This window comes from Hyaena hyaena, unplaced genomic scaffold (genome assembly GCF_003009895.1).
Source record: "Hyaena hyaena isolate Hyena2069 unplaced genomic scaffold, ASM300989v1 scaffold_19, whole genome shotgun sequence".
NCBI classification, from domain to species: domain Eukaryota; kingdom Metazoa; phylum Chordata; class Mammalia; order Carnivora; family Hyaenidae; genus Hyaena; species Hyaena hyaena.
In genome coordinates, this window is record NW_024080651.1 from 49,755 (window position 1) to 103,914 (window position 54,160).

At 41.6% G+C, this 54,160-nt stretch overlaps 1 protein-coding gene and 1 long non-coding RNA gene across 4 annotated transcripts in view; both read right to left on the reverse strand.

The window, feature by feature from the left end:
- Nucleotides 1–7,146: 7,146 nt before the first annotated feature.
- PIWIL3 (piwi like RNA-mediated gene silencing 3) lies at nt 7,147–31,627 on the reverse strand. Its single transcript, XM_039225607.1, has 18 exons — nt 31,531–31,627; nt 30,714–30,928; nt 29,098–29,216; nt 28,388–28,468; nt 27,329–27,523; nt 25,118–25,229; nt 21,057–21,183; nt 20,744–20,861; nt 20,245–20,359; nt 19,602–19,789; nt 19,067–19,139; nt 12,207–12,407; nt 11,958–12,061; nt 10,452–10,522; nt 9,932–10,082; nt 8,812–8,937; nt 7,722–7,869; nt 7,147–7,559 (listed from the first exon to the last, which is right to left on the reverse strand). The coding sequence occupies exons 1-18, from the start codon at nt 31,625–31,627 to the stop codon at nt 7,443–7,445; spliced, it is 2,358 nt and encodes a 785-aa protein (XP_039081538.1). The 3' UTR covers nt 7,147–7,442.
- Nucleotides 31,628–38,055: 6,428 nt separating this feature from the next.
- Nucleotides 38,056–54,160, reverse strand: part of LOC120227860 — a 24,671-nt gene continuing 8,566 nt past the window's right edge. Inside the window, exons 3-4 of one of the 3 annotated variants that reach the window (XR_005527352.1) lie at nt 43,194–43,291; nt 38,056–38,630 (exon numbers count right to left, since the gene is read on the reverse strand). This is a non-coding gene — a long non-coding RNA (uncharacterized LOC120227860). Of the gene's footprint in view, nt 38,631–40,500; nt 40,593–42,500; nt 42,562–43,193; nt 43,292–54,160 lie in introns of those variants that run through there. The other 2 variants (XR_005527354.1, XR_005527353.1) reach the window with 2 other exon arrangements.

The window sequence follows — 54,160 nt, forward strand, 5'->3', positions numbered from 1 at the left end:
CTGACAGCTCAGAGCCTGGAGCTTGCTTCAGATTCTGTGTCTCCCTCTCTCTCTGCCCCTCCCCTGCTCATACTCTGTCTGTCTCTGGGAAAGCCCAGTATATACTTACTTACTTTTCTCTTTTTTTGTTAAAATTTTGAAATTAAAATATAATTTATAAACTACAAAATTTACCCTTTTAACATGTACAGTTTAATGCTTTTGGTTTCTTCACAAGGTTATGAAACCATCACAGCTATTTCATTCTGAAACATTTCTACCACCCCCAAACAAATCCCATACCATTAACAGCTACTGCCCAATTTCCCTCTTTCCAGACCCTGGAAATTACTAAGCTACTTTCTGTCTCTATGAACTTGCTTATTTGGGTTACTTCATATAAATGAAAGAATACAATCAAAAAAAATGAATAAACATTAAAAAAAAGAGAGAGGATCCTAGGGATTCAAACACAGGATTCACAACGATATCATCTGTGCCAAGACAGTCTACTGGCCTTCCTTGGCAGGACTTCAGCAGCATCAAGATGGACATCTTTCCAAACAACAGGGTAGAGCAACAAATAACACCCCAGTGACTACTCTGTTGAAGGTACGGTCAGTATAAAATCAGTAAGTATATTCAATAGGAGTAACAGTAGTTTGTACAGCAGACACTGGATGTTGGGGAGGATGGAAGGAGCAAGGAAGGTGTATGCTCAGAGCTACAAAGCTCCTGCCCACTCCTAGCCATGCCTTAGTCCAGGCTGATCAGATTGTGGGTCAGATCATTAGTCAGCAAGACCCTGGGGGCTTACAGACTTCATCCACCAGAGCACCAGGCCAGCAGACCCCTTTCCTAACTAATATTAACTGCTCATCACCCAGGTTTGGTCAGTTGAAGATGATGCTAGTTCATTGGGCAACTGTCATGTGGGCAGTTGGTTTGGAATGTCCTGGGTTCTGAGACAGTTGAGAGTCTAGCAGACCATTGGTCATTCAGGGTGGTCACCTGACCAGCAGCAAGACAGCTGGTAGCATCAAGTGCTGGGGGGCAAGGGAAGGGGAGGTGGAGATGTGTTTGGATTCTCATTTCTCTCCACCCCCGTCCACCAGGGGGGAAAGGCATTGTATTTTGGGTCAGGGATTGAAATATAACATCAGGAGTTGGGTCATGTTTTGAGCCGTTCTCTTGGGCTAGCACCTCCTTAGGGAGCCAGCTGTCTCCCTGCAGCAACCTTGTGGCCCAAGGATGTGGGCCAGGGAGTGAGGAAAGGGCTTGGTTTCAGTGTGCAGGACATGATCTCCTATCCAGATGATTAGGGATCTCTGTCCTCAGGGAATTGTCTGTATCCCCTGCCTCAGAACCATCAGTCATTATTGCTGTGACTCTGAGTGAGCCATTTGGTCTAAATGTCAGTGCCCTGAACCACAAAGTGTAGATCCCTTCCCATTCTCTGCCCATCCCACTGTCCTTTCATAAGCATCACCAGAATTAACAGTTTTTTTTTTCACTGTTGGAATTTTAGTATTAAAGTATCCTACTATTATTGTTGAGATAGGTTTCTCTTTTTGTCAGTTCCATGCATTTTGGTGCTCTCCCATTGAGTGCAAAATATTTACAATGATCTCTTTGAAGGATAGACACTATTGTCACTCTTCCATGTCCTTTGTCTCTAGAAAAAAATTGTCGTAAAGCTTATTTGTCTTAACAAAGCCAGTCTAGTTCTCTTTTGATTACTATTTGCTTGGTACATATTTTTCCATCCCTTCTACTTTCAATCTCTTTATGTTTAATTTAAAGCATGACTCTCATGTAAATGGCATAGAGAGAGATTGTAGTTTTCTACCCATTCTGTCAACATCTACCTCTTAATTGGATATATAATCCATGTACCCTTAATTACTCATCAGGTAGCATCGAAATCTATTTTTCCATTTTTTTCTGTATGTGTTATATTTGATTGTTCTAATATTCCTCCATTCCTGTTTTCTTCTGTTATTTTCTAGTGTACCAACTAAATTCCCATGTTTCTTTTACTATATATTCAGGGTATATTTAGTAGTTTTACTGGAGATTACAATTAATATATTAATTTCTAATATTTTAATTGGATTCATACCAGATTAATTTTTTTTTAATATTTTTTATTTATTTCTAGGCGAGACAGAGAGACAGCGTGAGCAGGGGAGGGTCAGAGAGAGAGGGAGACACAGACTCTGAAATAGCTCCAGGCTCTGAGCTGGCAGTCAGCACAGAGCCCGATGCGGGGCCCGAACCCACGAACCGCAAGATTATGACCCAAGCGAAAGTCAGACGCTTAACTGACTAAGCCACCCAGGCGCCCCCATACCAGATGAATTTCAGTGGCATCAGAGATTTGACCCCTTTAAAATTTTTTTTCATTTTTTTAGAGGCGGAGAGAACATGAGTGGGAGAGAGGAGCAGAGTTGGGGGGTGGAGAGAGGATCTCAAGCAGCTTTTGCACACAGCATGGACTCTGGGCTTGATCCCATGATGCTGGGATCATGACTTGAGCTGAAATCAAGGGCTAGATGCTATCTGAGCCTCCAAGGTGGCCCTAGAGACTTGACTCTTAATGTATCTGATGTCCTCTCTTTTTTGCCATTATTTTCACTCAAATTACCTCTTTATACAGACTGTGCTCATTAACATATATGTTTCATTTATTTATAATATATGCACTTATATGTATTTATAATATTCACTTAACAGTTTTATTTTATTATATTTTTTAAAAAATGTTTTATTTATTTCTAGGAGAGAGAGAGACAGCGTGAGCAGGGGAGGGTCAGAGAGAGAGGGAGTCACAGACTGAAACAGGCTCCAGGCTCTGAGCTGGCAGTCAGCACAGGGCCCGATGCGGGGCTCGAAACCACGAACCGCGAGATCATGACCTAAGTGAAAGTCGGACGCTTAACCGACTAAACCACCCAGGCGCCCCTTGTTGTGTTATTTTTAAGTTGGAAAAAGTAAACAATTGTTCAAAGCTTATTATATATATATATATAACTTTGTGGTGGTCAAATTAGGATATTTATGATTTCTTTCACTTACAAATTTCACTCATCCTCACAGTTACAGAGAGATGTTTTGGAATAAAATCAAATAATTATTTTTGGCCAGGAATGTTTTATCAAATACTATTATTATCAAATATATCAAATATTATCAAATACTTGATGAGGCTTGTAATTTATGGGGGAAAAAAGTGAACATATCCAGGGATTCCAAGATATGATATAAAGCTTCCAGTCACTGGAAATCCACATTGTAAAAAAAAATTTTTTTAAAGATGCAAATAGTTTATTGTCAAGTTGGTTTCCATATAACACCCAGTGCTCAGCCCCACAAGAGCCCTCCTCCATGCCCATCACCCCTTTCCCCTTCCCCCAACCCCCATCTGCCCTCAGTTTGTCCTCAGCATTCAAAAGTCTCTCATGGTTTGCTTCCCTCCCTCTCCCCCACGGTCTTCCATTAAGTTCCTCCTAATTCTCCTATACATGCAAACATATGGTAGCTGTCCTTCTCTGCCTGACTTATTTCGCTCAGCATAACACCCTCAAGTTCCATCCATGTTGCTACACATGGTCAGATTTCATTCTTTCTCATTGCCATGTAGTATTCCATTGTATAGATAAACCACATCTTCTTGATCCATTCGTCCATTGATGGACATTTAGGCTCTTTCCATGTTTTGGCTATTGTTGAGAGTGCTGCAATGAACATTGGGGTACATGTGCCCCTATGCATCAGCATTCCTGTATCCCTTGGGTAAATTCCTAGCAGTGCTATTGCTGGGTCATAGAGGAGTTCTATTGTTAATTTTTTGAGGAAATCAAGAAACTAATCCCATTCACAATTACACAAAAAACCATAAAATACCTTGGAATAAACCTAGCCAAAGATATAAGAGATCTTTATGATGAAAACTTATGAAGGAAATTGAAGACACAAAGAAATGGAAAAACATTCTATGCTCATGGATTGGAAGAATAAATATAGTTTAAAATGTCATTACTATCCAAAGCAGTCTACACATTCAATGCAATCCCAATTAAAATTACACCAGCATTCTTCTCAAAACTAGAACAAACTATCCTAAAATTTGTATGGAACTACAAAAGACCCCGAATAGCCAAAGTAATATTGAAGAAGAAAACCAAAACAGGAGGCATCACCATCCCAGACTTTAGCCTCTACTACAAAGGTGTGATCATCAAGACAGTATGGTATTGGCACAAAAACAGACACATAAACCAATGGAACAGAATTGAGAACTCAGAATTGGACCCAAAAGTGTACAGCCAACTAAACTTTGAGAAAGCAGGAAAGAGTATCCAATGGACAAAAGACAACCTCTTTAACAGATGGTGCTGGGAGAACTGGACAGCAACATGCAGAAGAATAAAACTAGATCATTTTCTCACACCATACACAAAAATATACTCAAAATGGATAAAGGACCTGAAGGGGAGACAGGAAATCATCAAAACCCTAGAGGAGGAAGCAGGAAACAACGTCCTGACCTCCACCGCAGCAATTTCTTACCTGACACATCCCCAAAGGCAAGGCAATCAAGACCAAAAATGAACTATTGGGACCTCATCAAGATTAAAAGCTTCTGCATGGCAAAGGAAACAATCCATAAAACTAATAGGGAACTGACAGAATGGGAAAACATAGTTGCAAATGACATATCAGATAAAGGGCTAGTATCCAAAATCTATAAGGAACTCACCAAACTCCACACTTGAAAAACAATCCAGTGAAGAAATGGGCAGAAGATATGAACAGATACTTCTCCAAAGAGGACATCCAGATGGCCAACAAACACATGAAATGATGCTCAACATCCCTCCTCATCAAGGAAATACAAATCAAAGCCACAGTGAGATACCGCCTCCCACTGGTCAGAGTGGCTAAAACGAACAAATCAGGAGACTCTAGATGCTGGCGAGGATGTGGAGAAATGGGCACCCTACTACACTGTTGGTGGGAATGTAAACTGGCGCAGCCCCTCTAGAAAACAGTGCGGAGGTTCCTCAAAAAATTAATAGAACTCCCCATGACCCAGCAATAGCACTGCTGGGAATTTACCCAAGGGATACAGGAGTGCTGATGCATAGGAGCACATGTACCTCAATGTTCATAGCAGCACTCCCAACAATAGCCAAAACATGGAAAGAGCCTAAATGTCCATCAATGGACGAATGGATCAAGAAGATGTGGTTTATCTATACCATGGAATACTACATGGCAATGAGAAAGAATGAAATCTGACCATGTGTAGCAACATGGATGGAACTTGAGGGTGTTATGCTGAGCGAAATAAGTCAGGCAGAGAAGGACAAACACCATATGTTTGCACGTATTGGAGGATTAGGAGGAACTTCACAGAGTACCATGGGGGAGAAGAAAGGGGGAAAATAGTTGGGGAGAGGGAGAAGGCAAACCATGAGAGACTCTTGAATGCTGAGAACTGAGGACTGCTGGGGGTGGGGGGGAGGGGAAGGGGGGTGATGGGCATGGAGGAGGGCACTTGTGGGGCTGAGCACAGGGTGTTATATGGAAACCAACTTGACAATAAACTATTAAAAAAACAATAGATAACAAACTGAGGGTTGATGGAAGGAGGATAGGTAGGAGATGGGCTGGATAACGGACGGGTATTAGGGAGGGCACTTGTGAGGAGCAAGGGGTGTTGCCTCAAAGTGGTGAATCACTGAATTCTACTCATGAAAATATTGCACCTTTATGTTAACTAACTAAAATTTAAATTTAAAAAATATTAACTTTTGGAGAAGTGTCTGTTCATGTATGTAAAATAAAAGACCTTTACTTAGTTCAACCCTACTCTATAATATGAAACTTAGGTACAGTGATAAGATTAAAGAAGTGGGATTTATACACTCTTGGGACAGTGAGGCTTTCTCCTAGAAATATTGACTACCAGCCTCCTTTGCCTAATTTGTAAAGTGCTAGTAGGCTAATAAAATCAGATAGCACCTCACAAAACTATTTCCATGTATCTTAGAAAACCAACAACTTCTTCTAGTGAGTAGATTAAGAAACTGAAGACCAGAAGATATATTTAAAATAACAAGACCCAGTTTCAATAATTGTAACATGAATATCTTTATTGAATCACATCATTTTAAACTTATAAATCTTGAAGTTTTTATATAGTGTTATAAAAAATGATTTGTCCTGTATGGGAAATGTTCAGAAAGTTTTAATAACTGCTTTGAATTTGTTCTTTCCAGTTTTTTAATAGATCTCTGGAAAGGTATTATCCTAAGTCAAATTTTAGCATCAGAAAAGAACATGTTGCCTTAATTTATCTTTAATTATAGACCCATCTAAATACCCAAATGTATTTTATTTACCATTGTTGCCAATCCTGCTAGGTGAGCTATTACCTGGATTACAATATATTTTTAAATGACTTTTGTTTTAATTTTATGTCTTATAAGACTGGTTCAAATTACAAACCTAAACAGATTAACTTATAATCAAAGCAATTCTATTGGTTTTAAACATATCCTTTTTGGTATACTTGAAGCAAATCAATTCCTTACCACTCCCCAAAATACTATTCTATTTAGGAGTATAAAAAAAACAAAGTTTCACATATTATTTCCTGAATCTATTTAAAGATAGTTTTAAAGGAAGAGAGAGAGAAAAAAGTATTCTCAGGAAAAACATAATAGCTTCGTTTTAACAAATTACTCATGACTTCTGATTACAGTACAGTTAACAGTAATGTCCCACTTGGAACATGCACAAGAGAATGAATTAAACAGAAGTGCTAATAAACCTCTTCATTTCGCTTCTTTGTGGAAAAAGTGACAAAACATTTTGATATTCCTAAGCTGTCACAACTCTTAAAACAAAAGGCTTTCCTCATTACATCTCCAAAGATACACTCAAATTTCCCCCCCGGTCCAAAGAATACTACTACATACTTGTTACTTCTTTAACACAAAATTTTAAACACAGATCCTCATTTAATTTTGCTTCTTTTTTAAAGAGCTTTTCTGTTCTTTTAAAAACAACATATTTCAAAAAGTAATTATTTTCCAAGTAGAATCTACCTGTGCATGTTACAAATGTCCAACCACTACATTGAGTAGAGTAACTTGCTCAGAACACTAAGTGTTCAGGCATGGTTAGTCATAAAGCCACCGTAACAAATTTCAAAGGTGAATTGCAAGACAAAACCCTCACAGTCCATTTTACTTCCTGGAAAATAGAAGGGTCATGTTCAGTCAGTGGTAGTATTGCCAAAAGCATGCACCACTCTGAATCTCCATGTCTGACCAAGAATGATTATAATTCAAAACTGTGCATCTAGGAAAGTATCTCAGAAGTACAGCTTAAAAAAGAAAAAGATTCACAAATGGTGGCTTTCAACAGGTCACCAGGCTCTCTTCTGTTGGTCACAGGTAAAAGAGACGGCTTGCCAGGGAATAGTGTGGTTCCTGGTGGATACTCTGGCCCACAAGGTAAGCCAGTTTATGGGCATAGTGACAAGGAGCAGGAACTCGAATGACACCCTTTAGCAGAAAGAAGAACAAAAAAAAATTTTTAAACCTTCTCTCTACTTCCCCTAAATGTAACTTTTCAGAGATACCAATCCAAAGGTTCAGAAAGTATAGATTCAATTTTGAACAATTTTACAGATCTACAGGAAAATCCATATTGAAAGAAGTACTTACTGACAAATTATAATACATGTGGCATAGTCTGTAAGTTAGACACTGTATTCCATCTGGGGTGAAGTGAACCGTGTCATGGATGACATTATAATGAGTAGGAGTGACAGTACCATCTTTCACAGACTGACTCACGATAAAAAAGTCATACCTGGAATTACAGAACACAGGAATACAGCAGATCAGCTTATTTTCAGAAGAAAAAAAAAAAACCCAAATGTAGCAGACCTAGTATCTGATGTGACACAATGGACAGAAATCCATTCTATGGACAAGAGTTTCCTTTACATTTGGAAGCCCGCCTGACTGTTGAGCAATGATTTGGTATATGTGCTGCCGAAGCGAGCACGTTGAGCAATGATTTGGGAAAGCAAGTCTACAGAGGGCAGCGGGACCACTGATACAAGTAAACAAGGGATAATGCTCTCATGAGTTCTACAAAAAGCATTTGTGCTAATGCCCAGATGCAGAAACTTGAAATTGGCATGTTGGATATGATTGTAGGGACACGGAGTTCAGAGTTCCAGGACACCTTCTGTCTCTCCCTAGGAAATCACCAGAATCCATTCAAAGTCCCCAATGATAGAAATGGCAAGGTTCATCAACTTCTTGTAGATAATGGGTTTTTACGTGTACTATGTTCTGCTTGGCATGGATCCTACTTTCCGTTTGCTTCTCTCTTCATTCCTTTCCTGCCTTCTCCTAGATTGATCGATGTTTGTCCTTCCTTAATCTTACTATGTTGCTCCCTGTCTGATGGTATGAAAGTCCGGTTTCAACTCCCATCCAGGGTTCTGCATAATTCTCTCCTTTTGCAGAATGGATGAGTCTCCACTTGACCAGGAGTCCTGCCGTCCTTCCCAGCACATGAGGAATCTCAGAATGCTAAGCATATTTAAATTCTAGAAGACAACTGAAGACAGAAACCTCTATAATCCCATGTGTATCTGTTTATATAATTTTTTAACCATCTTTAGGTCAATTCTTTCTCCTCTAACCCATGCAAACCTTTTTTTTAGAAGAAAAAAATAAAAATTTCTGTTTGAATAAAAGGGAACCTTTATTTAAACAAATAAATAAAATGGTGGCTTACCACTGCCTCTTGGTCACCCCCACATCAATAACCGTTCCTGGAAGTGGATTTTGAAGTCTTCCGTGATACTCAGCAAAAAATCTGGTGTTTATTCGTTTCTTTACCACAACGACAGTTAGTCGGACCCTTAAAAGTTATGATTGGTAAGTCAGGCAGAGAAGGACAGATACCATATGTTTGCACATACAGGTGGATTAGGAGGAACTTAACAGCAGACCATGGGGGAGGAAAAGGGGAAAATTAGTTGGCGAGAGGGAGGGAGGCAAACCATGAGAGACTCATGAATGCTGAGAACAAACTGAGGACTGATGGGAGTCGGGGGGAGGGGAAGGGGGGTGATGGGCATGGAGGAGGGCACTTGTGGGGATGAGCACTGGGTGTTATATGGAAACCAACTTGACAATAAACTATTTTTTTTAAAAAAAGTTATGATTGGTGTCACTAGATGTACTCTTGTAATCTCAGAAGCATTCAGAGGATTGAAACACCACACAGACAGGATTCATTAAGAAGAATCTGCAAAAGGCCGCTCCCCACACATCCCAACTTTACTGTCCTAGTTCTGTGTGCCCAACTCAAGCAGTAAAAGAGGCTCCTATTCACAGCCACCCACATCATAGGGGGAGGAACTTCCTCACAAGGCCAGGACTCCTTCTACCTATGCTGGACATCAGGCTTTGCTCACAAACAGATGAGGCCAGAGGAGGCAGTTGGGAGGAATTCCCTACCCCTAGGACCTACACAACTCCAGGATAAAGTAGTTGCATAAACACAAGCCATCGACCAGCTATGTTCATGGATTTTAAGGAGTATCTGAGGTTGACAAGCCTCCACTACATGAAGGGTGGCAGGGAAATTAGAAAAAAAGGAAAGTTCATAGGGGTTTAAAAGGAAGAACACAATCTGGAATGTTCTAGTTCTGCTCTGAACTCTTGACTTGGGTGTGGAGTAGAAAGTCAAAGAATGAAGGGTCATGGGTTTTCTCCCCGCCGAGGGACTGATGCCTCTGGGTCATGCTCTTGCTCTCTTAATTCACACGTCCTAATTGTTACAGATTCCTTTCAATGACTGAAACTGTAGGGTTTACAAAATCTGCACTTTACAACTTATATACTTAGACTCATCGCCGTAAACAGATTTTAAGGAGGACCGAATCTGTGGTACTTCGTGTTCAATCAATGCTTGAAGCTGACCATCCCCCACTCCATCCCGATACACAATGATGGATTGTGGCAGAAATAGATTATGTTTATACCAGAGCTTCAGGGCAGCTGAAAGGAAATTAGAAACACAGGTAAATAAACTGGCCACCACTATTTATAACAGCTTCTAGGTTCAGTTCCTCCTGACACTTTCACTGCTTTTAGGCCTTCAGGCTAGCCCAGGGTTTCTCAAAAGCACCACTACTGAAGTTCTGAACCAGGTTATTCTTTGTGGTGGTGATGGTAGGGTTGTTGCTGTCTCCTGCAGCATCCCTGGTCTCCACCCACTAACTAGATGCCAGTAGCACATTCCAGTTGTGACAACCAAGAGTGTCTTTAGTTATTGCCAAGAATCTCCTAGGGGACAATCTCTCCACTAATGGACAACAACTATATACAACTATAAACTCAGGCACTTAACCTCCAGGGGACACTGACCTTCCAAGCAGGCTCTCAGCCCATTCACAAGCTCTTGCCCTGCTTCTTGGAAGACACACTGAGAGAACCACCTGTTTGGAGAAAAATAAGCCATTAGTTGGGGAAACAAGATTCTTAAAATTTCATCATTTTGATTCTGAGTTAATCTAGGACCTCCAAAAAAAAATCACTATTGGTAGCTGAGGATCCAATTAAGGATCCATTCTTTTATTTTCCTGCAGAGATCGAAGCATTCACCTCTTCTGGTATCTTAGGCATTTAATAAAATTCTGAATGCATGCAGATAGTGACATAGAATGGAAGCATTCAATATTGCTGCAAATTATACATTTGATGTACATGACTACTGCTACGTCACCCACTGGTGGACACCACAAAATAGACTATATTCCTGGGGATTCCCATTTCTAGGATGATGTCTTAAGCAATGGTTTATCACAATCTGCTTTGAAGGAGTAGTATGCTTTGGAATGGTAATAGCTACCTGACCGCATCCCAATAGATCAATATTTGTCTCAGGGTTATTTTTTTTCTTTTGTAAATATTTTGAGAGAGAGACAGAGAGACAGAGACAGAGAGATAATCCTAGTCAAGCTCCACATTCACAAACCGTGAGCTAATGACCTGAGCCAAGATTAAGAGTCAGACAGTTAACCAAGTGAGCCCCTTCCCCCCCCCTTCCCCCCCCCCCCCCCCCGCCCCGCCCAGGCACCTCTGGTCTCTGGTCTCAGGTTTCTATTCCCTGCATTTTAACTACTTCAAAGTATTACAATGATCTGACATGATGCAATGTATTTGTTTGTCTGCCTCTTTTTCAGAATTTACACTTCACAAGAGGTTATACTTTTTGGCACTACCTTTACACTGCTCTTTTATCAGCAGTTGAGCACAGCAAGTGCTCAAAAAGCTCTATGAACCAGGGACAGCTGGGTGGCTCGGTCAGTTGAGATTCTGATTTAGTTTTGGCTCAAATCATGATCTTACAGTTTATGGTTTCAAGCCCCACGCCAGACTCTGCACTGACAGCACACAGTCTGCTTGGGATTCTCTCTCCTTCTCTCTCTCTGCCCCTCCCCTGCTCCTTGCTCTCTCAAAAAATTTTTTTAAAAATCTATGAACTGAATGAAAGCTTAATTTCCTCCCCATTATTTTCAAATTCCCCTTCCTTGCAAAAAAGGAAAAAAAAAAAGCAAAACAATGTTAGTATATGGAAATAGAGTATGACTGGAAAAAAAATGGTCATTTATGAAAATAAAGTTGGATCCTCCTTAAAAGAAAACTCTTAAGCTGCCCTATTTGTCATAATTTGTTAAGCAGCTATAGAAAAATAATACAGAGCCTTCCACACCAAATGTTTTGGGAGCATAGCCTTGCCAGAAGAGGAGCAGTACAAGATGGCAAGAACACATTGTCCGTGGACCTTGTTAACAAGCTTTAGTTATGCCCACTCTCCTGCTTGTCCACAGCCAGCTGCCAATGAAACCATGTCTGCCAGAGCTCACTCACTGTGTTAATTCCTGATTGACACTGGACACGAAGCCTGCAATGGACTTCCGCCGATTTACAATATCATGGAAACAGTCGATACCAATGAACATTGCATTCCGTAACTGAAATGTTTGAGAAGGGAGTCAGTTGAGTTAGAACACAATACGAGCAAAATTAAATAATTACATTTTAAAGAGAGTCAAATAGTCTTAATGAATTCAATTAAACACAACTGAAATAAAGTGAATGCAAAGAAATCCAACATACTCCTGTTTCCACCTTCCAGAGGGCTCCTCCCATCTTGCAGTTCATCTGCTGGGCAATCTTTGTAGCAATGGTCATCAGTGTCTGGGGTTTGTCTAAGGTCCGTGCCACCACACACTGGCTTGGGATGGGGCAATTGACACACAGGTATTTTTTTATGCCATCATACAGGTCTTTCCTGTCACTGGACAGCACACAAAGGACCTTGAAAGAAAGCAAAAATGAAACTGTCCAAGATGCAACCACAGTGATAGGAGAAATGGACACCACAACAAGGAAGATATTTAGGTGGAGCACTGATAAAGCAGAATCTGTTTATTCAATAGCTGATCTGTGAAAGGTCTGGAATCCTGTTACATTAAATAATTGTAAAGGTGAGTGTATGGAAGAAAGTCTGGGAGCCAGGCACAAGCAATATGCATCGATTGCTTGAACTTGCAAAGTCTGTACATTCTGGTTATTCCATTTCTAGGAGTTTATCATGAAGTTATAAAGGAAGGGTAAAAAACACTGATTAAAATGTACCATTCTCAGGATAGTCACCACTTACAGGTAGATACTATGTGAGACGCACTTGCCAAGCATCTCAACTCAGTTAATTCTTCAACAACCTACTGAGATAAATACTAGTATCCCCATTTTATCCCCAAGCAAACAGGCTCAGGAGTTAATGGGAACCACCCGATTCACAGGCAGCAGAGCAAGGTTTCCTACACGTGCTTGGACCTCCATCAGAACACAGAGCCATGAGGAAGAGTTTTTACTGCTTGCTAGCTTTTGACTATGGGAAAACCATCAATATATTATTTTTACCATGATGATGTTTTTAGGAAGATGTTTTTTGGCAAACATCCTTTATTAGATTAGGGGAAATTTTTAATGTTTATTTTTTAGAGAGACAGCAAGGGAGAGGCAGAAAGGGGGAGACACAGAATCCAAAACTCTGAGCTCCAAGCTCTGAGCTGTCAGCACAAACCCAGTGTAGGGCTCAAACTCATGAACTGTGAGATCATGACCTGAGCCGAAGTCAAATGCTTAACCAACTGAGCCACCCAGGCACCCCAGAAAATTCTTATTCTAGATTAGAGTTTTTCTTTTCATGTGGAAGAAACGTGGAATTCTATCAAATGCATCATCTGCATTTTTTTTCAGTTGCAACCATTTTTCCTATAATTCACAATACTAACCAGATAGTTACTTCTCTTTTTCTAAAAATTGCACTTCAAGGTTTCAGGTTTACTAGCACCCCCTGGACCCTGGTGTTCTCCTAATATTTCTTTAGCCTCCAAGGTATCTTAATTATAACTCACCTTGTTCTTAATGTTGTCAAGCCTCCTTCAGACTCTTTTCTTCAAACTTGACAAGAAGTTCTAATATCCTTGGCTTTAGATTTGTTGTTCTGTTTAGTTTCTGCTCTTTGTTATTTATATCATCCTACCTTATTTTGGTTCATTCTGTTCTTAGTGCATTAAAATTCAGATTTCATTCCCAATACATTCATCAAGGGCCACAGGAGTCCCCTGTTGTTATTAGTTTGTTGTTTTATACAGGTTTTGATACATACTGCTTATATGGTCTGTTATTTTTTTAACTTCCATTAATACTATTCTTTTTTAAATAAAAGGTGTTATTTTGAGAAGGAGAGTGTGTGGAAGAGGCAGAGAGAGTGCGAGAATCCCAAGTAGGCCCTGCACAGTCAGCATGGAGCCCGATGCGGAGTTCGAACTCACAAACCTGGAGATCATGACCTGAGCCAAAATCAATTGGATGCTTAACCAACTGAGCCATCCAGGTGCCCTTCCATTGGTATTATTCTAATGTAATTGCTACTTACAAGTAATTCTTTGGTTTTTAAATGTATGTGGTTTAATGATTTCTACTTGCAATGGACTGTGGTCACTGTGTGTGTTTGATAGGAATGTCAGTCCTTCGTTATTGGTTTAAGATTTCTCCATGTCCATTGGGATCACTTAAGTATAAAAGCTAAACTAACTTACTGATATGCTTTTGAAAAGCACCTATTCTTTTGGGTACAGATTACACATACACACACCTTTCCCTCTTTTTATATATATGTATCTATTAGCTGGTCAGTAAGTCAAGCTTTTAAATACAAGTTTAAAATCTTCTAGATTCTCATGTTTAAAGTAATGACTTCTGAGTTTTCTGAGAGTGGTCAGCTAACATCATCTCCTACAATTTCAGCTTCTAGAATAGCATGGACCCGTCTCCTCCTGAGAAGAGCTGTTCAAGCTGATGAAAACATAAGGGAATGCCTATTTAGGGCTCAGCCAGTTTAACAAGGCCATAAAGAGTTACAGAGTTAAGATAGGAGAGAAGTAGAGAGATGATCCCAACAACTGGGGATGCTTTCTCCCAAAATGTTTGCCCACCCCAGTGAACATGGCTGAAAGGTCAGAGACTATGAATAGACTGCCTCAGAGAGAGAAGAACAGAAATTGAAGGCAATGCCTCGTCAAGAAAAGGGTACTGGGGATAGATTTTGAGAGTCTACCACTCAAAACTAAACAGATGAACTTTAGAACACTACAGATTAAGGCATGAAGCCACGTGAATGTTCAAGCTGATAGTTGTATCAGTGTACAAACCCACTTTTGGAAAAGTGATAAGTAGCATCTAATGACAAGGGACCATTCTACTCCCAGGTAATTCGCCAACAGAAATGTATGCACAAAAGACACATACTAAAGTATGCATAACAGTACTCTAGATCACAGCAAAGCTAAAGACAGCCCAAATGTCCGTCAACAATTGAATGGGTTAAGTGAAAAACAGGATACTACATAGAACAAGAGAGCAAACCACAACTTTATCCCACTAAAGGTGAAGCTCAAGGTTGAACAAAAGAAAAACAGACCAAAAAGACTATGTAGGGGCACCTGGGTGGCTCAGTTGGTTAAGCATGACTTCAGTGCAGATCATGGTCTCATAGTTCAGGAGTTCAAGCCTTGTGACAGGCTCTGTGCTGACAGCTCAGAGCCAGGAGCCTGCTTCAGACTCTGTCTCCCTCTCTCTCTGCCCCTCCCCCACTGACACACTCTCTCAAAAATAAACAAACAAAAAAGGACCATATATACGTTGAACTCTTTTGGGGCAAATTTCAAAAACATTCAACACGAAGCAGTCGGAGGGTGGGTGGGTAGTAGTTGCATTAGGAGGACTGAGCATTAGAAAGAAACAGTGCATCTCACAGGAGGGTAAAAGATCATATAATCCATTAAGTGAGAATCCAGAAGTCCGTGTTTACATAAATACATACTGACACAAGTTGAGAAGAATGGAAAAGTCTTCCTAATAGAAAAACAACAAACACAGAAGAGAGGTCGAAAGCATAAAAAGCACCGACTGGGAAGCTCCATAATAAGCACTATTTCAGGCACAAATCATCAATGGACCCCAAAACTGGGGAGTGAAACTTCACTGAGAAACAGGAAATGTGCATGGTCTCAAAATATCTTCTCCCAGTTAGCTAATCAATTACAAAGGCGGGGGGAGATAATCTCTTTAAAAATGGGGTAATCTACCAGACCTCCTCTTGAATCAAGTGATCCAAATTAAAATTACAAGTCAACATCACATGCTCCCAGACATGAGGAATTGAGAACAAGATGGTGTTGCTTCTGTGGTAATTCTGCAAGAGCACCTGATCGGACTCCAGCAACAAAGAAACAGGCAAACTCATACTGACGACTGTTCTACAAAATAACTGGTCAGCGCACTTCCAGAACATCAAGGCCATCAATCTCAGAGGCAGACCAAAGAAAATTTGCAGATTAAAAGTAGACTAAAAAGGCATGGTCATTAGATGCCTCAGGTGACTTGGGGCACCTGGATGGCTCAGTCAGTTAAATGTCCGATTTGTGATTTTGATTCAGGTCATGATCTCACAGTTTGTGGGATCAAACCCTATGTCAGGCTCTGCGCTGGCAGTGAGGGGCCTGCTTGAGATTCTCTTTCACCCTATGTCAGGCTCTGCGCTGGCAGTGAGGGGCCTGCTTGAGATTCTCTTTCTCTCTGCCCCTCCCCCACTTGTGTTCTCTCTCGAAAATAAACACATTAGGGGCGCCTGGGTGGCTTAGTCGGTTAAGCGTCCAACTTTCGCTTAGGTCATGATCTCGCGGTTCGTGGGTTCGAGCCCCGTGTCGGGCTCTGTGCTGACTGCCAGCTCAGAGCCTGGAGCCTGTTTCAGTCTGTGACTCCCTCTCTCTCTGACCCTCCCCTGCTCACGCTGTCTCTCTCTCTCTCCTAGAAATAAACATTAAAAAAAAAAAAAGAAAATAAACACATTAATTTAAAACAATAAAATAAAATTCTTAGATGCCTCATGTGACCCTAGAAGGACCCAATTCTATAAAGGGGATGGTTGGTAGAATCTAAATTAGGCAGGTAGATGGATGAATGCCTCAGGAAAACACACATGTTGTGAATAATGACACATGCATAAATGGACATACGTGTATATGTTATGTACATAAGGAGAGAGAAAGAATGATTTGAAGACAAGGAGGTAGGTAGATGGAAAGAAGAGAGAGACGACGATTATATGAAGGTGTTAAAATGTATTATTTGTGGAATCCAGATGATGGCTGTAGAAAGATTAGTACTGTCTTTGCAACTCTTCCTGTAGATCTGAAATTGCATTAATATATAAAGTTAAAAGAAATAACCTTTTAAGTATTCAGGAAAACAGAAACTGGAACTTTCAGGTTGTTGTGTAATGGTTATTTTGAGAAGGAACACAGACTCTCTGTTTAAAATAATGAGAGGGGAAGGGGGGTGGTGGGCATGGAGGAGGGCACTTGTGGGGATGAGCACTGGGTGTTATATGGAAACCAACTTGACAAACTATTTTAAAAACAAACACAAACAAATAAGATAATGAGGACCATGTTCCCAGTTGGCATTTTTACTACAAATGTTTAATTTTCAGGAACAAGTCATTATGGGCAAGATGACTGTATTCCATTTTTATTCTTTTAGCCTTAAATTATTAACACAATCCTAGATTGGTTTCCTTCCTGTAAAAAAACAAAACCAAACAAAATCCCCATAGCTTGAACACTTATTTCCGGTTTCTGCCTTATTCTTCCAAATCACACATTTATAGGAATCTAATTATTCAAACATTTCTGCTTCCTCATCATGCCTGGTTTAAAACAGTGAGCTATAAGCTGTTATCTGTATACATCATAAAGAAAATATATTCCCAAACTATCTGCAAATTATTGGTAGTGTTACTACCAGTCCATATTGCATATCTGTGAGGTTAACATTTTACTTTAGATATAATATGTGGCTTGATGTTTTCTGACCCCCCACATAGCTTTGAAATTTGTTAGCCACATGGCATCACTCCTGTTCACATACATGAATTCCCCCTCTATTCTCAATCTATGGAGATTTCCATTTGCACTTAAAGACAATTTTGCACATAATTGTCAGTCTTTATGTTATGTCATCCCCCAACTGTGTAAAGTGCATAAAAAGGATTGTAGACATGTCCCCCCCAACCCCATCTGACAGAATACCTTTAAGTATTGAAGGGGGTACTTTGAGTAAAAGAAGATATGGTTCCAAAAAAGCAAAGCTAGGACAAATGACTAAAAGTGGGACAAGATCCCATTCAAGGGATAAAGATATCTTTTTAAGACATCCCTACAGATAAAAAGGCAGTCTTGAGCTTTTCAGGCTGTTGCTAAATGAGCAAAGAAATTCCTGTTAAGAGGATTCAAACAACTACACCAAGGTTCTTCAACTCTGATTCTAACAGAAACGTGATGCTTTGGCTGATTCTCAGTGAAGGCTTCCAACTGAGGATCTAAGGCTACAACACCAAAGAACAGAACAAAACACAGCCCTCAATCATGGAACAGGAAGCAATACACAAAATTTAAGTACAATAGGATTTCAAAAATAAGAGAATGTGTATGGCTCTTACAAGGTAGGCTTCAGAGTAGCCTAAAAGTCTCCTTAGTAGAAACTAAAAAAAGTCTACCCTTTCTGTAAGAGACAATAGGAGAAACATCCTGGTTTCATGATCAAGAAACAAAAATCCCTTTAGAGATTATCCTGAAGGAGGAAGAAGAATACAAGATGGATTAGGGGAAAGAACCCCAGGAGCCAACAAAAAAGCTGCCTTAGTAATTTAGATACAACATAATTACAACTTAATCTAAGACACTGGATGGGGAAAAGGTCGGGAAAAGTCCTCAGGAAAATACCAAGCATAGGAAACATATACTGGACAAGAGAGAGATCATAGCCTTCACAGGTACAACTAGGGTTGGAGTCAGGGTGAATGTGATTACTATAATCCACCTTACTTTACATTTATATGGTGGTTTTCAGTTCACAAGATTTTTTATTTTTTCATTTTTTAATGTTTATTTTGAAAGAGAGAGAGAGAAAGAGAGAGAGAGAGAAAACACAAACAAGTGGGGGATGGGACAGAGAACAAGAGGGAGAGAGAGAATTCCAAGCAGGCTCCAAGCTGTCAGGGTAGAGCCCAACATGGGGTTCAATTCCATGAACCATGAGATGATAATCTAAGCTGAAACCAAGGGTCAGATGCTTAACTGAATAAGCCATCCAGGAGCCCCTGTGAAAGTTTAAAAAAAAAAAAAATTCCAAGTCCTCAAGCCTGAAAGAATTAGCATAACATGGTAACATTACCTAGAGGCTAAAACCCAAAAATTGTATTCAGCTACATGAGAGGACTAAATTTACATTTGTTGGCTAGTTTTGCAAACCACTGGCAACATTTCAAATTCAAAAATATGTATGAATGTAGTTTTAGGACAATCACTAAGTAGTGTGCACATATATATAAAATAGACACTTACCATCTGTGTTTTGGATGACACATAGGTTTCTAAGACGGTTATATAGGATTGGACAGTATCATTTACTTCAAGCCTAGAAAATAAGTATACATCCTCTATATTCAAAAGGTAATAAATAGTAAACATGTAACATGCAGCCAATGAAATGATATAAAATAAAACAAGATACAATGTTAAGTCAGATTCTTCAGTTGAAAGTTTGTTCTTAAAAATAAGTTCAATTTTTGGCTTCCTCAATATGTATCCCAATAGCCACAAGCAATATATCACAAAAGCCTATTTTAATACCTGTTGACTAGAATAGACTTTTTTGTTTACAAACTTTCATTTTGATGAAGTGACTGATTCCTAAAGATTCCACTTTTATTTATTTTATTTTTTTTAAAAATTTTTATAGTTTGTTGTCAAGTTGGTTTCCATATAACACCCAGTGCTCATCCCAACAAGTACCCTCCTCCATGCCCATCACCCCCCTTCCACTTTTAGATTGCTAACAACTGATTTTTAAATCAGATGTAATTTCTGTACTTCTTACATTTTTGCCTCTCTCATAGCTATGCCCATGGTAGGTGTGACTTTCCGTAAGCTCTGTAGCAAGGAACAGGCTGCTCCATAATTTCTCCTAGGATATAGTACTAGCCAATAATCTAGTGACTTCACATTGAGTAAAGGCCCACTTCTGGTTTCTTTTGACCAATCTGCAAATTGTGGATGAGAGTTGAACTAGAAGAGAATTCCAAGACACGTATAAAACTTCATTAAAAAATATATCAAAGAGCCCTTCCGTTGTAAATATGTGCTACTTCCTGTTGAAACATTGCAATTTTAAACTTCAGTCATGACTGAATTAAGATAGAGGTTAGTAATATTGTAATTCCATCATGGGTCATTCTGGATTGTTTTGATTCTAGGTAATTGACTCTTAAGGATGCATTTGGAAGATGATTTTGCCATGAGAAATGTCCACAGTACTAATAAAGATAAAACACAGTTTACTATATGCCAAGCACATTACATGCATTCTCACTGAACGTCTGCTTGCTCTCTCACAAAGGACAGAGGACCCAAGAAGAGAAAGCAATCTCAGTTATTGACCTTAGTTCCACTGCATTATTATTCATCTGACCCCAAATAACTAAATGAATAACTGAAACATGACCACTTTGAAATGGTCTTACCGCTCTGCTTCCTTGAAGAATTCTTACTTCTTTCATAATTCTTCCTGAGAAGGACAAGAAGTCTGAATCAAATTTCAAATCCCAGAGTTGAAGTTCCCTTTGTGCAGTCTTATGTCTGAAAGTTAAAATTTACACAAGATCAGTCCAAAGAAAATAAGCAAAAGTGAGGATCCATTTATAAAATTCTTCTCTAAAGACGCCTTTTATTTGTCCTCTGTGCTGACATGGTACAAAGAAGGTCCCTGGTACCCTGAAATCATGAGTTCTTCTCTCTCACATTTGTGCAGGGTCTTAGGATCTTTCTATCATTCTCCCCCCTCCAGACTTCTAACTTTGCATTGTCAGGAAAAAAAAAAAAAAAGAAGAGAGTTGTTCTCCCCATGATATCATTTTCCTCCCAACTGTCACTTTTTCATTGGAGAAACTGAGATGTCAAGGATTCTACGCATTCTCAACTTCAAGACATACACGCACATGCACACAGAAAAATAACACTTACCTTTGTACAATATTAATGAATCTTTGTAATTCATGCTGCCTTTTTTCTGGATCCAATCTTGTATGCATAGCCAAGTCTCTCATCACTCTGTAGTCTTTACGCATTTCATCTGTTAGACCTTTACAAAAAAATTAAAAAGATATAGCTAAACAAGCAAGAATAGATTTACATGAGACAAGCCTTGATGGTTGTATCTGGAAGAGGAAGAACCAGCAAGAGAATGCAGCTCTGGGTCATATGGAGTTTTATGAAAAGCCAGTACTTCTACATCATAACATCTGAGCCTTTAAAGAGGTGGTCTTCTCTGTAGTACCTGTCAGGTAGCATAGCTCAGGAACCAGCATTATAGGCTCATGGGGCGTGTCCTGTTGGCTCTTTTTCCATTTGCCTTTGCTGACCAAAAGTGGCTGAGTTAGGTCAGTGACCACTAGACCATGTTGCTGCTCGACAGAAACAAGAAAGAACACTGGTATAACTATCAGCGAAGCCTTAGCAAAGTCACATAAATAGGTACAGAAGAGCGTTTTGGGATCACCAACAGAGGCCTGAGGGTATGCTGGTGATACCGTTCCCCCAAGTTCAAGAATGCATTAAAGATACTCTTAATATTCTTAGTTTAGATGTCCACAGATGGCCTCTTTTTCCTCTGTCAACACACGTGGCCAAGAAGGGCGGGATTCTCAGACATATCGGGGTCATTGTACAATCCTTTCACTACATATGTGTAGACACATGACAGGCTCTTAGGATCTGTATTTCTGACTACAATACGGTCTTAAAAATTCCTTAAACACAATTGAGAACTTTCAAGAGGATTCCCAAACTAATGGCGGTTGGGGGTGGCAACAAACCCAGTAAACTTTTTAGAATTCTAATTCCACATCTATTCAGAACATGCCTCCTACATCCTTTCCCCTAAACTCTCAGTCCCTGCTTCCAGGAGGAAGAGCTATTTGCCAAGACAGCCTATCCCTGGGCTGCAATTTCTGTACCACAAAGGGTCTTTACTCTCCAACACAAAGCAATGATTCTTCATAGATCCTTCCATGCTAATCAGTGAGATCCTCATCAGTAATAAGTTAGCCACATGAATTCTGGTATTATCTGTCTGTTAAACATCCTGAGAATGTCAAAGGAGTTCCTACCTGGGACAAGACTTCAAACCCAGTGTTCATGGCTCCTTTTCCTCTTAAGCTGAACTATTACTTTTAATTCTCATGATCTCATTGCAGACTCTATGTTTTTCACCCTTAAAGTGGTCTTTAGTTATTTGAAAGACAGCTGGGATTCACCATTTCCCTGGTTCTAGAATCTTAAGGTCAGAGCTTGTGCAGGTATATACATGCATGTAGAATCATGGCATCATTTCAGGGCCTCATTTATCAAAGCCTTTGGATGAGCTATTCTTCCTGTTGAAAACTCTGGGAAATACACCTCATATTTTCCATAGCTGCCATGCAACATCCTTGAAGGGTCTCCTTCTCCATCAACTTCTGCACCTAAACAGGAGTTCTGTGGTTTCTCTTTGCATTATGATGAAATCTTTTTTGAAGGCCAGGATTGTACTTTCCTTCTAAGGGCTCATCTATGGATAACAGGATTTTTCTTTTTTTTTTTTTTAATGTTTATTTATTTATTTATTTATTTATGAATTATATTTTACTTTATTTTTTTATTTTATTTATTTATTTTTTTTTACAAATAGTTTATTGTCAAATTAGTTTCCACATAACACTCAGTGCTCATCCCCACAAGTGTCCTCCTCCATACCCATCCCCCTCCCACATCCATCAGTCCTCAGTTTTTGTCAGCATTCAAGAGTCTCTCATGGTTTGCCTCTCTCCCTTTCCCCCACGATTTCCGCCCTTCTCCCCCTTGTTCCTCCGTCAAGTTCCTCCTAATCCTCCTATACGTGCAAACATATGATATTTGTCCTTCTCTGCCTGACTTATTTCGCTCAGCATAACACCCTCAAGGTCCATCCACGTTGCTACACATGGCCAGATTTCATTGTTTCTCATTGCCATGTAGTATTCCATGGTATAGATAAACCACATCTTCTTGATCCATTCTTCTGTGGATGGACACTTAGGCTCTTTCCATGTTTTAGCTATTGTGGAGAGTGCTGCTATGAACATTGGGGTACATGTGCTCCTATGCCTCAGCATTTCTGTATCCCTTGGGTAAATTCCTAGCAGTGCTATTGCTGGGTCATAGGGGAGTTCTATTGTTAGTTTCCTGAGGAACCTCCACACTGTTTTCCAGAGGGGCTGTACCAGTTTACATTCCCACCAACAGTGTAGGAGGGTGCCCGTTTCTCCACATCCTCGTCAGCATCTAGAGTTCTCTGATTTGCTCATTTTAGCCACTCTGACTAGTGTGAGGTGGTATCTCAGTGTGGTTTTGATGTGTATTTCCCTGATGAGGAGGGATGCTGAGCATCGTTTCATGTGTCTGTTGGCCATCTGGATGTCCTCTTTGGAGAAGTGTCTGTTCATATCTTCTGCCCATGTCTTCACTGGGTTGTTTGTTTCTCGGGCGTGGAGTTTGGTGAGTTCCTTATAGATTCTGGATATTAACCCTTTATCTGATATGTCACTTGCAACTATCTTTTCCCATTCCGTTGGTTGCCTATTAATTTTCTGGGTTGTTTCCTTGGCTGTGCAGAAGCTTTTAATCTTGATGAGGTCCCAACCGTTTATTTTTGCTCTTGATTCCCTTGCTTTTGGGGATGTGTCAAGTAAGAAGTTGCTGCGGTGGAGGTCAAGGAGGTTGTTTCCTTCTTTCTCCTCTAGGGTGTTGATAGTTTCCTGTCTCACGTTCAGGTCCTTTATCCATTTTGAGTTTATTTTTGTTCATGGTGTGAGAAAATGATCTAGTTTCATTCTTCTGCATGTTGCTGTCCAATTCTCCCAACACCATCTGTTAAAAAGGCTGTCTTTTTTCCATTGGATATTCTTTCCTGCTTTGTCAAAGATCAGTTGGCTGTATACTTTTGGGTCCACTTCTGAGTTCTCAATTCGGATAACAGGATTTTTCTAGATCTCATGATAACTAAATTGCCATCTGTTATTAGACTGGAGTTCCCACCAGGGCATTCCAAGATGACCTGAGTCATTTCAAATATTTTAGCCCATCTGTCTTTTTCTCAAGTAAGCCTGCTGAAACCATGATCTTATGTTTCTTTTATATCCAAGGCTCCTGCCTATCAACTTGTGCCAAGAAGGTAGTTTATCTTCACGTGACAAACCATCGCTCTCAAATTATTCCCAAATCCACTGCTTTGTGATGCCAGAATGTGTGAACTATTACAACCTATATATATTTGAACTTCTACTACATGCTAGTCATGGTATAGGATAGAAGAGATATTTACAAGGAGCAAAACCAACATTGTCCTGCCCTGGTGGGACTCTGTCTATGGGGAGGGGAGCGATTCATAAAGTAACCACTCAGATACAGAATTACAAATTGGGATAGAGGCTATGAAATGCAAGGGCACAAACAGAACAGGGGGACTTCACAAAGGCCTGAGATTGCAGCTCAGTGTGGGGCAGATGTCCTCGGAATACCCAGCATGGCTTTTCTCAATCGATGACCTTTGAGGTCAAATTTGGAGAATGAACTAGCAAATATCAGCCTGATGCCTCCATTTGCCACCTCCATCAGAGCCTAAATCAATCCAATAATCCCCAGTCTCCTCAAACCAATTCCCCCACTGCAGTAAATGACATGGGCATCCACTTACTTCCTACCTCTCCCACCCTAATTCTAGTCACCATTATCATTGACCTAAAGTGACTTAGCCACCCCCTACTGGTGTCCCTGCCTCCCTTTTTACCCACACACAGCCCATTCCTTATATTTTATTTTACATCTGTGTGTCTAATTACATCACTTCATCCATTTGTATAATAACACTTGACAATAAAATAAATTTGTCTCAGCGGACAGAACTTTATACAGTGTGGCCCCCACCTCATCCTTTGATTTCATATCCTACAACCCAAGGATGTCCTACCCACAACGTTGGGTATTTTCTACCCAACACGTTTAGAACTACCATAGCCATTTCCAAGACCCACAGGAGAGGCTATATTGCAGCCATTCTAATTATGACATTGCTCTATATGTGAGGCATTTGAATGCATGGATAATAGATGTGTCAAGTTACAATTCCTTTAAGGAGAAATTTTATAATAGATTACATATATTTATATACATAGCTATATATAGATAGATGTTGCTATATATTAGTTATGACTTATAATCTAATATATAAGACTATATGTTGCACATATGTTAGGAGACATATTGACTGCATAATAAGAAAAAATGAGATGTAAATACATTGAAAGAAAAGAGATTTCATACCTCCTTGTAGTAGTCTACAAAGGTAATCTCCTCACCACCTGATTTCTTAAATGTACTTCTGGGAGTCTCCTCCCAATTAATAGCATCCACTCGATAGGTTCGGTTGTTATACCTGTGGAATAGTCACAACATACAGTATTATTCCTAACATATTCATGGCATGGGATCATGTAAGAATAGGTTCTAAATCCTACAAGTAATTGCAGGATATATACACTTTATTAAATTCATATACAATTTACCTATGTAAGGGTACAATCCAGTGGTCTTACTATATTTGCAGAGTCGTAAATCTTATACATTTGCGTACCCAACCTATTTCACTTGAATTGAATGATATATGTGACCTTTCCTGACAGCCTTTTTCCATTTAGTGTACTATTTTTCAAGGTTCATCCATGCTGTAGCATGTATTGGTACTTCATTCCTTTTTATTGCCAAATGATACACTATTCTATAGATACACATTTTTATTTATCCATTTATCAGTTGATGAACATTTGAATTGTTAACACCTTTGAGCTATAATGAGTAATGAGGTTTGGACATTCATGTATCAATCCTGGTGGACATAGGTTTCCATTTCTCTTGGGTATAAAACTAGGAATAAATTTTCTGGATCATATGGAAACACTATATTTAGCATATTGAGAAAGTGCCATACGGTTTCCCGAAGGGACCACACCACTTTACATTTCTACCAGCAGTGTTTGAGGGTTGGTTCCAACTTTTTCACATCCTTGCTAACATTTAATCTCTGCTTTTTCAAATTTAGCCATCTTAGGGAGTATGAAGTGGTATTTCACTGTGGTTTTACTTTGCATTTCCCTGATGGCCAATAATATTGTGCACTTTTTCATGTGATTATTAGTCACTTGTTTATTTCCTTTGGAGGCCTTTCTATTCAGAACCTTTGCTCATTTTTGAAAGTTGGGTTAAAAAAAGTAAATAAAAGGTTGTCATTTAATTATTAATTTGTAAGCATTTCTTACATATGTAGGTACAAGTTATTTAGGAGCTATGTGATTTGCACTTCTTTCATTCTGTCCCTTTCTTTCATTTTTTTTTGACTTTGAAGAAAGTTTTTAATTTGGTGAAGTCCATTTTATATTTTCCTTTTGTCATCCCTTCTCTGTTGGCATTTTATCTAATAAGGTTTTGCCTAGCCCAAAATCAAGAAAGTTTACTCCTGAGTTTTCTCCTAAGAATTTTATACTTTTAAGTCTTACATTTAGGTCTATTTTGAGTTAATTTTGGGGTTAAACTGGAGTTCATTTTGTATATTCTGTGAGGAAGGGCCAGGTGAATATCCAGTGGTCCCAGCAATGTTTGAGGAAAAGAGTATTTCTTCAAGTAAGCGTCTTGAAACTCTTGAAGATTAATAGACTATAAATGTGAGGGTTAACTCCAGGATTCTCAGTTCTATTCCATTGATTTTTAGGTCTATCCTCATACCAGTATCCCATTGTCCTGATTACTAGAGCTTTGTAGTAAGTTGAAATTGGGAAGCAGGAGTCCTCAACTTTACTCTTAAGATGATGCTGGGAAGCAAGAATAAAGTTGATGACTCCTAAGATGGTGCTGGCCAAGTAGCTCTACATCTATGCTTTTCAGCTTAAAATGTAGTCGAGAGGAAGATTAAAAGTAAAACACTTTCAAGTGGAAATTTACTAATAGATTATAATTAAGCCCTGATTTTAAAAAATAGATACAAAGCAAGAGAAAAGAAGAAATTTGGAAGGAGCATATTTTGTTACATGTGAAAGGGTTCAGAGCAGATGACTGATTGGCATCAGGAATTGCAAGAACAGCAAAGTCTACAACTGAAACGTATCTTTCTCTCATGCTGTATAGCCAGATGAGAAAAGGATGGATGGATTCTCACCATTTCCATGCTATTTCTTCTGAACTTTAACATTTAGTGATTCAAAAACTATAGGACCATGTCTTATGGAGGGAAAAAGTTCTCAAAGTGATTGGATAGGTTTTCAAAAAGTAGACTTACAGGATGCCTGGGTGGCTCAGTTGGTTACATGTCTGACTTGAGTTCAGGTCATGATCTCATGGTTCGTGGGTTCAAGCCCCGCATCAGGCTCTGTGCAGACCACGCAGAGCCTGGAGTCTGCTTCAGATTCTGTGTCTCCTCCTTTTGCCCTCCCCCCCTCAAAAATAAACATTAAAAAATTAAAAAACAGAAAAATGCAGACTTACTTTGTAAAAACAATTGATCCAACTAATTCTTTAGTAATGTCCTTAATATCTTTCCTTTGGGATTTGCTATCAACATGCATTATTAGATCGTAAGCAGTTTGCATTCGGAGCAGTTTATGGTTCACATCAGCACAGAGGGTAATGCTGGTTTCATACTCAAGAATAGAAGTAATATATCCAGGCCAGATTACCAGCCTGCAAATAGAATATGTCAGATGCGAGGGTCAAATCCAAGCTTTGAACAAAGAAGCAAGTGTCCCAGAGTTGGAACTTGGGGTCTAAAATTGGTGCTTAGAAGTCAAGCAGTTTCAATTTCTTATGTTTAGTTAGAATTGGTCTTTTGAAGAATTGGTCTACCTTTCCAATAGAGATTTACCTGATGTGCTAGTTAAAATGATTATTTTTGTTAAACCATTTTATTACCAATTATGGGCTCACACACCTATATCCACACACATAAATATGTATATATGTGAAAATATATGGGATATAGGTGTGTAAATTATAAACCTATATTATACACACATACATATGTGTAGATATAATTATTGAAAATATTTGAGAGAAATTTATTACTCAAGTTTTAGAGGATTATTTAGGCTTCTTACAAGATTTATATAACTACTGAATATCTCAAGGTTTATGCTTATCACTCTGGGATTTTAAGAGTGAATCTCTTCACTTCATTTCAAATTTACACTAAAGTGTTACTTAATCATTCATGACCAGTGGGTACCATTGAAAAGACCATCACTTAAGTTGAATGCTGACAAAAACTGAGGACTGATGGATGTGGGGGGGAGGGGGGGATGGGCATGAAGGAGGGCACTTTGGGGATGAGCACTGAGTGTTATGNGGGGATGGGCATGAAGGAGGGCACTTTGGGGATGAGCACTGAGTGTTATGTAGAAAGTAATTTGACAATAAACTATTTGTAAAAAAAAAAAAAAAAAAAAAAAAGAAAAGACCATCACTTATAAATCCTACTACTTCAAATGAGAGTAACTTTAAAAGCTTCTATGGTTAGGTCTGTAGAACATGAAACTTTCCACTGTATACTTATGATTGAGGAACTCCATGGCCTCATTCTCGTTGTAATAGTTGCGACCAACTTGCTTCAAATCCATCATCTTCAAAATTCTAGAAATTAGAAGAATAGATTTCGTTGAAACTGCAGTGAACATTATTAAGTGTTTAGTAACATACACGGGGATACACTAGGGGAAAGAAATCCATCAGTGACTTTTACAATTAACAGTAAGTGATACAAGTAAATGGCATTGTGAGGCAGATATTAAGGCCCTTTTAACTTCCATTTTCCCTTCCTTTACATAACATACAACAAAGGATCATGAGAAGGTCGTTAGAAGGTCCTTCATTCCCAGAAATGAACTGAAACCTTTTTTGCAGACTATGTGCCTCCAATTTTAATTTTGAATATTTGTGCATCACCATGAGTGTAGAACAGAAAACAAATGAGTATTTACTCCAGGGAGAAAGAGGCATAGCTGTGCACAGTTGACATCTGGCTCTCCCTAGACAGGGAGGAGGCATGGGATGTGGGGGTAGGCAGGGAAAACAACAATAAGCCACAGAACTCAAACACATCTAGGTGAGGTTCAAGTGCCATTTTATCTCAAAGATCCTTTGCCCTCTCAGCACATGAGGCATCAAGAACACAAAATTCTAGGACCAAACATCTATGTGCAGTGCCACTGACACACTAACATGCAACTAAATCTCAAGGAGGCTAAATCTTACAAACACACTTTCTAAAGAGAATGTTGTAATAACGTAAGCAGTCCACTGAGGTGGGTTTGAGTTCACTGCAGAATTCAATGGTGACCTTCACAATCTTGGTGCCCCACCGGCTGACCAGTTCGGTTTTCTGAGGTGAAGAAAAAACAAACAAAAAGGTCTAGTGCTCCTTCCAAGGAGAGTATGCTCATTACCGGACCACAAATCAACAGGTCACTTGGGTGTCCTCCAGGAGCAATCCTAACCCCCACAGATATATGCAGGTAGAAAATAGGATTTAGAAGACCAAAGTGAGGCATCAGAATTAAATATTTACAATCCCCCCCCCTTTTTTTTTTTTTAACTTAAACAAGATCCTGTAAATTATTCATTTGGAAAAACATAGAAGTTTATTGAAGTGGGGTGCCTGGATGGCTCAGTTGGTTAAGTGTCTGACTTCAGCTCAGGTCATAATCTCACAATTTGTGGGCTTGAGCCCCACATTGGGATTTGTACTGACAGCTCAGAGCCTAGAGCCAGCTTCAGATTCTGTGTCTCCCTCTCTCTCTGCCCCTTTTCTGTCTGTCTCTCCCAAAAACAAACATTTTAAAAGTTAAAAAAAAAAAAAAAAGTTTATTGAAGAGGGGCACCTGGGTGGCTCAGTCAGTTGAGCCTCTGACTCTTATTTTCAGCTCAGGTTAGGACTTCACAGTTCAGGAGTTTGAGCCCCACCTCAGACTGTGCTGAGCATGGAAACTGCTTAAGATTCTCTCTCTCTGTGGGGCACCTGGGTGGCTTAGTCAGTTAAGCGTCCGACTTTCGCTTGGGTCATGATCTCGCGGTTCGTGGGTTTGAGCCCCGCGTCGGGCTCTGTGCTGACTGCCAGCTCAGAGCCTGGAGCCTGTTTCAATCTGTGACTCCCCCTCTCTCTGACCCTCCCTTGTTCACGCTGTCTCTCTCTCCTAGAAATAAATTTAAAAAAAACATTAAAAAAAAAAAGATTCTCTCTCTCTGTCCCTCTCCCAATTGCTCTCTCTAGAAAAAAAAAAAATCAAATTAAGGAAATGAAATTGAATAAAATGTTAAGTCCTTCCAGTTTTTTCCCCCTCCAAAGTTTTGGAGCAAGAAATAAAAACTTATTCAATGTTTCATCAGCATTTGAGCCTTATTTCTCATTGAAAAGGTAAAACGTGTGTGTGTGTGTGTGTGTGTGTGTGTGTGTATCTTGAATTCATTTTAACCACTGAAATGAGGCATGAGGGAGGGTCAGGGATAACCAAACATGGCATATGGGTTTTATTATAAGTCTTATGGGCAAGAGATCTTCAAGACGTCTCCATAGACCATTGTATAAAGATGGTAGATTTTCTAGAATACAGGGAGAATGTGAGAGAAAGGAAGAATAAAGGTCAAGAAAATGTCTACTAATAGGAGTGCACGCGTGGCTCAGTTGGTTAAGCACCTGACTCTTGACTTCAGCTTAGGCCATGATCTTATGGTTTTTGGTTTGAGCCCTGTGGCTCCGCACAGTCAGTGCAGAGCCTATTTGGGATTCTCGGTCTCCCTCGCTCTCTGCCCCTCCCCTGCACATGCCTTCTCTCAAAAATAGGTAAATAAACTTAAAAAGAAAAGTCTAACATTACTGAACCTGCTTTTGTAGTCTATGAGGCAGTAATAAAGAGTTCCCATCAAATATGTGACATTCTCCAATTGTCTGTTTATGCTGGCAAAGCAAATCTGTACGAACTTTCCCATCTTCAATCTCTGGCATGTAATCAATGTTGTACTTATATGTGATGAGTTCAGGGCGAGAGATCACTCGGAAATGGTTGGTGAATATCTTTACCACTCTACCCTGTGTTCCTGCAAAAACCAAACCACATGTCAATAATGAAACAAGTTGACCAACTGCACTCAAAACAATGTAGACATCACGATCTTGAGAGCCAAAGTTAGGTTAAACAAAAGACATTAGCCACCAATAGCATGAACATTTACATACACCTGATGCCCAGAATATGTACCATCCATTTAGAGGAGTCCTCATACAAGCATACATTTACAGTTAAAATAGAAGATTAAAATATTAAATAACAATGACAAGAGATCAAAAGAAAACCTCTTGTAACACAAGGATTCCAAAAGGGAGGTGAGTGGGAAGCCACTGTTTGTAATAATGTTTAGCATTAAAAAAAAAAAAAAAAAAAGTCTCAGCACAACCAAAGAACTGGGTCATTTGGTCTTAGTTGCTATACAAGGAAAGGAAAAAATGGAGAGTATATCCAGGTCTCTAAAATAAGTCTTTATTTCTGCAAAGGTAGAGGTTATTACAAAATGAGAATGGGAGAGAATCTCCACTCACAGTGATGGGGTGAAGCTCTAAGACTCTCTTAAACACAAATGAACCCCAGTACAAGATCAACACAAACAATTCCCTAACACTGGGTTGTTAAATGCCAGCATACCTGTTGTGGAGTCTTTCACATGTTCTAAGTACTGTCGAGTGTTCACCACCTGGTCTTGAAAAATGGCTCCAAGTCCCCGTTTCCCCTTCAGTGACATTGCCTGCAATCCAGCCCCCAGCTGAAGTTCCTCTGCATAGAAACAAGCGCAAAAGCCATGAATTTTATATGATAAAAAATAGAAATGGAAACGCAAGCAAAGGACAATGTTAAGTAAAAGTTAAGTTGAGGTTGTTGGAGGTAGAAAAAAGGATTGTCAAAGGATCCAAACAAAAGTATTTCAGTAATGGATCACCAGAAAAGGGGAATGTTACCCAGATGCCTTTCCCAGCAAGTCCCCATTCCAGGTCAGTGGCTACCCTAGCACCACATTCATTGCTGCTATGGTATTTGCCTTGTTTCATCCATTATTTGTTCAGAGTGCAAGCTTCTTCAAATCAGAAACTTTGTACCTTCTCTACCTTCTTTATAGGCTAATCACCTGATACCACAGTGCCCTCTAGAGGGCATCAGAAAATGCTGACTGAATGAACAGTCCTTTAAAAAAAAAAAAAAAAAATCCATGAGAGGTTTGAGTGGCTTCAACGGGTTAAGCTCAGGACTCTTGGTTTCAGCTCAGGTCATAATTTCACAGTTCCTGAGTTTGAGCCCTGCATCAGGGTTCTGTGCTAACAGCACGGAGTCTGCTTGGGATTCTCTCTCTGCCCCTCCCTGTTCTTGCTCCCTCTCTCTCTCTAAATAAACAAACTAAAAACAATTATTTTAAAAATTCATGAAACTGGTTTTTGATGAAGAATAACTGATTGATTTTTTAAACAGCAAATGGGAAAGGCTCTCACGCTATTTATATCACATTGTAATATTCATTTAACTATTTTACAAGGTCAATATTTGGAGGATAGTGCAAGGCAATCTGTCAAATATTATGAAAGAAAACTCCACAAATGGGTAATATAGTCCATGCCTTGGGTGTAAAAACCTGTTTTCTTAAAAAAATGTTACTTCTGGAAGCTATTATTCCTAGCTTATGATGATCTTATAAGAAAATGGAGTCAGAATTTCTATGACAGAAAAATTTATTTTACACATACATTTTTAAATTATTTTTTATCAAACTCTCAACTAATTCCTGACACATCCAGCAATCAAACTTATCATATTCAAATTTTAGTGAAAGAAAACAGCAGGCATCATTCATTAGTACTTGCTCCATATGGTGTACTTTACATAAAATATTGATAACCCCTCAGATGTGACATAGATGATAAAATAGGGATCTTAATATTGTGTATTCATGCTTAGAACTTCATGTTATGGAGTCTGGATTTTGTCTCAGTTTATTATAAAAGTATCTACAACATAGGATACCAAAAGCAGAGGCAACAGGAGTAAAAATAGACAAGTGGGAATTCAAAGTAAAAAGTTTCTGTACATCAAATGAATTAATCAACAGAGTGAAAGGCAACTCATGGAATAGGAAAAAATATTTGCAAACCATGTATCTGATAAGGAGTTGATATCCAAAATATATAAGGAACTCCTGCAACTCAATAGCCAAAAAGCCCAATAACCCAATTTTTTAATGGGGAAAGGACTTGAATGGACATCTCTCCAAAGGTGACATATAAATGGCAAACAGACATATGAAAAGATATTCAAGGTCACTCAGAGAAGTGCAAATCAAAAACACAATGAGCTACCACTTCCCATCTGTAAGTATGGCTATTACACACACACACACACACACACACACACACACACACACACACACACGACATCCTCTCCTCCCCACCAAAAAAAGACAGCAAGTGTTAGTGAAGATGTGGAGAAATCTGAACCCTCGTAGAATACAAAATGGTACAGCTGCTATGGGAAACAGTATGGAGATTCCCCAAACACTGAAAAGTAGAACCACCAATCTAGCAATCCCACTTCTGGAGGGTTCTTTCAAAGAATTGAAATTAGCATCTTGAAGAGCTATGTTTGATGCAGCCCTATTAAAAATAACCAAGCCCTGGAAACAACCTAAATGCCCATCAATGAATGAATGGATAAAGTTAATATGGTATATGCACGCAATGGAATATTATTCAGCCTTAAAAGCTAAGGAAATCCTGCAAAAGGAGACGTAATCTTGAGGACATCATGCTAAGTGAAATAAGCCAGTCCTAGAGGGACAGATTCTGCATAATTCCACTAGTAGGAGACACCTAAAATAGTCAAAGTCACAGAAGCAGAGAGTAGAAGGGTGCAGTTTGGCGGGGGGGGGGGGGGGGGGGGGGGGGGGGGGGGGGGGGGAAGGGATGGGGAGTTGCTCATCAGGTGGAAAATTTCCCTTGTGCAAGTTCTAGATATCTGCCATATAACATTATGCCTACAGTTAACAGTACTGTATTGTACACTTAAAAATAGGTTACAGGGTAGATCTCCTGTTAATTATTCTCCCCATAATTAAAATTTAAAACTTAAATAGCAGCAAAGCAGAGAATCAGATTTAAGGTATATTAGCCAAATCCTTGGCAATCAATATTAGGCTACATGCTCACTGGTATAATAACCTTTCACCTGTGAAAATACTACAATGCAGGTAAATGCTGAGATGCCCAAGGAGCTGCTGAACCATTCCATACGGTGATTTACAGTAAGGATTCTAGATTTCTTAGTTAACTTGGAGTTATTGTATACAAATGCACTGTCTAAATCTGAAAAGCATTTAGTTTGAACAATTGGCTAGTCTGATAATAGTCTCCATTTCTTTTCCATAAACCTTAAAATAGAGGTTTATGGAAAAGAAATGACAGATAATTCATTGCAGAAATGAAAATAGTTGCAAGCTGTACACTCTTCGCCTCCCGCCAAACCTCATGAGCATACTGAGGCTCTCTGCCTAGAGTTTTATCACGGTGGTGCACCCTCATTTTTAGACACTCCTCTCTCTTTTTACCTGAAGGCTGAGTTGTTCTTTTTGGTCTTCTTCGTCGTGCAGGCTTGACCCCTGGACTTCCTGCTTGCAGCGGCTGGAGGCTAGGCTGAATTTGACCAGTTTGCTGGGTCTGCATGTTTTAGGAGATAGGAATAAAAAGTAATAGTAACAGTGTTCATTGTCCAAAAATGGTTTGCCTGCCACGTGCCAGGCACTATCAGGGCATGAAGCATGTTCCCTTGTAAAGGCTCATATGTCAGTGACAGAAAATAAAAGTAATGATTTCTATAGGTTAGTGTGTTAATTGCTAAGGAAATGAAATGTAGAACAAAGCAAAGTACAGAAAACTGGCTGTTACTGGAAGGGGGGTATGAGGGGCTAGTTGAATTAATGGGGGACAAAGTAGAGCCTCAGTGAGACACTGTCACCGAATCAAAGACTTGAAAGAGGAGAGTAAGTTACAAGGTCATACAAGCCATAGGTAGAGGAAAGAGCAAATTTTCTAAGGTAGAAACGTTCAAAAGAACAAGGTGGCTGATGTGGCTGAAGCAAGGGGAGCATGAGGTAGAGAAGCAGAAGTCAGAGAGGTCATAGGAGAGAGACCATTTTTGTTAATGTTTATTTATTTTTGAGAGACAGACAGAGACAGAGAGAGACAGGGAAGAGACAGAGAGAGACAGGGAAGAGACAGAGAGAGACAGGGAAGAGACAGAGAGAGACAGGGAAGAGACAGGGAAGAGACAGAGAGAGACAGGGAAGAGACAGAGAGAGACAGAGAGAGACAGAGAGAGACAGAGAGAGACAGAGAGAGACAGAGAGAGACAGAGAGAGACAGAGAGAGACAGGGAAGAGACAGAGAGAGACAGAGAGAGACAGAGAGAGACAGAGAGAGACAGGGAAGAGACAGGGAAGAGACAGGGAAGAGACAGGGAAGAGACAGAGAGAGACAGAGAGAGACAAAGAAAGAGAGAGACAAAGAAAGAGAGAGACAGAGAACACAAGCAGGGGAGGGGCAGAGAGAGAGGCAGACAGAGGATCCAGAGTGGACTTGGGGCTCAAACCTACAAACCGTGAGATCATGACCGGAGCTGAAATTGGAGGCTTAACCAACTGAGCCACTGGTGTGTCCCAGGAGGGAGCCCATCTTAAAGAATGGGCCTCTGACGGAGCAAATGGAAACCTTTATGTGGCACTGGGCAGATTTATCTGGTTCTGTGCTGGGAAACAGGCAGAAGGAAAGATCAGTTCGGAGACCACTTGCCCTGTACAGAAGGGACGCTGGCGCCTCGGACCAGAGGGTAGTAACAGAGGTGGTGACTGGATTGTCAGATACTGGATACTTTTTTGAAAACTGGGAGATGACCGCGTTTCCTGGTTGTTGGTATGAGGGAAGGGTTTGGGGTAAAGAGAAGAGTCTAGGGCAGATCTAAAGGCTTTAGTCTGAGCCACTGGCAGAAGGGGGCTTCTTCAAAAGAAGCAAGCCAGACACGTCTGGGGGTGGGGGGCGAATCAGGAGCTCATAGACGTCTGCGGGGTGTTAGTTGCCTGTTTTGAAGTCACTTTCAAAGAGGGGTCATTGGCTAGGGCCAAGATCTCTAGAAACCTTTCCATCCACCCGGGTTGAAAGTAAGTGCATTTGCATGTGCGAAAACAGGTAGGGAAGCAGTAGAGGAAGATAAAGCATCTTTTGCACAAAGGAGACGGAACAGGGCTGGGCTCACTGCGGCGGCTCCCGGCGGCGGCGGAGGCGCGGCGGCTCCCGGCGGCGGCGGAGGCGCGGCGGCTCCCGGCGGCGGCGGAGGCGCGGCGGCTCCCGGCGGCGGCGGAGGCGCGGCGGCTCCCGGCGGCGGCGGAGGCGCGGCGGCTCCCGGCGGCGGCGGAGGCGCGGCGGCTCCCGGCGGCGGCGGAGGCGCGGCGGCTCCCGGCGGCGGCGGAGGCGCGGCGGCTCCCGGCGGCGCTGGTTGGGAGGGCGCCCGACCCCGCGCTCTGCCTCGGGCTCGGGTCCTGGCCCGACCTGACATTGCTGTCCTGGAGGGGAGGCCCCTGAAGGGGACAGACCCTGGAAGAGGGCACGGCGATGTTAGATTTCTCTACGTAGTTGCCCGGTAACCTTCTACCAACGAGGACTTGGACGAAGACATGCGGTTACTATCTACACGCGCTTTCCAATCACACCCAAAAGACCGGTAACTGCTAAGTTGTCGGAGAAGGGTCCATGGTAAAAGGGATCCTGGTAAAAGATATTCTCAGAAATTTGCAGAAAAGGATTAGGATTCTTTTCTCCCACACAAAGTGACAGGTCACTGTGGGTCGCCCTGCTTGCTTGTGGGAGTCAGGTGCGCACGGAGTTCACACCTACGGGGTATCCCCATGGCACCACACACACACACACACACACACACACACAGACACAACACACACAGGCACACATGCCCAGGGCTACCACCACCCGAACGCCCCTCCCACTCCACCTGCGCTCACACAATTCACCTTCTTTCCTTCCTCCTCGAGAGTTAGGCTGATCTGTGGGGTCTTAGCTGCCTTCTTTCATGCCCGGTAGCCTGGGGTTTCTCTCCTCCGGCTCCTCCGCAGCACCTGAGCGCTGAAGTCTGCGGGGTCAGAGGGTCAAAGCTCCTCTACGAAAGGGTTAGCCTTTCCCGGGACCCTGTTCCTCGCGGCGGTCACCGAGTGGAAGGACTAGCCTGGCCGTCTTTCGGGTCGCTCCCACAGTCGGCAAGGCTGATACCGGCCAGCACCCACCCTCATTTCTATTTCAACCCTGCCGACCCAGCCCCTTCCGGCACCGCCTTCATTCTGGCCCAAATGAGGCCGACCTTAAAGTGCACCTGGCCGTTTCCAAGGTGCTCTGAGTCTCAGTGGGATGGGCGTGGATGGTTCTGCCTGCTGTCTAGCCCCACCTTACCTCACCCACCAACCATCCCCCGATTAACCTGCCAGGTGACTTAACCAAACGAGGTGCACTTGGAGCTCCAGAAACGTACGCTCTTACCTCTTAATATTTTAACCAATTCCCTACTGCTCCCAATAAAACTAAATTGTAACCACTGTGACTATCCTTGGATTCCAATCTAGGCCCCTCCATCATCATCTCCTTGGCCTACATCCCTACAAGGGGGTTTGCAGTGATTTTTAAGCCTTTAAGTATTGGGGAGTAATTTTTTTTAATTTTATTTTTGAATCAGATTTTTTGTCTATTGCTTTCAAGTTTCTCTCATTCTTTGACTTTGCCACTTAAAATTTTTTTCAAATCATTAATTCTTTTATTTTTATAATTGCATTGTCTTGCATTTAAATCCTTGATGCACGGGGCGCCTGGGTGGCTTAGTCGGTTAAGTGTCTGACTTTCGCTTAGGTCATGATCTCAGGGTTCGTGGGTTCGAGCCCCGCGTCGGGCTCTGTGCTGACTGCCAGCTCAGAGCCTGGAGCCTATTTCAATCTGTGACTCCCTCCCTCTCTGACCCTCCCCTGCTCACGCTGTCTCTCTCTCTCTCGCCTAGAAATAAATAAAACATTAAAAAAAAATCCTTGATGCACACACTAGGTACCCATTTCATTTAAAAAATTTTTGATTTTAAGTCCAGTTACCATAACAGCATTATATTAGTTTCTACTGGACAGTTGTTTTAATCAAGAGAGAGTTATCTGACACCATTTCTAGAATAATCCTAACCTTGCCCACTGCTTTAAAGTCCCATCATAATTCTGTAGAAACCTGTGTGCTCCTTTGGCTCTGATTCCAAACTCAGTTCTGCTTTGTCTGGTGTACCGGTAACATGATGTTTTGTTTGTCGTGTCTTGAAAGTATTCTAAAGACTGGAAAAGCCTAAATTGGCTAAGCACTTGAAAATCCCTGGCTGTTCTTTCAAATGAGTTTTAGAGTCCTTGCATTAAGTTCCAGAATATAATAAATGCTGTTGTCCAGTCACTTTGAGGTTGGATTGAATTCAGACATCGATTTAGTTCTTCTGAGTTGCAGAATCTTCGCTAAGATTTTCCTGGAAAATCCTTGTGCTCATAAGTGATTCCAAGGAAGATGTTTGGGGGTGTCCAGGTTGCTGTATAAGAGTGCCCTAGAAACTGGCTCAGGTGCCTTCTGGGTGTGGGCCATGTCTATTGTGTGTTCTGATTTCAGATACTGGTTCATCTCGTGGAGGGTAACCTGAGAGAGGGTATAGGGAGAAGAAGAGGAGAAAACTCTGGAATACTGAATTGGATGAGGTTCCCAGACATCACTTATGGACTTGGTGTCCTGACCTGAGTCCAGCCCAGTCCTTGGGGATAGCAGGTTCTTAGTATTAAGCACACCTGAAATGCATCTTTCAGTAAGGCTCTACATTTTCATGGCACTTGGGACTCTTTCCAATAAGTCTTCCATACCTTTCAGAAAAGTTATACCATATCCTGCCCACTGGTGTTACAGGTCATGTACTGAATTTGTTCCTAAGCACCATAGAGTCTACATCACTACTTATGATTGATCTTTCACCAATAGAATAGAAGGGCCTCAAGGGAAGGATCTGTTCTTTCTCCAATAGAGATAAGAGTACCTGACCAAGACTAGGCACTCAATTCATATGTCAAGATAGAATAGGGGCGCCTGGGTGGCTTAGTCGATTAAGCGTCCGACTTTCGCTTAGGTCATGATCTCGCGGTTCGTGGGTTCGAGCCCCACGTCGGGCTCTGTGCTGACTGCCAGCTGGGAGCCTGGAGCCTGTTTCAGTCTGTGACTCCCTCTCTCTCTGACCCTCCCCTGCTCACGCTGTCTCTCTCTCTCTCCTAGAAATAAATAAAACATTAANCCCACGTCGGGCTCTGTGCTGACTGCCAGCTGGGAGCCTGGAGCCTGTTTCAGTCTGTGACTCCCTCTCTCTCTGACCCTCCCCTGCTCACGCTGTCTCTCTCTCTCTCCTAGAAATAAATAAAACATTAAAAAAAAAAAAGAATAGATGGATGCATGAACGATTACATTTAATGATTAGTCAAATGGGAAATCCGACTGACTTAAAACTCTTATAAACAACCCCAAATGCCACAGAGTTGATCTGATTATCATTACCTTCCTGAAGACATGTAGGAATCTGCCAGTGTTCTTTCTGGGGGGAAAAAAAGAAAGATGGGGAAAAAAAAAGGAGAAAGGAGTGGAGGGCAGTGGGAGAGAAGGTGGAAAACTGGGGATACACAGGTAAAAGCAGTAGATAACTAAATGCAATTTGGATATACATTTTGTAAATATACTGGATCTATACACACACATTCTTGTGTGTACTTATTTATACCTGTAATAAGAAAACACAACCACACAGCAAAATAAATCAAATGAAAGCCAACCAATGGAAGAGGCTGATAAAATGGAAGGTGAAAAAAATATGTAGAGTAAATAAAGAGGTGGTTCTTTAAGAAATCAAGATAGCAGGTAAACCACCAAGCAGCCTAATTAAGACAAAAAGAAGGCGCTGAGAATCTTTGAAAAGACAATGAAGAAATGATTACAGAGAGGGAAAGATGAGAGGAGGAATAATTAGCAGGACTCTGCAAATTAATGGAGAAACCTGGGTAAAAGGGATGGTAGTCTACACCACCCTGCATAAAATCACATCAATTACTTCCTCTCCACTTGATTCACATTTCCCTCCCCCACCTTGTTCTCATTCCTCTGCTTCTAGGATAGATCTCATTCTACATCTTCCTACCCTACCCAAATAAATAAATAACCATGAGAGAACACAAGTCCATTTCTGGAGGTGATGAATATGTTTAGTATCTTGGTTATAGTGATGGTATCACAAGTGAGTGCATATGAGCAAATTCATCAAGATGTATACAATAAGTGTGTGCAATTTGTTGTAAAAAGAGGGGGAGAGCCAGAGAATATAAAGTTAATGCAGCAAATGTTAACCGTTGATGAATCTCAGTCAACAACTGATGAATTCAGTTGATGAATATATCATGATGCTTAATGCTGTGCTTGAATTCCCCCTCCAACCACCCCCACAGGTTTCAAATTGTATCAAAATTAAGTTACTTGAAAAGTTTAAGAGGCCTAGAAGCTGTGAGGATAGCATTTGCACATCACTACTTAGCAACGCACAATGTACTGTGTCAACTGAGAAAAGAGGCAGAACTGAAATAAAAAAAAATTATTTATTTGGGGTCTCAGAATTGCAGTTTGGGAAACACAGATATGGGCAGCAACCAAAATAGTATCTCTATACCACCTCACACCAGTCAGAGTGGCTCAAATGAGCAAATCAGAGAACTCTAGGTGCTGGCGAGGATGTGGAGAAACGGGCACCCTCCTACACTGTTGGTGGGAATGCAAACTGGTGCAGCCCCTCTGGAAAACAGTGTGGAGGTTCCTCAGGAAACTAACAATAGAACTCCCCTATGAGCCAGCAATAGCGCTGCTAGGAATTTACCCAAGGGATACAGGAGTGCTGATGCATAGGAGCACATGTACCCCAATGTTCATAGCAGCACTCTCCACAATAGCTAAAACATGGAAAGAGCCTAAGTGTCCATCAACGGACAAATGGATCAAGAAGATGTGGTTTATCTATACCATGGAATACTACATGGCAATGAGAAAGAAGGAAATCTGGCCATGTGTAGCAACATGGATGGACCTTGAGGGTGTTATGCTGAGCAAAATAAGTCAGGCAGAGAAGGACAAATATCACATGTTTGCACATATAGGAGGATTGGGAGGAACTTAACTGAGGACCATGGGGGAGAAAAAGTGGGGAAATGGTGGGGGAAAGGGAGAGAGGCAAACCATGAGAGACTCTTGAATGGTGAGAAACAAACTGAGGACTGATGGATGTGGGGGGGAGGGCGGAGATGGGCATGGAGGAGGGCACTTGTGGGGATAAGCACTGGGTGTTATATGGAAACCAACTTGACAATAAACTATTTGTAAGAAAAAATAAATTAATTAATTAATTTAAAAAAATAGTATCTCTACCCTCCCCACCCCCATCCAGGGAATAAAAGTAAAAGGTTTTTAAAGACAAAAGAGAACCCTTGTATACATCATTTACAAAGAATTCTGATTACCAAGATTGGTGTTGGTGGCAGGAAACTAAACTTGGTGAACATAATTGGTTTCTAAAGCTATCACTAAGTGGGGTCTCTTACTATAGCAAGTTGCAGGTGTTTGGGTTGAGTCCCTGAAATATTTGCAGTTTGGCCCAGTTCAGACATTCATGGTTCTCCTACTAATAAGGATGTGCATAAGGCTCATCTCCTTACTGGTCTCCAGCTCCATTTTAAAACCCGTTGATATAAGTGAATATTTCATTTCACCTTTTGCAATGTAATATACTGAAGAAGATAATAAGAGGCCAAAAGTGAAACTTGGGCTTATGTCCATGTTGTGTTAAAAGTTACAGTAAAAGTTACAGTAAAACTCCAAGGAGGAAAGGAGGTAGGAGTGATATGTACCGGTCTCATCACGTGTACCTAAAAGTGTAAATAAAATGCACGTGATTCATAAATGGGGAACTTGTAACCTCCAGCTCTTAGATGAACACTGGCAAGCCCATACTCTGCCAAGCTGAACTGCCCATAATAAATGGGAGCTCTTTGCATTGCCTGAGCCCACCTATGCAGTAAATATTAAAGAGTTCTGGGAGCACGTGGGTGGTTCAGCCAGTTGAGTGTCCGACTTCAGCTCAGGTCATCATCTCATAATTTGTGAGTTTGAGCTCCACGTCGGGCTCACTGCTGTCAGGGAGGAGCCCACTTCAGACCCTCTAAAGAGCTCTCTCTGCCCCTTTCCCGCTAGCACTCTCTCAAAAATAAATAAAACATAAAAAAGTTTTGTATTCCAAGAAGACAGTGGAAAATACCTGCTCTGATTTAAATGCTATGGATGTGTTGGCAACTAACCCCCCCACCACACACACCAGGCTCAAGTTTCTTTTTTTTTTTTTAAGTTTATTTATTTTGAGAGAGAGCTCTCCAAACTGTCATCACAGAGCCTGATGCGGAGCTCGAACTCACAAACCATGAGATCATGACCTGAGCTGAAGTCGGATGCTTAACTGACTGAGCCACCCAGACACTGCCAGCCTGGCATTTCTGAGAGAATTCTGTGCAGGTAAGATGACAGATGGATTCTGGATTAGAATATTTCCTGATTCCAGGGATGGATGCAACCCCTTAGGCCTGCATGCTCTTGGCATAAAGGGCCTCACATTATATTGAGGCGTAAAGAAACTCTTAGGTTTGAGTGGTATTGGAATGTCACTCTAGAAAGATGTGTGCAACAAAACTCTATAAAATGATGTATGCTAAGAGTGGAGAGTATTTCTGCAAGGATGCAAGCAGATCAAGTCTCTGCCTCTAGGAGTGGTAGTAGAGCAACATGAACACCTGCCCCCACTGTAGAGCCAAATGTTCTGGACCTTGTATCTTTCCCCCCACAGAACTAAAGGAAAAGGCTTAGCTCTCTGAGAGAGTTCTCATATAGCAGGACTTTCATGACATGGCTCCAGAAGCTACACCATGGCTCATGAAACATGACCAAATTGTATTTGTCAAGGCCACCCCTTCTCACTGGCAATGACTTTCACCCACTGCCTCCTACTCTGATTCTGTCTCATGCTGGGAGAAAGTGTGTGTCCTGGGAGGTGTCCTTCATCTCAAACCAGCTGCACTGTACATGAACACTATGAAAAGTAGCCTGAGATCCTCCTCTCCATAAGCTCATGTGACCACAGACCTTGAATCTGTAGGCATCTTGATTGACGATGTTCAAAATCAGAATTCATGGTGAGCACTGTGTGATGTACGGAATTGCTGAATCATTATGCCATATACCTGAAACGAACACAACATTGTATGTCAACTATACTTCAATTAAAAAAATAAAAACAAAACAAAATTCAATGAAGGAAATTTGAAGATCTAATTCACTATATTAAGCAGTCCACAAATCCGGCAGCTTCCCACCTAGCAAGTATAGAGATGTTCCAAGGAGTTGTGCAAAATGGAAAGTTTTCATAAGGAGAGGGGTGAGACTGCAGGCTAGGACATCTTCTTTGGTGGGGGAGGAATAGTGTGGACAGGGTTTTTATCATGCATATGACCTCACTAGCACTGATCATCAAATTCCAGCATGACTTTTTAAGAGGTCACATTATAGAACCTTAAACATTTGCCCATCACTCATGTACTTGCCTGTGGTCTCTGGACAGCTGTATCGCCCATATAGGCTCTGTGAGGAACAGTTCAGAGGAATAAATCAATATAGATACAGAAAAGACAGGAAGAAGCTGATGATGGTCCTGAAGAAAATAACATCTGGCTCACATTTGGTATTCATGTAGGGACTCCGTGTGCTTGGCTTGGGTTTGTGTCTTTTTTTTTTCTTTTATACTTTATTGTCAAGTTGGTTTCCATACAACACCCAGTGCTCATCCCAACAAGTGCCCTCCTCCATGCCCATCACATGTCACTAAATTCAGCTTCTGACAAAATCTGCTAAAATTTTTTAAATGTTTGAGAGAGAGAGGAGGAGGAGGGTCGGAGAGAAAGGGAGACACAGAATCTGAAACTGGCTCCAGGCTCTGAGCTAGCTGTCAGCACAGAGCCTGATGCGGGGCTCGAACCCACGAACCATGAGATGATGACCTGAGCTGAAGCTGGACACTTAACTGACTGAGCCACCCAGGCACCCCTCCTGTTGGTTTTTTCTATCAGTGAGCCACAGCAAGACTGGCCTATAGTTCTTTCTTCTTAGTTTTTGTCTGATTTTGGCATTAAGGTCACAGTGTTCTCATAGAATGGATTGAAAAGTAGCCCTTTTCACCATTTCATGGAAATATTACAATAAGATTGGAGTGACATCTCCATTGAAATTTTGGTATTTAGCCAATAATACCAATAGGGACTGGTGTGTGTGTGTGTGTGTGAGAGAGAGAGAGACAGAGAGACAGAAACAGAGACAGAAAAAAGCTTTCAAACTATGATTACATTTATTCAATAGGTATAAAATGATTTAAAGTTTGCATTTCTCTGAGAATCAGTTTTGGGGGTGCCTGGGTGGAACAGTCGGTTAAGTCTCTGACTTTAGCTCAGGTCATGAACTCACAGTCTGTGAGTTCGAGCCCTGTGTCGGGCTCTGTGCTGACAGCTCTAAGCCTGGAGCCTGCTTCAGATTCTATGTCTCCCTCTCTCTCTCTGCCCCTCCCTCACTTGTGCCCTGTCTCCCTCTCTCTGTCTTTCAAAAATACACATTATTTTAAAAAAGGAATCCATTTTGGAAATTTATGTTTTTCTAAGACTTTGTACATTTGGTACACATTTTTCAAATGTATTGGCATAAATTTGTTCATAAGATCCATTTGTTGTCTTTTCTATCTCTGCTGTACCTATAATGATGTCTTCTTTTTAATTCTTGATATAATTTTTTGTGATCTCTTTTTTCCTCGACAAATCTCACTAAAGGCTTAATCCTTTAAGAAATCTTTTTCTTTCTAAACTTTCTAAAAGTTGGCTTTTAGCTTTATTTCTTCTTGTCCCTATTTTCCCTTTCATTACATTCTGTTCTCATTCGGGTTACCCATCCATTGCTGTTATTGAAGTTTATTCTGTCATTGTTTCCGTAGAGAGCAAGATGGAGTCACTCCCGCCAAGCAGTGATGCAGGCATCCAAGGGTACCGCAGGTAACACCAGACATCATGGAAACCAGCGCAGGCTACCGGTACTCAGAACCAATAACCAGCAAAGCCAAGAAGGCCTGGGCTGCGGAGATCCGATAACCACTGGAACCAGAAGAGGCCTCCAAAGGCTCGAGACTGATTCAACTCTTTTAAAACAGGAGGACTTTTGCAGCCAAGGGTCAGACTCCCCAGAGACTGACCCTTCCATGTCTGATGGCATTTGAAAATGAGGCAAATGGGGCCAAAGTCTTTGCCTAACGGAGCTCTGAATATAACAGAGGCCCTCCACTGCTTGAACAGAAGAAGCGGGAAATGCCCAGAGCTGACCCAGGCCAGACTGAGTCCTCCTCACCACCACACTGTCACAGACTGATTTGGTGTTGGTTCGTCAACTTCTTCCTTTTCTTTTTTTTTTTTTTTTTAGTGTTTATTATTTTGAGAAAGAGACAGAGCATGAGCTGGGGAGGGCCAGAGAGAGAGAAGGAGACATAGAATCTGAAGCAGGTTCCAGGCTCTGAGCGGTCAGCATAGAGCCTGATGTGGGGCTTGAACTCACAGACCACGAGATCATAACCCAAGCACTTAACCGACTGAGCTACCCAGGCACCTCTGGTTTGCCAGCTTCTTACCCCTTGTTGTATCTTGTTTGTTGTGTGACTTTGTCTTGTGCTTTGTGTTGTGTGTTGGGTGCTGTGCGTGAAGCTAAGTGCCAGTGAAATGTCATTGAGTTTGGAATCCTGAACCTGCTTTGCATTTATGTTAACCTTGCTTTATGATTAAAAAAAGCTAGCATATGTGGAAAGACTCAATCTGTGTGCACCCCTTCATGGAGTGCTCATGATGGTTTCTAACTGAAGTTGGATTTTTTTTTAAATGTTTATTTATTTTTGAGAGAGACAGACAGACAGACAAATCATGAGCTGAGGAGGGGCACACAGAAAGGGAGACACAGAATCTGAAGCGGGTTCCAGACCTTGAACTGTCAGCACAGACCCCTATGCGAGGCTCGAACTCATGAACCATGAGAACATGACCTGAGCCGACTGACTGATCCACCCAGGTGCCCCAGAAGTTGGCTTTTCTAATATAAATAATTAATGATGTAAATTTGCCTTGTGGTAATGCTTTTGGTATATCTCACAGCTTTTAATTTGTAGAAGTTTCCTTGTTACTTATTATCAAGCTTCATCTAATTTTATTGTGATTTTTGTAGACATTTGAGTTTAGAAGTATGTTTTAGATTTCCCAACACTGCAACAAATGATCATGTATATAAATCTTTTCATATTTCTGGCAGTCGGTTTTGGGGATACATTTTTAAAATTTATTTATTTTGAAAGAGAGAGAGAGAGAGAGAGAGCACATGAGTGGGGAAGGTGCGGAGAGAGAGGGAGAGAGAATTCCGAGCAGTCTCCATACTGTCAGTGCAGAGCCTAATGTGGGGCTCAAACTCATGAGCCATGATACTGTAATCTGAGCCGAGATCAAGAGTCAGATGCTTATCAACTGGAGCCACCCAGGTGCCCCCAGGATAGATTTTTGAGAAGATTGAATCAAAGGGTTAATGCCTATGCAGTTTTGCTAGGGAGTCCCCAAATCCCCTCCATTTGGGGCTGATCGATGCTTCCTGAGCGATAATGTCTGAGAGACCCTGCTTCTGCACAACCACATGAACATAGTCTATTATGAAACTTTCCAATTTTTTAAAGTAGTATCTCAGTTTGTTTTTTGTTTGAATTTCTCTTTTTTGAGTGATGGTAAGAGCCATTTGTGTTCTTTTTCTCTGAACTGTTTCTTCATGTTCCTAGCACATTCTGGTGGAATTGTTAGTAGTCTTTTCTTCCCTATATTTAGGAACTTTTTTATTACTTATAATTTCATGATATAAGATACACATTTTTCCCATTTTGTACTTTATTTTTTTTACTTTGTTTATTGGATGTTATGCCATGCAAAGTTTTCTATTTATATAATCAAATTCATCTGTATTTTGCTCGGGGTTCTTCTAACACTTAACAAGTAGTTATAGGGGCCCCTGGGTGGCTCAGTCGGTTAAGCATCCGACTTCGGCTCAGGTCACGATCTCATGGTTCGTGGGTTCGAGCCCCATGTCAGGCTCTGGGCTGACAGCTCAGAGCGTGGAGCCTGCTTTGGATTCTGTGTCTCCCTCCCTCTCTGGCCCTCCCCTGCTCACGCTGCCTTGCTCTCTCTCTCAAAAATAAATAAAACATTTAAAAAATTTTAAAAAAGATACTAATAAGTGAGGATGTGCAAACTGGTAATCCCAGTTGTAAATGAACATACCACATATTTACATAATGCAACGTGGTTTTATGTGTTGCCTCATGGCTGGATTTTCCACCAAAAAATAGGATCATTTTTATATATAGTTGTCCCATTATTCCATAGGATGGTTTATTATACTTTATCCACTGAGGATCAGCATTCACATTGGTATCGATTATTTACTATTATCAATAATACTGAATGGGACATACCTGTATAGTCATTGGTTATTACATAAGCTAGATTTTTTTCTTTAATGATTGATCTTAGACTACAAAGGAAAAGGTATGGATATTTAATATTTTGGTAAAAATGAAAGATTGGTGTTCCAAAAAGAGGTCACTGATTTATGGTATCACCATCAGTATATGAGAGCTCCTATTTACCCACAGCCTTAATTGCAGATAATACGATCAATCATAATTAGTCAATTTAGTGATTGAGACATAATTTTTCTTTCTAACTTCATTTTCTCAAATTATTAGTGAGATTGTATATATTTGCATATATTTAATAGCCATTTGTGTTTGAGTCTTCTATCACTTTCTTGGTCTTTAACCATTTCCTATTTGTAGAGAAATGTTATTTGTATAGTCTGTGGGCTTATTTGCATATGAGTTCCAAAGGTTTTTTTTTAAGTCTGTGTCTTAATTTTAACTTTGTGTTTTTTGTGGTACTGACGCTTTCAATTTTTTTTTTTTAAATGTTTTATTTATTTCTAGGAGAGAAAGAGAGAGATAGCGTGAGCAGGGGAGGGTCAGAGAGAGAGGGAATCACAGACTGAAACAGGCTCCAGGCTCTGAGCTGGCAGTCAGCACAGAGCCCGACGCGGGGCTCGAACCCACGAACCGCGAGATCATGACCTAAGCGAAAGTCGGACGCTTAACCGACTAAGCCACCCAGGCGCCCCTGACGCTTTCAATTTTTAAATTGTGCCAAAATATACATAACACAAAAAGTACCAACTTAATCCTTTTTTAAGTTTATTTATTTTGGGAGGGGCTGCAAGTGGAGGAGGAGCAGAGAGGGAGAGGGAGAGGGAGGGAATCCTAAGCAGGCTCCGCAGTGTGTGGGGTGATAAACTGAGGGGAAATTAAGAGTCGGATGTTTAATCGACTGAGCCACCCACCCAGGCGCCCCTGAATTAACATCTGCATAAAGTGTAAGAGGAGGGTCCAGCTTCATTCTGGGTTCCATGAACATTCATGGCCTTTCTCCCTGCTTGTGCCTCAGCCTTGGCGGATGCTCCTGGTTCCCACTCAGTTTTGCCAAGCAGAAGCGGCCTGTCTGAAGCCCGAATGAAGGGCCACTGGGTGGCGCCGCCGCCCCGTAAATGACAGCAAAGATAACTACGAGCTGCAGTACTTTATGCTTGTGGCGGGTTAGATGGCTTAATCCTCCCAAGGACCTAGAGGAGGCAGTGAGGCACAGAGAGGCCAGGTTGCTTACCCAAGGTCACACAGGTAGGAGGCAATGGAAACAAGACTCAAAACCATAAACCATTGACAGAAGTTACCAACTGTCCCTGCCTGGAAAGGGCTATGGTTATTTTTTTCTAAAGTTATGTCCTTCTTATTCTATGTATTAAGATGGCTTCCCTTTTAGGAAATGATGGAGAAAATGGATACGTTTTGTGTGTGTGTGTGTGTGTGTGTGTGTGTCCTTAATCACCAAGGGAAAACATTTCCTATCCATTACCTTTGTGCCGCAGTTTTCAGGCCCCAAATACTCAAGATTGAACATTTTCCTTAATGAACAAGCTAGAACGCTCGATTAGGACATTTAGGTTCACACTGAACCAACAGAATTATGCTGGTAATCCATTCCTCCTGTGATAAACTCAATAGTGCAGCATATATACTTATATATGCACCAAACAATGAGAATTATAACAAAAAGGTGTTCATATCAAAAGTGGTCATTCACAAAGAGAAAGAGATAAATTTCAAATAGAATAAAAGATTAGGCTCTTGGATTATTTGATAATCAAGTTGAGGATGTGGAGTAAATCTTAACCTACTGAAGGAATAGAAAAAGTTCTGAATGGTTTCACATGAAATCAAGATAATAGAAAACTCCTTACAAATTTACATTGGTGACAAATTAGTTACTGTGATTTCCTTAAAGAGTATTAAAAGTTAATCAGTTCACAAAGAACACTCAAAATGCCCAGATTATGGACATTATCACATAATGACAGAAGTTCAGGAAATCCTTCCAAATTTGACAATCTCAAAAATTTAGATGGTGTTACAAATGATAATATGTGACACTGACGTTTGTTTTTTAAAGTTTATTTTGAGAGAGACAGAGCATGAGAAGGGGAGGGGCAGAGAGAGAGAGAGAGAGAAAGAGAGAGAGAGAGAATCCCAAGCAGTCTTCGTAGGGTCAGTGCAGAGCCCAATATGGGGCTCGAACTCACGAACCCTGAGATCATGACCTGAGCTGAAATCAGGAGACGAATGCTTAACTGACCTAGCCACCCAGGCATCCCAACAGTGACACTGTTTTCTAAACTTAGAAAGAACAAGTTTCTATCTACTGTGTTAGAGGAAAGACTGCAATCCTAGTTTAATTGTTCTGTAGAACATATTAGAAAAAGCATTGTCCTTTGGAGAACCGATCAAAGACCATGACATCAAAATAAGTAAATTTAAAAGAAAGTGTTATATGGATGGCAGGCAATACATGAAAACATCATTTTCTGGGTTTTGTAATAGCGCCAATATTTCGAAGTTTTCTTAACACTGCAGTTTGCCACTTTTGAACTGAAATTTGTTTTCATAGCTTTAACTTTTTCTTTAATTAAAAAATTTTTTAATGTTTTATTTATTTCTGAGACAGAGAGACAGTGTGAGCAGGGGAGGGTCAGAGAGAGAGAGGGAGATACAGAATCCGAAGCAGGCTCCAGGCTCTGAGCTGGCTGTAAGCACAGAGCCCGACACGGGGCTCAAACCCACGAACCGTGAGATCATGACCTGAGCCAAAGTCGGACACTTAACTGACTGAGCCACCTCGGCGCCCCTTAATTTCTTCCTTAAAGTGGTCTGCAAAACTGTGGCAGTTTCAGACCCTGTGAGATGCAGACTGGCACTTGTGGCCAGGCATCAACTCATCCTGCCCCTACCCCTACTCCTCAGCCATAGACACCATCTTGTTCACCCCATAGTCCCGGTGTCCCCAAAGTGCGCAACACATACATGCTAGATCTTTTGTTATTCTTGGCTGTTGTCATTATTATTATTAGCCACAAAAAGGAAAGGAAGAGGATTCTGACATTTTGTTGAGGAAGTTAGGATGAGGGTGGCTTTGAACTTGTAACGCTAAGATGGCAGCTGAACTTGTACACCTGTGGGATATACTCTGGAGCAGAAGCACTAAAGAAAGTGCCTACACATCAGGGAAGATTTAGAATCATCCACCCTCATCTGAGATAAGCCTCTTCCCGAGGACTCTAATGAGAGGGACCAAGAGGAAGAAAAGTAACAGGCACCTTGGGGACATGAGAGTCTATGGAAGGCACCAGAGCCCACCCTGTAGGTGTAGACTGGGAGCCCAGAGGCTGCTGAGTTCCTGCTTCCCAGGAGCCACCTCCTGACCCTGCCAGACACTGCAGCTGTCCCCTGCGGTCCCCAGCACCCACCATGATGCACCGCGCAGGTGGGAATTGGATAAGAATTTGCTGATTGAATCAATGGCCCCCTTTGAGATGTGATTCTGTTGGTTTTGGATGTCTGTGGTCTTCAAGAATCCTCTACAACATAGATTCTTAACTTGGGTTCTAGGAAGCCCCTGGAACTGGATGTAAACTATAGGCTTGCATGTGCTTTTCAGGGGGAAAGCATCTATAGGACTCACCCTATTCTATACGGATTCTATACGGTTTAAGGCTCCCAAGAAATCGAGAAACACTGGGGAAAATGAAGAAGTGTGTACCCCTGGAAAAGTCATCCTAAACCACTGTTTTACAGAGAGCAGCCCTCCAGGACGGGAGGGGAGCTTTGGGATGGCCCAGTGGGGCTGAGCCGACAGACCCAAAGGTGAGGACCCAGACAGATGCCTGGATGGGACAACCGTGAGGTCCCAGCACATCCTCTGTCCTGCACTTTCCCTGGGATGGACCACAAAACGTCTGCAGACTTAAGTGCTTGTATGACCAATACCTGTTCATTGGTCCCGTACTAACTGAGGCCTCAGTCAGTGCCAAGCTCTGTGCTAGGTGCTGGGGACATGTGGGGGCTGGGTTCCCAGGAGAGGGGACACAGGACAGACTATCCACTGAGTGAGTCCGTCTTATTTATCTCCATTCTCCAAGCTTTGGCGGCTGTACAGCACTCAGAAGGCTCTCGTTCATTAGCCACTGCCTTAGGCAATGGGACAGGAGAGTGGTTAATGCCTCTGGCATTTGGAATCTGGAAGCCTCAGTTCAAATCACAGCTTGTCCACTTAACATGCTGTGTGACCCTGGGCAGGTCGCATCACCTCTCTGAGGATCAGTTTCCTGGAATGTAGAGCAGGAACTAGCCTGGGGGCAGTTAAGAAGCTGATGGGTGAAAAGAGCCTGACACGCTGAGTGCCTGTCCAGCTTTAGCTCTTGGAGTTAATATTGTCCCCATAATGTCAAGGAGCCCAGGTAAACCCTAGGATCTCCACTTGCCCTCCGGGGAATGGGAGGGGGGAGCCTCCCCAGATCACCTCCGTGCCTCGTCTACACTAGGAGCTCGGAATCAGAAATGGGGGTGTTGTAGGCGGCTGTGGAGCAGCATCTAGTGGAAGGGAAGGAAAAGTGAGTGTCACAAGGACATTTGGAAGAGAAAGTTCTAGAGGCCAGGACAGAGGCTGGCACAGAAGCCAGGAAAGTGACTGCATGAGCTGGCAGCCTCAGCATGGGGTGGGGGGGGGGGGAGTGGGCAGACAAGGTCCCCTTAACAGGATCCAGGACTCAGGGCCAGTGCAGGAGCAGCCTTCTCCCTCCCGACCTCCCTCCTGGCCTCCCCGGGTGCTGGGTCTCCGGGTCCGTGGGCTCAGAGGCCATCTTCCCTGTTCTGCTCCATCTGCACTGCGTCAAGCTAAGGGCACTGCCTCCAGTGCCCCCAAGTCCTCTGCACTTGGGCCCCCCTGGGCAGGAGAGGGCTCTGTGCAAGGCACAGCTGGGCGTCCCCAGGGCCCCAGGCCCTCAGCAGCAGCTGGGCCTGCATCCCTCTGACACCAGGTCCTTCCTTGGGTTTCTGGCTATGCTGATCTCCGCAGGGATGGTCACTATGCTGTCCCTTCCCCTTTCCCCACGCCCAGCCCTCTCTCACAACCCTGCCCATAGCCCTCCCCCGTCCTCCACTGCCAAAAGAGTCCAGAACAAACCAGTGCTCTCCCGTCCCTGTCTGCAGCCAAGAGCTGAGATTCCAGCAGACCGCCTCCCTGGGTGGTGAGGGGTGAGTGGGAGAAGCTGTGGAAAGCAGGCGGCACGGGCACAGGCACACAGGGAATGTTCCAGAAGAGGAGGCAAACATTGCATCTTCGTGAACACCATCAGTGAGAGAAGCAAAGAGTCAGTCCACTTTTTCCGAGAAGAGCATCTGTGTGTTTATGGAAATTCCTTGGTTATAGTTACCATTTCCGGGCCATTTAAAGGATGTCACTGGATCGGGGCGCCTGGGTGGCTCAGTCGGTTAAGCGTCTGACTTTGGCTCAGGTCATGATCTTCCAGCTCAAGGGTGTGAGCCCCGCATTGGGCTCTGAGCTGACAGCACAGAGCCTGCTTGGGATTCTCTGTCTCTGTCTCTCTCTCTCTCTGCCCCTCCCCTGCTTTCTCTCTCTCAAAAATAAATAAACATTTTTTTTTAAAAGGATGCTGCATGGGGCAACTGGGTGGCTCAATGGGTTAAGGCCAACTTTGGATCAAGTCATGATCTCATAGTCCATGATTTCGAACCCTACTTCGGGCTCTGTGCTGACAGCTCAGAGCCTGGAGCCTGCTTCAGATTCTGTATCTCCCTCTCTCTCTGCCCCTCCCCTTCTCGAACTCAGTTTTTCTCTTTCTCTCCCTCAAAACTAAATAAAAGTTTAAAAAATTTAAAAAACAACACTCATGTATAGCACTACCCATACATGCAAGCAGAAGCCCATCTTCCCAGAAACAACCTCTCACTGAGTTTAATTCCTTCACTGTTTGTGTTCCTGATTTCATAGGGTCACCACTTTAAGCCTCCAAAACTCACACCGACATCTTTTCAGGAAACTGTCTTCCCCAAAATGTCCTTTGCCTTTCCAGTTCAGTTGTTGAGAGAACCCCTCCAGCTCTAGAATTCTTTTTTTTTTTTATTTTAAATGTTTATTTTTGAAGGATAGAGACAGAGTATGAGTGGGGGAGGGGCAGAGAGAGTGAGAGAGAGACACACACACAGAATTCTTAAGGACTCCCTCTCCTTGATGGGATAATGGTGGGGAGATGGGGGCTCTCCCCTATGAATAAGCCATAGAGGAGATACACCCAGATGTCACTGATGTGGGTCCCCTGGAGAGGAGGCTGTTTTGTCTGTTCTGTAGATCTGCCCCAGGTGTGAGCTGTACCTTTGGAGCACTCAGCCTTATAGCACAGAAGAGGAGGGTCCTGAGCACTCCCCATGGCTCTGGGGGAGACTTGGGTCTGAACACTAGGGCCCCCCCTCACCGGAGCACCCCCATGATAACCACGGGCCAGTATTTATTAAGAATAACTGAGGGGCACCTGTGTGGCTCAGT

What these genes read in the sequence shown, in the direction of transcription:
- PIWIL3 (XM_039225607.1), bottom strand. Translation starts at nt 31,627, where the DNA reads ATGTCACTGAAGGGGAAACGGGGACTTGGAGCCATTTTTCAAGACCAG. An exon ending in TTCTTCAAGGAAGCAGAGCG is followed by an intron (nt 19,790 to 20,244) that starts GTAAGACCATTT and finishes ATTCTCTTCTAG; the next exon opens with TTCAACTCTCATCCACAATT. An exon ending in GCTGAGAGCCTGCTTGGAAG is followed by an intron (nt 10,083 to 10,451) that starts GTCAGTGTCCCC and finishes ATTTCCTTTCAG; the next exon opens with CTGCCCTGAAGCTCTGGTAT.